At 31.9% G+C, this 69,475-nt stretch overlaps 11 protein-coding genes and 1 long non-coding RNA gene across 17 annotated transcripts in view; 9 read left to right on the forward strand and 3 right to left on the reverse strand.

Moving 5' to 3' along the window:
* Positions 1-1,317: 1,317 nt before the first annotated feature.
* Positions 1,318-2,633, forward strand: LOC105648058 (peroxidase RIP1). Its single transcript, XM_089718232.1, has 3 exons — positions 1,318-1,578; positions 1,672-1,866; positions 1,957-2,633. Exons 1-3 carry the CDS (start codon positions 1,360-1,362, stop codon positions 2,506-2,508), a joined length of 966 nt encoding a protein of 321 aa, XP_089574358.1. The 5' UTR covers positions 1,318-1,359; the 3' UTR covers positions 2,509-2,633.
* A 2,149-nt stretch (positions 2,634-4,782) lies between these two features.
* On the forward strand, positions 4,783-7,506 carry LOC149498523 (uncharacterized). Its single transcript, XR_016319426.1, has 2 exons — positions 4,783-5,485; positions 6,154-7,506. It is a non-coding gene; the product is annotated as an uncharacterized LOC149498523 (long non-coding RNA).
* A 3,656-nt stretch (positions 7,507-11,162) lies between these two features.
* On the forward strand, positions 11,163-13,187 carry LOC105648057 (cationic peroxidase 1-like). Its single transcript, XM_012234321.4, has 3 exons — positions 11,163-11,426; positions 11,513-11,707; positions 12,463-13,187. The coding sequence occupies exons 1-3, from the start codon at positions 11,220-11,222 to the stop codon at positions 13,027-13,029; spliced, it is 969 nt and encodes a 322-aa protein (XP_012089711.1). The 5' UTR covers positions 11,163-11,219; the 3' UTR covers positions 13,030-13,187.
* Positions 13,188-16,596: 3,409 nt separating this feature from the next.
* On the forward strand, positions 16,597-19,126 carry LOC119369053 (cationic peroxidase 1-like). Its single transcript, XM_089717758.1, has 3 exons — positions 16,597-16,869; positions 17,177-17,377; positions 18,324-19,126. The coding sequence occupies exons 1-3, from the start codon at positions 16,666-16,668 to the stop codon at positions 18,894-18,896; spliced, it is 978 nt and encodes a 325-aa protein (XP_089573884.1). The 5' UTR covers positions 16,597-16,665; the 3' UTR covers positions 18,897-19,126.
* Positions 19,127-23,230: 4,104 nt separating this feature from the next.
* On the reverse strand, positions 23,231-25,343 carry LOC149498524 (uncharacterized). Its single transcript, XM_089717342.1, has 5 exons — positions 24,838-25,343; positions 24,545-24,637; positions 24,331-24,450; positions 23,944-24,042; positions 23,231-23,414 (listed from the first exon to the last, which is right to left on the reverse strand). The coding sequence occupies exons 1-5, from the start codon at positions 25,341-25,343 to the stop codon at positions 23,231-23,233; spliced, it is 1,002 nt and encodes a 333-aa protein (XP_089573468.1).
* Positions 25,344-25,501: 158 nt separating this feature from the next.
* LOC105648056 (cationic peroxidase 1) lies at positions 25,502-27,938 on the forward strand. 2 transcript variants are annotated; one of them, XM_089717759.1, is made up of 4 exons: positions 25,502-25,545; positions 26,672-26,843; positions 26,953-27,147; positions 27,390-27,938. In XM_089717759.1, exons 1-4 carry the CDS (start codon positions 25,502-25,504, stop codon positions 27,936-27,938), a joined length of 960 nt encoding a protein of 319 aa, XP_089573885.1. The 2 variants fall into 2 exon arrangements, with proteins under 2 accessions (XP_089573885.1, XP_012089710.1); XM_012234320.4 differs by lacking the exon at positions 25,502-25,545 and having other exon boundaries at positions 26,587-26,843.
* Positions 27,939-33,124: 5,186 nt separating this feature from the next.
* On the forward strand, positions 33,125-37,144 carry LOC105648054 (aspartate aminotransferase, mitochondrial). Its single transcript, XM_012234318.4, has 10 exons — positions 33,125-33,517; positions 33,633-33,718; positions 34,088-34,294; positions 34,527-34,632; positions 35,005-35,109; positions 35,190-35,362; positions 36,111-36,270; positions 36,369-36,464; positions 36,557-36,651; positions 36,771-37,144. The coding sequence occupies exons 1-10, from the start codon at positions 33,356-33,358 to the stop codon at positions 36,850-36,852; spliced, it is 1,272 nt and encodes a 423-aa protein (XP_012089708.1). The 5' UTR covers positions 33,125-33,355; the 3' UTR covers positions 36,853-37,144.
* Positions 37,145-39,765: 2,621 nt separating this feature from the next.
* LOC105648053 (uncharacterized) lies at positions 39,766-40,765 on the reverse strand. The gene has a single exon (XM_012234317.4). It carries the CDS (start codon positions 40,585-40,587, stop codon positions 40,009-40,011), a length of 579 nt encoding a protein of 192 aa, XP_012089707.1. The 5' UTR covers positions 40,588-40,765; the 3' UTR covers positions 39,766-40,008.
* A 5,738-nt stretch (positions 40,766-46,503) lies between these two features.
* On the forward strand, positions 46,504-50,145 carry LOC105648052 (WEB family protein At2g38370). The gene is made up of 2 exons (XM_012234316.3): positions 46,504-46,903; positions 48,442-50,145. Exons 1-2 carry the CDS (start codon positions 46,727-46,729, stop codon positions 49,963-49,965), a joined length of 1,701 nt encoding a protein of 566 aa, XP_012089706.1. The 5' UTR covers positions 46,504-46,726; the 3' UTR covers positions 49,966-50,145.
* Positions 50,146-50,897: 752 nt separating this feature from the next.
* On the forward strand, positions 50,898-56,872 carry LOC105648051 (uncharacterized). 2 transcript variants are annotated; one of them, XM_012234315.4, is made up of 6 exons: positions 50,898-51,054; positions 51,991-52,116; positions 54,009-54,205; positions 55,364-55,561; positions 56,120-56,179; positions 56,533-56,872. In XM_012234315.4, the coding sequence occupies exons 2-6, from the start codon at positions 51,996-51,998 to the stop codon at positions 56,683-56,685; spliced, it is 729 nt and encodes a 242-aa protein (XP_012089705.1). In that variant the 5' UTR covers positions 50,898-51,054; positions 51,991-51,995; the 3' UTR covers positions 56,686-56,872. The 2 variants fall into 2 exon arrangements, with proteins under 2 accessions (XP_012089705.1, XP_012089704.1); XM_012234314.4 differs by lacking the exon at positions 50,898-51,054 and adding an exon at positions 51,117-51,245.
* A 5,025-nt stretch (positions 56,873-61,897) lies between these two features.
* LOC105648050 (CBL-interacting protein kinase 2) lies at positions 61,898-64,979 on the forward strand. 2 transcript variants are annotated; one of them, XM_012234313.4, is made up of 2 exons: positions 61,898-62,043; positions 62,945-64,979. In XM_012234313.4, exon 2 carries the CDS (start codon positions 63,386-63,388, stop codon positions 64,781-64,783), a length of 1,398 nt encoding a protein of 465 aa, XP_012089703.1. In that variant the 5' UTR covers positions 61,898-62,043; positions 62,945-63,385; the 3' UTR covers positions 64,784-64,979. The 2 variants fall into 2 exon arrangements, with proteins under 2 accessions (XP_012089703.1, XP_037494376.1); XM_037638448.2 differs by lacking the exon at positions 61,898-62,043 and adding an exon at positions 62,300-62,380.
* Positions 64,980-66,316: 1,337 nt separating this feature from the next.
* Positions 66,317-69,475, reverse strand: part of LOC105648049 (stress response NST1-like protein) — a 6,733-nt gene continuing 3,574 nt past the window's right edge. Inside the window, exons 3-5 of one of the 3 annotated variants that reach the window (XR_001047561.4) lie at positions 69,380-69,475; positions 66,929-67,262; positions 66,317-66,467 (exon numbers count right to left, since the gene is read on the reverse strand). The exon at positions 69,380-69,475 is cut by the window's right edge and continues 974 nt beyond it. Coding sequence is in view for 1 of the 3 variants with exons in the window: in XM_012234312.4 (XP_012089702.1) it covers positions 67,145-67,262; positions 69,380-69,475 (214 nt within the window). In the remaining 2 variants the exon portion in view is untranslated. The other 2 variants (XR_002285999.3, XM_012234312.4) reach the window with 2 other exon arrangements.

Consider the following 69,475-nt stretch of genomic DNA (forward strand, 5'->3'; position numbering starts at 1 on the left):
GTGTCCATAGCGTTTTTGGATTAAATTTTGGAGTTATAAACTCGTCCCTATTTAAATGAATTTAGCTTTGAAAATTTTGACTTTAAAATTTCATTTTTTTATGCATAAATTTGGAGAAGCAGAATAAAGAATTTGAGGTTGAAAATTTTGGCTCCAAACTTGCTTTTAACTTTCACGCTAATTTTTTCAATCCAAATTTGATATTGAAATTTTAATGAGCATCTGCAATTAAAGAGCCTACTTTTTTTTTGTTATTGAAAGTCTAAACAAATAAAATGCGTCGTTTAAGCAACAAATCATTTCTCTCATCATTATCATATTTTATTGAAAATTAATATCTTTTCAGGGGCAAATTAGGAAGAAATCTACAAAAAAACTACCTTCTTAATCTTAGAGAAATTTTGACTTTCTCTATATAAATAAAATGGAGGGAGTAACACTTTTGAAAGAATTCCTACTATTATTGGTTTGATCCATAAGCGTGGCTATGGAGTTAATCTAGACAAGTAATTTCCAATATCAACACATTAATATTAATACTAATTCGGAATTTAATGCCAAGTCGAGTAATTATATTAGCGATATTATTCACCATGATCAAATATGATTAAAGAAAAAGTATATAACTAATCTGTGTTTTTTGAAAGTAGTGTAAATCTTTTATTATCTTCTTAAAATAAATATAACTAGAAAGCTTGTGATACAGATAATTGTAGTAATAATTTTTTTTTACTAGAAGGAATTAATTTATTAAAGAACTAATAATAATGAAACGATTAAATAGAAAGTAACCATAGAAAAATACTTAAATTCCTTGCGTGATTTTTCACTTTAAAGACAATTTTAAATTTATAAGAAAGTATATTACCATCTACATAAGACAAGAAATACTGCAATTTAAGCAGACTTAACACAATTATAATTTTTAAATACAAATCAAAATTCAATAAGGGCAGTCTAATCCCTAAAGGGCAATATATGGGGAAGGGAATTGAAGCCGTCTCCATCTTAGCCACCAGCCTAAGGCGGTTGGCAAGACAATTTTATATATAAATCTATATTTATTTACATGGAGAGATGAGAGTTGTATTTAAATAAAACAAAAGATTACAGATTGCCTATACACGACTAAATCAAATAACAAAAATTATTTATATGCTAAGTCGCAGTGACAGAGTCCATTATTTTTTCTTGCAACATGAAATTGTTGGCTAAGTCCAAAGGATCTAAGCCTATTCTGACTTTCACCATCTATAAATATCGACACCAACTGAGCCCAAAATAAAGCTAAAGGAAAACAAAAAAACCTCTATTTAGTTTCTACATCAGTAGCTCATATACTACAATAGCTATTAAGAAATGGCCTGGCGAAACATTTTCTCTATTTATGCAGTTTTGCTGATATTGCATGCTTTTGCTACTATTGCTTCTTCGCAATCGCTGTCTCCATATTATTATGATAAAGTGTGCCCTGAGGCTTTACCCACTATTAAACGACTCATTGAGGCTGCCGTTTACAAAGAACGTCGCATGGGTGCTTCTTTATTACGTCTCCATTTTCATGACTGTTTCGTTAATGTACTCTATAAATACTTTTTCCCAATTATTCTCATTTTTTTAATTTGATTTTATTACATTAACATATTAATAAATGGTTTCTGATTAATATAGGGCTGTGATGCGTCAGTTCTTTTGGATCCTTCACCTACAATTGATAGTGAAAAGAATGCAGTTGCTAATGTAAATTCTGCTAGAGGATTCGAGGTTATTGATCAAATTAAGCTGGAAGTAGATAAAGTATGCGGTCGCCCTGTGGTCTCCTGCGCTGATATTTTAGCTGTAGCAGCTCGCGATTCTGTAGTTGCGGTACTTTCTTTAATTTCTGATCATACCATTCTAAAGGTTGTCAATATAATCAATGGCTTTTGCTGACATATACACAATGGAAATGTGCAGCTAGGAGGACCAACATGGACAGTGCAGCTTGGGAGAAGAGACTCAACTACAGCAAGCAGAAGAAAAGCTAACAGAGACATACCATCACCCTTCATGGACCTTCCTGCACTTATTAATAACTTCAAAAACCAAGGTCTTAACAAGAAAGACCTTGTTGCTCTCTCCGGCGGCCATACTATAGGATTTGCACGGTGCATTGTTTTCCGAAACCGAATTTACAACGAAACTAATACTATTGACCCCAAATTCGCAAGAAAGCGCAGATTAACATGCCCACGCGTTGATGGAAATACAAATCTTGCACCGCTAGATTCATCGCCTGCACGTTTTGACACTGCGTATTTCACTGACTTGATAAATAAGAGAGGCCTTCTTCATTCCGATCAGCAGCTATTTGTGGGCGGCTCAACTGATGGATTAGTAAAGACCTATAGCTCAAATGCTGAGATTTTCTCTGCAGATTTTGCTAATTCTATGGTTAAGATGGGAAATATAAAGCCATTGACTGGAAAACAAGGCCAAATTCGTTGCAATTGCAGGAAGGTGAATTAGTTATTTGGGATTATGAATATATTATTTTTAAATTACAGCTTAAGAAAATAAATTTGGTTGGTAATCAACAAAGCATGCATGCATGGAAAGCTGCGTGGTGCTGATTGTCTATTGAAATTTGTTAAAAGGCCGAATATATAAATAAAATTACTTTTGTATTTTGCGGAAAAATTTGAGCAATTTACATAAAAGTTGTGAAATAAAAATATTTACCTTAATTGTGTTGCCTTCAAAATATTTGCAAACATGGTGTAAATTTAATTTTTCAAAATCATTATTACACTGTGAATGAAAGAAATGCATTATTACACTCTGCCTGTTAGAGAAATTGTCTATTTAATTTATTTTACTCGATGGCTATTTTCGCAGTTGTACGGTGTCAGTTAAATTTTCTATCTTTAAAATGTTATACTTACGATATAACAATATAATGAATGGAAAATTAATATTTCCTCAAAGTTTATAAAATTAATTAATTCGTTCTCTTATTTTTGTACATTTGTCATTAGTCTCTAAAATTTAGTTCTGTCACGTTAAATGGTTTTTCCATGTGATTCAGTAATTTTTATCGATAAATACATAGTAAAAGACTAAAATACCCTTCTGATAAAATAAAAATTAAAGCCGCTATCCCCCTCTCCTTCATCTGTCCAAATCTCTATTTCAGCAACTATACATGCTAATCCAGATCTCTATTTCAGCAAATATACGTGCTAAATAAATAAATAAATACATTGAAATCGTTAAAGTTGCTGTATCTCACTTTGCAAGAGAATGGTTCTAGACATCTCTCCATCCATTAATGGAAAACGGTACCCTTAATGGCAATTATCTCTCCGTTTCTTGTTTCAGTGAAATTTTCTCCCTCTTAAAATGTTACATGTGACAATATAATGAAAGCATAAAATCATATAAGTACACAAATTTTAAGATTAGAAATTTAATATAAGTACAATTTTGCAATAATATAAGTACACAACCATTTATGCATTCAGCTATATTTAAAATATTGGTATATATAATTTCAATGATAAGACATCTATTTTTTGTTTCTCGGAGTTAAATTGTTTTTATATATCTTATAATATGTAGAATTAGAACCATTTTTCAAAATAACATATTGATTAAAGATAATTTAGAGAAAAAAAAAAAAGAATAATGAAGAGCGTTTTTCTTTCTTTCTTTCTTTTTTTGTGTTCGAAATACTTCCGAGAATTGATCAATGAGAAATAAATATTTCCTTATAAAACAAGTAAACGTATTTTAATTTTTAAAGGAAAAAAAATTATCACTTTGAAAAGATAGCTATTTTTCCAAATTTCAGTAAATCATTAAGCAAAGAAAAGCGCTTAATACATACCCTATTAATCAATTGATAATGGGTGGTTATTATTTTTATCATTTTTTTAATACTTGTACGAGGTATATTCAAGATTATGCCCGTTTTAACGGTCCTCAAGCCTGACTAATCCATGCTCGTTCTCGGAAGCAATGGGGCTAACTTAGTGGTGTTTATACTGCGGAGGATCGAACTTATGACTTTAGCCATAATGTTCAATCCGACAAGTACCTTTTTCCATTGAAATATTAAAATACATGAAGTTTTATAAAATTAATAGTGCGCAAGTTATATTTATTTATAGATATAGATCCTCAATGATTCTTCATTTATATACATATGTGAAATTTTTTAATGAAGAGTGATTTAATCCATTATAGATGAAATCGACACAAATTAAAGTTCCAACTACTTAATTAATTAATCATTGGTTAAACTGTAACATCAACTAGTTAAGCTATGATTAATAAAGAACGATTTGATCCCGTTATCCATGAAATCAACAAAAGGTTTGACTAATTAAGCATTTGTTGAACGGTAACATCAATGGAAAAATTTTATCTAGACCGGGTACATGGTGTAATACACTGAATTTTTATTTTCAAAACTTTTGAATTTTTACTAAATCAAAAATCTGAATTTATGACGATATGGGCTATAAGTACCGAGCGATTACAATCTGGGCCTAAATTGCAAGTTGGGCTCAAACCCAAAACACATTATCGGAATTATCAGGTTGAGGACCTTTAGAAATTTTTAAAAAATAATATGGAGCCTTAACTATTAATGTATTTTAAATATGTAATGTGAGTGTGGTTACCACGTGAATTAATTATCTTAGACATCTAATATTATGATTATTAATATTAAATATTAAGTAAATTGAATAAATGTATATAAACCAAACCGGATCTGTAGACCAGGTTAAAACCCCGTAAATCAAGCAAAAAATCGGACCAAATTGCTGATTTAGACCAAACCGGTTCGAATCGAACCGAAATGGCCCAGAACCCTCTAGAATCGCCTCTCTCTCTTCTTTTTCCCTCTTCTTCTCTTCTTCTTCGCGCATGCAAGGAGCAGCGCCGCTCCTCCTCCTCCTCCTCCTCCCTTCCCGATCCAACCATCTGAGCTTCTCGCCGTTGTCTCCTCGCCGCTGCAAGTCCGGTCTCGTCACATCGCCTCTCCGTTCTGGAAAATGCAGCAATTAGACGAGTTGCGATTCCCCTTTGGCGAGCGGCGCAGCGACACCTCAACTGTCTCTCCGGCGATCTCGTCATCGTCGAACGGCTCCAGTCTCATCCTTCATCGATGGTGAGCACCGAACGTAGGTGAGATGCAGTGGTCGGCGTTGGAATCGACGGAGATGACGATAATGGCACTAGACCACTGCCAAGCCCAGTTTGACCGACTGGAGTGCAGATCTCGCACAACTGAAGCCAAAATCGGGCTCCTGACAAAAAATCGAGTTGAAAGGTATATTCGCGATAAATTTCTGGGCAAGATTGAGTTTACGTCCACCGTGCACGGCGGCGACGCCGGCGGTCCGGCGACCGGCCGGCGATACTCCGGCGAAGCTCCAAGAGGCAGAATGCCCTCCTCTTCGTGCGGGTCATGGAAATGAAATCTGATTTTCAATCGGTACACTCTAAAGCTTAATTTTTCAATTTTTAAATAAATCCCGAATTAATTAATTAATGAAATTAATTAAGTATTTAAATGAATTAAATTAGATATTGTTAAATATATTTCAATGAATATTAATTATAACTGTACTGAAATATAAATTCCTAGCTAATAATAAATTTTAGGAATTTTATTAACAAATAAATAGTTATAGAACAATTAATTATAATAGACTGTGTGAATTGAATGAAAGAATGAATGATGGTTATGGAAAACGAGATCAGTTAATGTGAATTGCTCGATGGATGGGCTGTGTGTTGAATATGGTTTATGTAAAAATTTGGATAGTCCATTTTATAGAGAAAATGCTGCCAAATTTTTAATAAAACACTTAGTGAAGAATTAAATTAGTTATATTCTTAATAAGTAATAACGACTAAAACTTTAGGTATTATTATTATTATTATTATCATTAGGAATATCATTATTATTATTATAACTACAAATTTTATCTAAAGGTTATAAATTAGAATAAATAAAGAAATAGGGAAACTATATATATAGAGAAATATACAGTTTAGTTTGATATGTGAGTAAAGTAAATGGTAACCAAAACTAATAATTAAAATAAAAGTACGTTTCTTGAATTAGACCTCTAATGTAGAATTTTCTTATTATGTTAGATGTTTGTAAGTTCCGAAAGGTGGAGACAAATGCTAGAAGCGTGCAGTAATAAAGATAGTCCTTTAAAGGACGATAAAGAACTGTGAGTAGTGTTAGATAATTCGCATCATCTGCCTGCATTCATGCATTCACGGCTAAATGTTATCATGCATTATGGCCATATTGTGATGCACTATTTGTTGATATTAAATATTGCTTGATTACCTGTGATGTGATATTGTTGTGCCTTGTTTGTGTGGAATTGGGATGAAGTGGGTCACCATGGGTTTGTGAGACTGTTTTTGTTATACGGATCCTGATTCTAATTTCTGTTATATTCTGTTACTGCTATATGGATCCTGATTCTGATTTCTGTTAGCCGGGTAAATGAGAGATCGGCGCCCCCATGTGCACCTGTTAATTCTGTCTATTCTGAAACCACATGTTGGCTTCTTTATTTGGGCGCACCTGATAGTTTAGATCTGATCGCAGCTCACAGGGTGGCCTCCTGTTTGAGCGCCTGAAGATCTAGATTGGATGGAGACGACCGGGTTGTCTCCTGTTGGTGTGTATATATATATATATATATATATATATATATATATATATATATATATATATAAAAGAGAGAGATTGGCAAAATAATGAGAGGACCGGTCGTGTGAGGATTATACTGGCCAGCCAGAATGGAGGATTGGCTCCCTGGTGCACATGTGAGTGGATGGGCCATGTGGGAGGACGACTCATCGGGTTTCGGTGACTCCACTGACTAATTTCCACGTGATATGATTACATGAAGGTGATGATAACTGTGATTGCTGTTGTATTGCCATTTGTGTGACAAACTGCATGATCATAAAATTAATTGGTGACCAGATAAAAATATTTTTAGCATCTGTGTGATTGTGTGGGATGAGAGGGTTATCTAACCCTACTCACTGAGTCTAGTACTCAACCCCCCCCCCCCAACCTCCCCAGGTAATAGATGGAAAGAAGAATCCTGGAGTCCAATCGAATGAACGAGATACGGATCGATAAGAGTAATAATCATTGTATCGAATATGTAAATGCATAGGATAGTGAATTATGGAGTAGAGTTCCGCAATTGTATTCCAATTGGATTGTAAATGAACAAATAGAGTACAGATATTTATTATATGGATTGTACTTTAGATATATATTGTGAAATAAGTTATTGGGCCTGAATCCACAATTGTGAATAGAATGCGAGTTTAAGTAATACAGGCTTACTACGGGCTTCGGGGGCCTTAAGCCCACCCAGGTCCTAGTGCCGGTCTGGTCCATGGAAATGGGTCGTGACACATGGCCTCACTCATAGAACAAACTAATGAGAATAAAGTTTTTTATTGAAACGATGGTATTTCTGACTATACACTGGGAAAAAAAAGATAAAGTTATGCTCTCCATTTTGTTTATATAGAGAAAATTTTCTTTTTAGGCGTTCTATTTATATAGAGAAATTTTTCTAATATAGTAACTTTGGGAGTAACGCCAAAGCAAAAAGTCCAATATGTCATTGCTTTGGTTTATAAATTAAACATTGATTTTGGGAGTATTTCAAGAAAGTGGCAGATTTTATTGTGGTTGGCATTTAATATTCAAAAATTGACTGAACCGTGCATTATGGAAATGTGAGATTCAAGCACATTATGCGCATAGATTAAATTTCACCAAGAAGCTTATGTTAAACATTTAAGTGTGCACATATAGTAAAATTTACTCACGACTCTAATAAATCCTGAACGGAAGAAAATTTTCCTCCAAACGATAGTGTTTAAATAAAAATAGTTGCGCTCATTTATATTTACTTTGATGAGGGCTAAAGAGAGAGATGTAGAACCTAAACCCTAATTTCATTGCCTAATAAAAATAGTTGTACTTATTTTTTGCATTATACCAAATTTTGTAAATTGTCTTAGTAGATATGGATAAATTGTCTGCAACTTTATGAATACTGTGAGTTGACTCACCCTTTTCAATTACAGAACACAGTAAAATACGTTGTATTTTTCATATCTTCAGCAATGTTTTTCCTTTTATTGCCTTTTCGAGCCTCTTCTAGAATATTACTTGATGGTGGTGTGGTTTCAGATTCTACAGAAGGCGGTTGTTCAGTGGATGGCACGAATATCAAGTCTAAGGTTGATTGTTGAGTATGGACACATCTTTTGAAGTTGTAAGCAAAATTTAAAGGATTGTATTCAAATCAAAAGAAAGAACTGTGTTCATGGCATTTGTGGATTAAATTTTAGAGTTGTAAACTCATCCATATTTAAATGAATTTAGCTTTAAAAATTTTGACTCCAAATTTCATTTTTTTCAGCGTAAATTGGGAGAAGCAAAATAAAGAATTTGAGGTTGAAAATTTTTGCTCCAAACATTCTTTTAACTTTCACGCCAATTTTTTCAATTCAAATTTGATATTGTAATTTTAATGCGCAATTGCAATTAAAGAGCCTACGTTTTTTTATTATTGGAAGTTTAAACAAATAAAATGCCTTGTTTAAGCAACAAATAATCTCTCTCATCATTTATCACATTTTATTGAAAATTAGATACGATTTAATATCTTTTCAAGGGCAAATTAGGAAGAAATCCAAAAAAAATCATTTATTTAATCCTAGAGAAATTTTGACTCTCTCTGTATAAATAAAATGGAGAGAATAACATTTTTTTAAAGAATTCTTACAATCATTAGTTTGGTGTATAAGCGTGGTTATAGATTCGGTCTAGACAAGTAATTTCCAATTGCAACACATTAATATTAGTACTAATTCCGAATTAATGCCAAGTTGAGTAATTGTATTGGCAATATTATTCAACCATGATCAAATATGATTAAAGAAAAAGTATATAGCTAATCTGTGTTTTTTGAAAGTAGTGTAATTCTTTTATTATCTTCTTAAAATAAATTACTGTTAATAGGTTTCCTATATAACTTTTTTTATTTTCATGATTAAAGGTTTTCAATGTTTACAAAGTGGGAAGATTGTTGGTTAAATAACAAATTGGACAACATTGATTCAATAGATAAAACTTAAAAAGTTGAAAACCTTAAAAATGAAAGTTTCAAATGTAACTAGAAAGCTTGTGATACAGATAATTGCAGTAACAATTTTTTTTTTACTAGAAGGAATTAATTTATTAAACAACTAAAATAATGAAAGGATTAAATATAAAGTAACCATGGAAAAATACTTAAATTCCTTATGTGATTTTTCACTTTAAAGAAAATTTTAAATTTATCTATTGTGGATTTTTTTAGTTATGAGTACATCATAATATTTCGGGAGAAACAAAAAATACAAATATAGAAAATCAAAAGCTTATGTTCGGAGATGATCTTGGCGATATAAATTAATTTTCCGTATAAAAACTGATCATTTTCCAAATAAGAGGACAAAAAACACATTCTACAAATTTTGTTCTTTTGAAAATTTGTTACACTTGACATACCAAAAGAATTTAATATACCAAATATTAATAATGAAACATACCGCACAACCAGACTATATTAATAAAAGAAAACAATGTGAACTTAAAAGATAAAGTCTTCATAGATAAGAGATGAACAACCCCATCCTGAAATAATAACATATTTTTAATTTTTTTATAAATTCAGCAAGGTCAGCTTACCCTTTTAATTAATCGTGAATGAATATACTATTGCGAATATATTGGAATAATGGAATATGCTTATTATTGTTATTATTATTATGGAAGTAACTAATAGCTAGAGCTCCTTTAAAAAAAAAAAAAAAAAAAAACTAATAACTAGAGCTTAACATGATGACTATTTCTTGCTAATTTATAATGTCGGTAGACTTCCCGGATGTTGCGTGATTTCTCATGTGAGACACATTTTCTAAGAAGGAAATTGTTTTTTCGCACCCCGACTCTCTCATCTTCCCATATATAAATAATGATGCCACTACATTTTTTTATATGAAAATGGAATTTTTTTTTTTCTAAGATACTACATAGTCTTGTCTTATTTCTTACATCAAGAAATTGGTTTTTGTCCTTTGTTTTTCTTTGTTCTGCTTTAGTTGTGTGTTTTTTATTTTTTGTTGCTTCTGGTTTGGAGTACTATTCTGTCGTTAGGTGTTTATATTTTGACCAAATATTTTTGGTTTCTGGGGTAGATATGGGTATATGCAAAGAACCCATTGATTCAAGGCTTAGTGCTTGAGTATATTAAATTTTTCTTGAACATTAATAATAAAAATTATATTTATTCTACTTTTCCAAAAAAAAAAAAAAAAAAAGAGAGAGATAGTACCATTAATTTATTGTCCTATTAATTAAATATTATAAATTTTTTCTAAAAATATATTTCAGATGTTATACTTACAATGTAATAATTATATTTAATCATTTATTTTTTATAATTTCACTTTTATTAAACTATTAATTCATAATTATAATATAGCATGAAATACATAACATTTAAACAAAATTTATCACCATTTAGGTCTATATACATTATTAAAATAAATACTTCAAAATTATAAGGTTAAATTAATTAAAAAAGAAACATTTTAAGTTTTTTCTTTGCTAAACTACATTAAGAAACTCAACAGAAAACTAAACTAAACAACGACAGATATAAGATATTGTATGAATATCATGAATTCTAATTAACCTGTCGAAAAGCTTGTTAGCACCAAAATATGTTTCTTTTATTAGATAGAAACATGAACTTCAAATCTAATTTTTTTTTCCTTATTTTTATCTTTGGAAAGGTTAATAGGCCCAAATCACGCCGTGAGCTATACGATAAAATATAATTTAAATCCAGCCTCAATAGGACTTTAAGAAACAAATACACGAGAAGTCTCTAAGAAATAAGTCATATATATTATATTGCAACATGCGAAGAATAAACAAAAATTTGTTAGGTAAAACATTTCCCTTGTCCAGTGCATATGGACACAGTCCAACACTTAAAGTTTTTATTGCCTATGGTGCTATAAATACGTATATCGCCAAAGCCAATAAGCACGCAAAAATTATCCTTCTTTTCACATTCGCTACTTCAGAAAAAAAACAAAGAGAAGTCAAAATGGCTTCACGTATGAGCTTATGTCTTTTGTTGGTTCTTGCTGCTGCTACAACAAGAGCTTCTTCTCTATTATGTCCTCATTACTATGATAAACTGTGTCCTGAAGCTTTACCAACTATTAAACGAGTTGTTGAGGCTGCTGTGCGCAAAGAAAAAAGAATGGGTGCTTCTTTATTGCGCCTTCACTTCCATGACTGTTTTGTTAATGTAAGTCTGTGTACAAACTGAGTTTGTTGAATTAATATACAAATCTCTCAAACAAATATCAATTTCTAATAATTTTTTTATTTCAGGGTTGTGATGCATCAGTTCTTTTAGATCCTTCTCCCACCATTGACAGTGAAAAAGAAGCTCTCCCTAACAAAAATTCCATTAGAGGATTTGAAGTTATTGACCGGATCAAGTCAGAGGTGGATAAAGCATGTGGAGGCTCAGTGGTCTCCTGCGCAGACATCTTAGCTGTTGCAGCTCGCGATTCTGTTGTAGCGGTATATCTTATAATTTTTCTTCCATATTTCTTACATAATAAACATGAAAGGCATCGACGGATACTGAGAAACTAAATAACTACCGATCAGTTAAAACATTAATAGCTTCATGAGAAATTCTAATAAAAGGGTGGAATTATTTGCACTAGATCGATGGATCTATCATTATTTGCTCTACATGCTACAGTTTTGCTGATTTGTCCATTAGTTCATCAATGTCATTGTTCTCTGCTACCTAAATGCATTGACAAGTGTATAAAAATATTGTACAGTTGTGCGATTTGCTTATTTAAATTTTATCTTTGACTGTTTCTATATTCATATATTTAAAATAAACATGCATAATATGATATAACATACTATATTTAATATTTTTTGAGATCATGAAAGAACCTGTATAATACTTTATCTTTATGAAAAAGTTGAATATTGAAGTTGAGCGAATAAATTTTATTCAATGCAATTCTTTTTAATATATATAATTATATATACATAATAGGAAAGACAGTGCACGTTAACTCTCTCTAGATCTCGCAAATATAAAATGTTTCATGTACTATATCATCCTTATTTCTATATAATTATTTCTATAATTATATATGTATATACCACGATGAATTCCACAATTGGATGCAAAGAAAAAATTGTTTGTTTTGCAATTTGAAATAAAAATCAGTTATGTATATGCTTTGGGAGTTTAAATTGTTTCCTCCATTAATACTATATTTGTGTTAATGACCAAAAAAAAATTGCAGCTAAAAGGACCAACATGGAAGGTGCCATTAGGGAGGAAAGACTCGACCACAGCTAACAGAACGAAAGCTGAAACAGACCTTCCAGGACCATTTTTAGACCTTCCTGGGCTCATTGACGGCTTCAAGAAGCAAGGACTAAACCAGAAAGACCTAGTTGTGTTATCTGGAGGCCATACGTTAGGTTTTTCAAAGTGCGGCGCTTTCAGGGAAAGAATCTACAATGAAACTAACATCGACCCAGAATTTGCACAAGAACGAAGATTAACTTGTCCAAGAGTTGGAAATGACACAAATCTTGCACCATTTGATCCAACTCCTGCTCGTTTTGACATGGCTTATTTCACCAGCTTGACAAAGTTAAAAGGACTTCTTCATTCTGATCAACAGCTATTTAATGGCGGGTCTACTGATGCGCTTGTAAAGACTTACAGTTCAAATGCCGAAGCTTTTAGGGCTGATTTTGCTAAGTCTATGATTAGAATGGGGAATATTAAACCACCGACTGGAAGTCAAGGTGAAGTTCGTTTGAATTGTAGGGTGGTGAATAAGGCAGTATGGGAAATGTAGTTTTATCTGTTAATTCCAACTGTATGATTCCTGATACAGACATACGGTATTAATTGTCTGTTGTTATGTTTAGTTTTCAAGTTCCTTCTTGTGTCTTTTCATTAATAATTAATTTATGTAATATTTTATTCTCAAAAAACAATATGTAATCTTTTGTTAATCAATAATGTGTGCAACTACACCTTGTTTAATCGGGAGAATAGTCTTTGTTGATTTTTCCCCCCTCTAAGAAGCTGCTAAATGGATCAAATGGGATTTTTTTTAATTAATTACAATAAATAAATATATAATAATAATAATAATAATAATAATAATAATAATAATAATAATAATAATAATAAGTACCAATCCAATTAGTAATTTGCAATCTTAAAATTTATTTATTTTATTCATTGTAATGATTAATAGGGTAAAATAATATTGCGAAGTTATATAACTGGGTTAGCATTTCTCTTGATTTATAACTCTTGTAATTGAGAGCAAGTTGAACTAGTAAAAATTCTTTAAGATTATAAAATAAATATATTTTTTAAAATTTTGAGGGTGGAAATTAAAATATAATTTATTATATTAAATTATATTTTTGGGATTAAAGTGCAATTTTTCATAAAAGAAATTTTTTTCCTTCGAGTGCAATGGCCCTTTAAGGTTCACCTAGTTCGCGAACAGTTGAAGGGTTTCAAAATTAAAATCTTGTACTCCGCGGTAGTGAAAAATATTAATTAGAACACGATTGATTGGTCGCACCAAACAATACCTGATTTTTTAAAATTTTACTATAAAAACTTCTCAATTTCTCCACGTTTCTAGTTCTTCAAGGGGCTATTTCCATTATGATTATTTTTATAGTATTTTTTATTTATAATTTACGTTAACTTTATAATTTTGCAAGGGTTCTCTTTTCTTTTAATGTTTTTCCTTTTCTTCTATCATTTTGTTTATCTATTAGAAAATACTTAAAGATATTTAATTTTTTCTGTATGTAAGAAATTATTTTTCTCCAAAAATGCTAAAATAAAAAAATCTTTTAGAGAAACATTCATTATTCACTTTCAATAAAAATCTTGTACCACCATGGATCCATCGCCTAAGCTTTGAGATATATATATATATATATATATATATATATATATATATATATATATATATATATATATATAATAAGCATTTTTTTCTGAATAGTTGATATGTGGCATATGCATTTGTCATTTTAATTTGATATATAGCATATTTCTCCAATTAGGCTTCCGCTTGGCATGATTTGATTTTATTATTTAATATATTAATGTATTAGTTTGGTTTATTAATGTATTGCTTTGTAACAAAGTTTACTCTCAAATACCAAATGTTTCATATCTTTAATGTATCTTTAATGTATGGTTTGATTTGATTAATGTATTAATATATTAGTTTGATTTTGTTTGGTTTGAATTTATTTTGAATTAGTGTTTTTGATTTGGTTTGATTTAATTATCCAATGTATTAATGTATTGGTTTGGTTTGGTTTGGATTTATTTTAAATTAGTATTTTTGATTTGATTTGATTTGATTATTTAATATATTAATGTATTGGTTCGGTTTGGATTCATTTTGAATTAATGTTTTTAGTTTAGTTCGATTTGGTTATTTAATGTATTAATGGCTTTAAGTAATCGGTATCATTATATATATATATATATATATATATATATATATATATAATATGCAGATTTTCCCTTGGTGTTGCCCACATAGGATTCCAATTTAATGACATGTGTAATGTCTTAATTGTTTATTTTTATATTTATTTAAAATAAATTAACTTATAATTATTTATTAATTGAATTAAACCGTCTTAAATGTAATTGATTAATATAACGTTAGAAAATTAATAATATATTAAGTAACAATTTATATAAATTTTAAAGACACATAAGTTATGAAGTTAATGATATGTGCAGTTATTATTTTATATTAAAAATTAAAAATTATGTTAAATATAATTGATTAATTATAGTTTTAGAGAATTAATAACATGATGAATTGATGATTTACACAACTTTTAGTCATAAAATAAATTATTTATTTCATGAATTTTATAGCAAGTTAGTTATTTTTTACATTAATTCTAAAATATATCAAATTAATGAATTTTATCACCTTTTATTTTACATTTTTTTTTATTTATCTACATAGATTTCAATATTTTTAATCTATATTTCTGAACATATGTTTATCTACTAATTTTTACTCTAATAATTAAAAATCATGACTATATTTTTGTTTATTATTGATCTATCTTAATAATATTTTTTAATAGCATAATAAAAGCAATTTATTCATATATATATATATATTCTTTTAATTTTTCTTCTTTATTTTTCTTAACCGTGTATAGTATGCACGGGTATATTGCTAGTTCGTTTGGATAGCAGGAAGGTCAACTATATATTTGGGATTACAATGACTATTTATTTTTTGGTTAAAATAATGAATATTTCATCTTTATTAATTTATAATTTTAGTTGACTTTTTGGATGTTGCGTAATTTGATGAGAAGGATACTCTAACAAGGAAAATTGTTAAGAGTATCAAGGAAAATTGTTACTTCTAGATCATATGCCGACTGTCTCATCTACCCAAATATTGTGCATTGTAGAAAAATGGAATATATTTTTTATTAAGATTCTTCTATTAATTACAAGTCATTATAATGGTTTTCTTATTAACATGATGCATGAGGAGGTCTCAAAGTTTCAGTCAATTTGGTGTATATTGTGTAGTCTATAATATTATTACGCGCTTTTGCCTATCAATGATCAAAAAATTTATAAATCATTAGCATTCTCGTCTTTAGGTTTTTTTATTAACATGCTCGTCTTCAAAAGTAGACATCGGTTCTATAGTGTTTGTTACCATTTTATGAGTATTAATGCAAGCTTCTTGATTTGCTCTAAAAAATAAAATGGACTAGGCATATACAATTGCAGGTGGCCTAATATTGAACTCACACCAAGATGAGCATGAAATTTGTAAGCATGTACATCTACACAAGTCTCATTATTGAATTAGGATTCTGATATTGCGTTAATAAAATGTATAGACCTAACTCCATCTCAAAAGTTTAGTAAGAAGAAGAAAATTATTCAAGTCTTATATTTTAAATAAATACCTTGTCCCAAACCGATGTGAGATAGAATAATTACAAAGACTGTACTTATTATTATTATTATTATTATTATTATTGTAATTCATTATCATATCAGAATTATAAGGTTAAAATATAACCAACAAAAACCATTCAATTATTAATGACATAGGATTAAATCTTCTCCTTATTGGTTAGGGATAAACAACAATCATAAATAAATCGCATACACGTTTATCTTGAATTGTGGAGAAACTAAGCTGATTTCTAAGAAATAAGGCATATATATTATATTACAACATACAGAGACCAAACAAAAATTTTTAAAAGTAAAAACATTTTCCCTTATCCAGTACATGTGGACACAGCCCAATTGTCAAGGTTGTGTTATGTTATAAATGCCCCTATCACCAAAGCCAATAAGCACACAAAGACTAGCCTTCTTGTAGTTCTCCTTCACTTTCATTACATCAAGAAAACCTTTTCTTTTTCTAAAAAGAGAAGTCAAAATGGCTTCACGTATGAGCTTATGTCTTCTGTTGGTTCTTGTTGCTTCTGCAACAGCTTCTGCTCAACTATGTCCTCATTTCTATGACATAGTGTGTCCTGACGCTTTACCAACTATTAAACGTGTTGTTGAGGCTGCTGTTAGCCAAGAACAAAGAATGGGTGCTTCTTTATTGCGTCTTCACTTCCATGACTGTTTTGTTAATGTAAGTCTTTGTGTATATATTATTAGAAAATATAAAAATTTAGGTTAAAAATAAATTTTAATATATTCTTTCAATAATATTATCAAAATAATATTTTTAAACAGCAGATTAAATATTAATCCAAAACATATTCTTGTTTTTTTTTTCAGTATGATAATAATCACGTCAGATAACATATTTAATGTGAGCCGAAAGCATTTATGTTTAGTGTGTTGAATTTGATGTACAATCTCTTGATTCATATTTATTTCTCTTATTTTAATTTTTATTTGTCTTTTTTTTTTTTTTTTTTTGTACATATATTCAGGGTTGTGATGCATCAGTTCTTTTAGATCCTTCTCCTTCTCCTACCATTGATAGTGAAAAAGAAGCTCTCCCTAACAAAAATTCCATTAGAGGATTTGAAGTTATTGACCAGATTAAGTCAGAGGTGGATGAAGCATGTGGAGGCTCTGTGGTCTCCTGCGCAGACATATTAACTGTTGCAGCTCGCGATTCTGTTGTTGCGGTACCTATTAATTCTCTCTTATAATTTCTCTCTTTCATGTTCATATATATATATATATATATATATATATATATATATATATATATTGGGAAATAAATATTTTAATTTTATTAACATTATTCAGGAAAATTTTAATATAACCAAGAGTTAAAGCTATGCGAATAAGCTCCCACGTATACCTAAAATTAACTCAGTTATACTAAGCGAAAAAACATGTTCAAATATATCACTTGAACTGCAATATTCCAAAGAGATTATGACTGAAATCTAAACAAAACAATACAATATAAACCAAGAACGAGGAAAAACGCTTGGAAGTAGAATTTCATGAGGCAAGAAAAAAAAACCACTGTAGCTAATCCTCTTGTATATATCTAGAAAATTATACTTAATCCGTAGATTAATTCAAACCAAATTAAAGACCTTAAAGCAAAATCTGCTGACATAGAGAGTGGAATTATGTGCTCTCCACGCTACAGTTTTGTTGATTTGTCCATTAGTTCATTAATGTCTTTTTTTGTTTCTTCGTTTGAAATGATTAATGTCATTGTTCTCCACTACCTAAATGCATTGACAAGTATATAAAAAAATGTTTGACGGTTGTGCAATTACATAATATAAATATTAGTACCTTCGATTATTCCTATATATATATATATTATATAATATATTTAATATATTTTGAGATCATGCAAGAACCTGAGAAATACTTTTATCTTTATCAAAAGTTGAATATTAAAGTTTAGCAAATAAATTTTGTTCGATTGTATTATTTTAATATATATACATACCCTATGATTTCCTTGAATTGATGCAAAGAAAAAATTGTTTGTTTTACAATTTTGACATGGAAATCTGCTATTTGCATGCACTGGGAGTCTAAATTGTTACTCCATTAGTAAAATATCTATGTTTATGACAAAAAAAATTTAAAAAAAAAATGCAGCTAGGAGGACCAACATGGAAAGTGCCATTAGGGAGGAAAGACTCTACCACAGCTAACAAAACGAAAGCTGAAACAGACCTTCCAGGACCATTTTTAGACCTTCCTGCACTTATTGATGCCTTCAAGAAACAAGGACTAAACGAGACAGACCTAGTTGCATTATCTGGTGGCCATACAATAGGTTTTTCACAATGCGGCGCTTTCAGGGATAGAATCTACAATGAAACTAACATCGACCCAGAATTTGCACAAGAACGAAGATTAACTTGTCCAAGAACTGGAAACAACACAAATCTTGCACCGTTTGACCCAACACCAGCTAGTTTTGATGTCGCTTATTTCAACAGCTTGACAAATTTGAAAGGACTTCTCCATTCTGATCAACAGCTTTTTAATGGTGGCTCCACTGATGCGCTTGTAAGTACTTACAGTTCAAATCCAGAAGCTTTCAGGGCTGATTTTATCAAGTCTATGATTAGAATGGGGAATATTAAACCATTGACCGGAAATGAAGGTGAAGTTCGTTCGAATTGTAGGGTGGTGAATGTGAATCAGGCGGTTTGGGAAATGTAGTTCTATATCATTTAACTCGAATTACATGATTTCTGAATTATGATACTATATTAATTATATGTTGCTATGTTTTAGCTTTCAGCCGGGAAGACTTAACTACATCCTTTGTATCCACCGGGTAGACAAGAAATTTCTTGGGTTTCAAGTGGTTTCTTGTGTCTTTTCATTAATAATTAATGTAACGTTTTATTATTAATCAATAAATAAAAACACAACTAGCTGTTGTCTAATTAGGAGAATAGTCTTTGTTGATTTTTTTTTTCTTTTTTCCTCTCTTGATTAAAAATAATATAAAACATCTGGAAGAAAGAGTAAACCTTCAACAAATTCAAGTTGCATTTGTTGAATTGTATTTACTAACTAAAATATCAATTGTAATTTTTCTTTAATCCAAGTAATCCCTATTGACTTTTTTTTTCCATTAAATTTTTTTTCCATTCTCTCTATTGAAACACAAAATCAAACATGTAGATATGGGGAGTAGCTAATTTTTGTCTCTTATGACAGCCCCTCATATTTTTAGTATATTTTTAATTTTGTTGCAAATTTTTATATTTTTTATTAAATAAATTACAGATCTATGTTTATTCTGTGGATGGATTCATGTTATTTATGTTTCTGTTACTGCTTGTGTTTTATTTCCATCTTGTGTGGAGCATATGATCTCTCTATTTTATGTCGAGTTTTGTTTTGTTGTTTGCATTTGTTTGATTTATTTGAATATGTTGCAATTTGTAAAGAATTTTTCAACTATATGATTATCTTCGTCTTTTGGAGCCTAGTAAGTGCGGTATGTTCCTCCATTAAATTTAGTGGTTCAAATCCTCTGTGTTCGTCATAAACAACTAATTCATGGATAATTACGTTATGTATAGAAGATTTGGAGAATACATCTAATCAACCACTTAAAGATCTATTCATTTTTTTCAAGTTCTCCTTCTATTTTCTATAAAGATTTCTTATTAAATCAGCGAATAATAATTATTTTATAATTTTTTTTTTGTTTTATGTCTAGTCTTAAGAGAGGGGTTATGTCCTTGTAATATTTATATTGATTTGAAGTTTTTTAATGAAATCTTAATTTATTTTAAAAAAAAAAAAGTTACTTCTTCCTGGTGCATGTAGTGTACAAGTAACTGATATTTTTTTATTTTTATATTTCTTTTCCATAATTAAATTTAAACCAGAGTTTATTTTCAACCTACATGTATAGATGCACTGATTGTTAAGCTCGTAACTGTCGGTAAGCACGGGACTGCAATCTCAACCCATTTCCAACAAGAATTCTGAATTTTTTATCCCCAAAAAAAAAAAAAAATCAATATAAATCCAATCCGATATATATTTCGTCCCCCGCCACTCCGTCTTGGAAATTGAATATTTTTCGATTGATTTCTTAAATATTTTTTTTTTATGCTTAATGTTCCTATTGACAATTCAAGTGAAAACTAATAAGTTTTCAAAGTCAATTAATAATTAAAAATTACCAAATTGATTTGTATTAAGTCTACCAAATGATCATTAATTATTTTATTATTAGTCAATGTGAGATTCATTTTCCAACAAATTCAACAAAATTTTTGTTTTAATATTGAATCTTCAAATTTAAAAAAAAAAAAAAAAAATTGCATACTTTTTCGGTCACATAATTCTTGTCCTAATTTGACTTCTACACTTATTAAGAAAATACAGTCGATATGGTGAAATTATAATTTCTACTTAGTTTTATCTTTCTATTAAATTCTATTATAATTAAATGATTAGTACTAATTTATTAAATGGTCTACTAATTATTATAATTATGTTGACAGTTTGAAACCAGCCCAAAATTAGAGCCCATTGTATTTCAGTTGCAGAAGACTTTGTGGGCCCGTTTGATTTTATTTTTATCAAGTTAGATTTGGGCCTTTTTTCTTTTTTCTCACTTCAAACGTAAGTAAATTTACCTGTAATTTAATTTAATGAAAATACGAATTTTCTCAAAGTATTATAAAAATTATCATGATTTTGTCTAATCTATACCTTCACTCGAAAATTCACAACATCATCAACAGACCAATCAAGTTAATTTCCTCAAAGTTAATCAACTAAGATTGTTTTAAGCAGTAGCTGTTCCAAACTCTAATAATCATCTTTATAAGAAGACCAAAAAGTAATTTAATTTAATTAATTGAGGATTAAAAAATTTATATACACTTGATGTGAAACAACTTGTAATTTGACTTGAAACCTGTATCAGACAATAAGTAGGTATGCCCAATTTCTCTTAAATTGACTTTTATACCCAATTTTCATTTCTATCCACTTACAATTATTTCATATATGACCATCATAATCAAAATAATTTTATTAATTTGAATGAAATAAGAAGAATTTTAAGAAATGATTATGATTCTAATTACAAGCAAATAAAATGCATGAAGTGGATTGCAGCTGTTGTAATCCAAAGTCCATTGAGTTGAGTTTCAATAACTAAAATATATATTAATTGTCAATGTTCTTCATTTATATAATAAAAATATACTAAATGAGAGTCATTAAGTCAATTGCTGATGAAATCAACAAAAAATGTGCTTGGCTAAATTAATATTTGTCCAATGACCTGCCAAATTATTAAGTAGGACATGTTGATTCCATAAAAATTAATGTGAATACTTCATTCCATTGTTTAATAGTAGAAGAAATGAAAGGAAGTAAAGAAAATAAGAAGAAAAGCAAAACGACTGGTTATTGAATATTTAAAAATACTTTTTACCTCGAACTTAAACTCGAGACTTCTAATTAAGAGAGAAAGAATTTATTTCATTTTATTTATGTAGATTTGAATTAATTGAATCAGTAGGCTCGAATGCTGAATAGTGTAAAAAAATATTGAAGAAGATTTTATTTTAACAAAGTCCAAAATATAGTAGAAGAAATGAAAGGAAGAAAATAGGAAAGAGATACAATAGTAATTGGAATTATTTAGTGAGGGTATTGGATTAGACAAGGAATATATTTTTTTTTTACAACAAAAAAACAATTTTTTTTTTTTTGAAATATCAAATGGTATTAAAAATCATATTCTATATTGCCTATCAAACATGTAAAAATAATATTTTCTATTTTATTATTATTCAATTATATTCTACCTATTAAACATAGCCTAAATATATTACTTAAGGCTGTGGTTATAATTTAATCCGTTTGTTAATTTATAAATTTGGTTTGACATTTTTTCTTCTTAAAAAAACAAAAAGTTTGACTTTTGAACGTCTCTCAATTTTAAATTTACTATTTTGAATTCACGTTGTGTAATCTACTAAGGGAATCAAAATGGCCTTTTTTGAATATTTAAAGGGACATATCTTGGATTTGAACTCGAGACACCTAATTCAAGAAGAAAAAATTCATTTCATCCTATTTGATGCAAATCTGGATTAATTGAATTAGCAGCTCAAATATTGAATAATTAAAAAAAAGTACTGCAGAAGATTTTATTTTCAAGAAATTCATTTTTTTTTTTATTACAATGAGAAGCAAAACTTAAAGAGAAATTACACCAGTAGCCCAATCCACAACTTCTTTTAATCACCTTCCTGAACCCCAAATTCCTTGCAAGCTTTAATCCTTCATGTAAAGTTGGGTTTTACTGAAGTGTTTCATTTAGATAGTCTTATTATAAATTTTAATTTTTAAACGAGATGGATATGATCAATTTTTTATTTTTTTACTAAGAAATAAATACTTAATCATTGATTTAAAAGATTTACGAGCATTTATTAGTTCAATGGTTTTTATTTTATTTTTGTTGAAATATACACTTTTTGACAGGAAAATAGTTATATATGTACATTAAAATTAACAATAACTATGTAAGCGAGACCAATGACTGGCCCAGCATAAAGAGTTAGTAGCCAAAACATAATTTTGCATAATGAAGACAAAATTTTTTTTGTTTCAACCTTTTTTTACACAAGAATTTAATTAATTTATTTTTTTGATTAGGCAGGCCCCGTTGGATCCTCTATGCGTCTGCCCTGGAGTGAGACCCATGTCATCATGGGGCATTTCGTGAAGCTTATTGACTCTTGAAGAGTTGGTAGTTAGCTTACATATGGTTTTTTTTTTTTTTTTTTTTAACATTGAAATATTGGGCATTTTATTATTTAGAAGAAAAAATGAGCAATACAAGTGGGAACAATATCCCAAATTCGAAAACAAGCCCCACAAGAAACTGATTTAGCCAATACATGAGCTATATCATTAGTTTGTCGTCTTATCCAAGCCAAGGTGATATTAGGCAATTTGACTAATAGTAGCTTACATTCAAAAATAACAACTCTAAACTCAGATCAGTCTTGGACAGAATTCCTCATAGCACAGTAAACCTGCAGACAATCAGTCTCAATCTGAATCTTCAAGTTGGAGTAGTCTGACAGCAACCAAGACAACACCGTTCTTAGCGCCTGAGCTGCTGCTACTGCTGGAGAAGAACAACCTTGTAATGAAAACGTTGCTGCTGATACAAACTCGCTACTACAATTTGAATTACAGCACCAACAACTCCATGGCCGACAGAGGGAGAAGAGTTGCATCGAAATTTATTTTAAAAGTGCCAACAGGTGGCAGATACCATTGACTACCTACATTAGCACCTGTACCTGTACCCGAATCTGGCGATTTCCCCTGTGCTTTCTTCCAAGATGCTAGCATACTTCTGGCTCGAGTAACCACTTGATAGAGTCCTTCTTTCACTTGATTTCATTTCAGCTCATTATGGCTCAACCAATCACTCCATAGTCCCATAACAAAACTCTCAAAAAATTCATTCTCCCATGCCTTGTGTAAATGTTCCAACAGATGTAAGAAAGTTGGAAAATTCCCAATAGTAAGCTAAATACCAAAAAGTTGCCAACAAAAACTTACTCTTGGACACTCAACAAGAGCATGGACTAACGTTTCAGTAGTACCACAGTAATCGCATCCTGTATCAAGCACCAGTCCCCTTCTGGCCAAAGTTGCTTTAATTGGCAGAATGTCTCGACAACACCTCTAGAGAAAATGCCTCACTTTCGGCGGAATTTTCATTGACCAAAGAGCTTTCCAGAAACTCGACCGCCGAGCATCTTCAGTATCCACATATTGAGAGGCTACTATTCTGTATCTAGATTTCACAGAGTATATTCCAGAGTCTGTCTAATGCCATATAAGGATGTCGTCCTGGACATTTGTAACTAAAGGAATAGACGTAATAATTTCAGCAATTGAAGGATTGAAAAGACCATGTATTAGTGGCAAATTCCAAGCACATGCCCCGTGTCCCAAAATAAGATCGGAAACCCATATATGCTCAAAACCAGGAAGAATAGGCAAGTGAACCCAAAACTGATTGTCCCTCAATAGCCATGGTTCGGTCCAGACATTTACTGATTGACCATCTCTGATTCTCTACCGAAATCCTGAACAAATAGCATCTTTAGCTGCACAAATCCCTCTCCATACAAAACTTGGATTACGGCCAACACTTGCACCAAGAAAATCCCCACTTGGGAAATATTTAGATTTGAAAGAGCTATAAAAGAGAGAGTTTGTATTATGTAAAAGCCTCCAGCAGTGCTTTCCTAATAAGGCCAGATTGAAACTTTGAAAATGTCTAAAACTCAAACCTCCTTCTTCTTTCGCTACACACAGCCTTTCCCAACTCAACCATCTCATCTTCCCTCCCCACCAATAGGAATTCATTAGTCACTGAAGCTCCACTAGAATAGATACCGGAATAAGGAAAGAACTTATACAGAATAAAGGAATAGCTTGTGTTATAGCCTTGATGAGTACCTCTTTACCCGTTTTGGATCGGAGTTTCTTATTCCAACCACTGACCAACTTCCTCACTCGATCCTTCAAGAAAGAAAAAATACGTCTCCTTTCCCTACCAATTAATGATGGCAGGCTGAGATACCTTTCGTGGTTCAAAGGAGCAATCACACCAAAAATCCCTTGAACAGCAGTCTTATCCAGCGCATAAGTGTTAGAACTGAAGAAAATACTTGATTTTTGCCAATTAACCGCTTGACCTGAAGCTGCTTCATAATTAACTATAATATTTTTAATCTCTAGAGCTTGGGCCCGTGATGCCTCGAAAAAGAACAAACTATCATCCGTAAATAACAAGTGAGATAATCGAGGAGCAGCTCTCGAGACTCTACAGCCTTTGAGGCGACCTTCACGTTCAGACTTACTAAACAACTTTGACAATCCTTCAGCATAAAGAATAAATAAATAGGGAGATAATGGACAACCTTGTCTCAATCCCCGTTCTGGAATAATTGGGCCAACCTCATCCCCGTTCACTCCCACCCAGTATTTAACAGAGGAAACACACAGCATGATCAAGTCAACCCAACGCTGGCTAAAACCCAAGCTTTGCATAAACAGCCTGTAGATAACACCAATTAACTCTGTCATAGGCTTTGGATATATTAACTTTCAGTGCGGAAGCTCCTTGTCAACCTGTCATTCTTGTTTTCATAGAGTGGATTAACTCGAAAGCAACTAACACATTATCTGAGATCAACTGGCATGGGACAAAAGCCGACTGAGATAATGAAATAAGATTAGGCGGAATGGTCTTCAGCCTGTTCGCCAGAACCTTAGCAAATACTTTGTCAACTACATTACAAAGTGAAATAGGTTGAAAATCCTTGACTGCCTCTAAGTCCTCTACTTTCGGAATCAACACAATTAAGGTATCATTCAGATTATTTGGAAAAACGTCTGTATTGAACCAGTCTCGACAACTTTGGACAACATTGTGACCCACTACATCCCAAAAACCTCTAGTAAAATCTAGGATTTAGACCATCCATCCCTGGGCTTTTATCCGCATGCATCTGGTTCACAGCCAATTTTACCTCATCCACCGAAAGATCTCCAAGTAACATAGAATTATCATTATCCGAAACCAAAGGAGAGAATAAACCCACAACAGGACTTAAGTCAACATCCCCTGACTCAAATAGATTAATAAAATAATCACTCACCATACCTTTCAGCGAATTGTTGTCACTTATCCACTCGCCATTAGCATCCTTCAACCGAAAAATTTGCTTCGACTTTCTCCGTTTTTTAGCAGTTGTATGGAAGTACCTAGAGTTCATATCCCCAGATTTCAACCAATAGGATTTCGCTCTTTGAGACCAGAAGACCTCTTCACGGTGCACAACATCATCAAGCATACGCTGCACATCTTCAAATTGTTCAATATTACCGCTGATCCTAAGATTCTCAAGCTTACATATGGTTAATGCTATCCGATATGGTTCTCTTATTATATAGTATAACATTCTGGCGTTGGGATTAAAACAAATAGGTTCATACAAAAAATGCCCACCACATAGTCAATTAATTTTTAATTAATTACGCGTCTAACTCTGATTAATTCAGTGGAAGAATATAGGCTGTGTCAACGTAACAACTAACAAGGCAGCTTTATATTATATTTTAATTAAAAGGATTGAGCAAGCTTGTATTAACATTTCTTTAAGACTAAAATAAAACATTAACTTCCGGCGTTCACTGCATGGACATGGTCACAACTCACAAACTCGTTGCCAAGTCCAATAACAGCGAAATCCCCAAGCTCATCTATAAATACTCATATCTTCAAAGCCAAAACCCACACCAAAAAAGACTTCTGAATACTGAATACACAGATTCTACTATATACAAATATAGCTGTTAAACCCTACTATATTAATGGCTTCGCGTATCAGCTTATTCCTTTGTGGGTACCTTTTGTTGATTCTTGCTTCAACAGTTTCTGCAGCACTTTCTCCTTTTTACTATGACAGACTCTGTCCTAAAGCTTTACCAACTATCAAACGAGTTGTTGAGGCTGCTGTGTATAGGGAACGAAGAATGGGTGCTTCTTTATTGCGTCTTCACTTCCATGATTGCTTTGTTCACGTACGAACATATTATATATATGCAAATTAATCATTGTAGTTATACACACACACGCACATATATAGGTTTCCTTATTGATTTTTTTTTTTTTTTGATATAATTAAAATAGGGTTGTGATGCTTCAATTCTTTTGGATTCGTCTCCTACCATTGATAGTGAAAAGAATGCAGTCCCAAATGCAAATTCTGCTAGAGGATTTGAAGTGATTGACCAAATTAAGTCTGAGGTTGATAAAGCTTGTGGCCGCCCTGTGGTTTCTTGTGCAGACATCTTAGCTGTTGCAGCTCGCGATTCTGTTGTTGCGGTATCTATTCTATTTTACCATCTTTTTTTTTTTTCCTCTCATAGAACTACTGGGTCTTGACATACTAAACTGCACCAGTACCACCGCACTTATTTTTCACCATACAAATTAACACACAGTGGAAACAATAATATTATTTCACGTCAAGAATGTTACTTTTGACAAGTTAACCTCCTATATTATAAAAAGGTGCAACGATAATATGATGCTAACTTAATTTTTAAAAATAACTTGGCATGCAGCTAGGAGGGCCAACATGGAGAGTACAGCTAGGGAGAAGAGACTCAACAGCTGCTTTCAAGGATATAGCAAACACTGATCTCCCATCACCATTTTTAGACCTTCCTGGACTTATTAATGCCTTCAAGAAGCAAGGACTTAACGAGAAAGACCTTGTTGTGTTATCTGGTGGCCATACATTAGGTTTTGCGCAGTGTGGTGCTTTTAGGGATAGAATCTATAATGAAACTAATATTGACCCAAAATTTGCTCGAGTGCGAAGATTGACTTGTCCAAGAACTGGAGGTAACACAAATCTTGCACCTCTAGATCCAACGCCTGCTCGCTTTGACGTTGCTTATTTCACAAACTTGAAAAACCAGAAAGGGCTTCTTCATTCTGATCAACAGCTTTTTAGCGGTGGCTCAACTGATAGTCTTGTTAATACTTATAGCTCAAATGCAAAAGCTTTCTGGCAAGATTTTGGTCAGTCTATGATAAAAATGGGGAATATAGAACCACTGACTGGAAATCAAGGCCAAGTTCGTTTGAATTGTAGGAAAGTGAATTGATGTTTGATGATGGAGTGTTATTTGTTGTACACGGAGTGTAATAGTTTGTAAAATCTTCCTTTTTTTTTTTTTTTTTTTGAAAAATTGATTTATTTGTTTCTAAGTTAAAATTGTATTTGTAGTGAGGTTTTATCTCTCTTTCTCAAGAAAATAAACTGAAAAAAAGAGTGCCATATCCAAGTTGAATACTTGGTTCAAGTGTAAACAAAGTATTTGCTTCATTTTTATAAACTTGTACTTTTATGATGTGTGATTTTGCTCAATATATACTCTAATTTTTTATTTATATAATATTAAAATACTCTTAATAGTATTTATGAGTTGTGGCTCAGTTGGCAGCACAGATTAAACACGTGAAAAGAACTCTCAGATTTGATTCCCACTAAATACATCTACAGAGAAAGACGAATAATTTTAACTATTGATTAAATTTCGATCAGGATTAGACTGTGCTTGATAATAAAATTTTGGTAGTTTATATAAAAAAAAAGTACTTTATATATGGAACGAACTTTTTTTTTTTTTTTGTTATATAGTTTCCAATGTGACATCTAATTAAAAAGGTGGACTAATAAAATAAGTTCCTTTATACTGTACTCTGATATTAAAGGTGGACTGCGTCAAATCATTGTCAATAAATGATTGGCTTATGGCTTATTCAGCATGAAGATAGATAATGCCCGACAAAGCTTTACTTATAAGAGACATCCTTCTGTTCCTTTTGACCTCGACAAAGCTTCTTTTTTCTTCAAAATAATCAGAGTGTTTAGCTTAAGTAATTTGACATTTTCACTCAGCAACAATCATAATCGCCAAACAATGGCATTGAAGTGTAAGTAACCGCGTCGAGCCTCCCTCTTAATTTCTTTTTTTCACAAAAAAATTGATCCCCTTTAGAATAATTCAATATTGGAGCTTTATTTACTTTTGCAGTTGCTTTTATTAATTTTTACTAATTAATAATCTTAATATTTCTTGATCTATTGTTCATTTTCTTGAAACCACTTGATGTGGGAACAACTTCTAATTTGACTTGAAACATGTATTATGTATATCAGACAATAGGTTGGTATATCCGATTTCTGTTCATTTGACTTTTATTTTATACCTATTTTTCATGTCTATCCACTTACACTATGTTCTATATCTATTTCCTACATAACCATCATAACCAAAATAATTTTATTAATTTAAATGAAAATAAGAAGGAATATTAAAAAGAAATGCGACTATAGCAAGCAAATGAAATGCACGTAGTACAGCTGTTGTAATCCTTAGTCTGAGTTGAGTCTCAATATATATATAAGGCCATTAATTAAATACTAATACATATTGTCAATGATTCTTCATTTATACGAAAAATATAATAAAAGTGGTTAGGTGAAATTGTTGATGAAATCAAGCCACAAGGTTTGAATAAACATTTTAGATTATTAACACACTGTTTGGGCAATAACTTTTTCAATTAACGTTTATTAGAGTTTGAAAGAGCGACATATGAAAAGTTATTCCTTTTAACATTTGATGAAATAATTGATAGCTATTAGAATGTTAATAACTACAGAAACTATTAATTTTACGCAATAATATGTATTATTTTTTGGAATTTATTGTTATGATGTAATCCTTTGTTAAATTTGTTATTTCGGTTGACTTTTTTGTTTTAAAAAAATTTACTTTTGAATGTCTCAATTTTCTCACGCCACATGCAAAAAACATAAATTCTATGACATTACCTTGATATTAGACTAATGTTTCATCTAACCATTTTGTCATTTTTATGATTTTTCTTCGGATTGACTTACCTATTCGATCTATGATTTTTTTTTTTTTTTTGATACATGACAGACTCAATGGACCAAAATAATATTGTGGGCTACACAACAGAGAGCAATTCTCTCTGTTGAATTGACAAACTAATAATTCAAGAAAGAAATAATCTATTCGTAAAATGTTTTTCAATGATTTATTCTTTCACCAATAGCAATATATATACATGCATTAGTCAAGTAGCTACTTTGGGTAACTATATATACATGGTAACAAATAATTCTCTATAATTACAAAATATCCTCTATAATCATGGACTCCTAAGATCATGGGGTATAATACAATTTTGTGGGATCATGTCGACACTCCCCCTCAAATTGATGCATAGATGTCTATCATGCCCAACTTGTCAATTACTTCATGAAATATCCTTCCTGCAACTGCTTTTGTGAGAATATCAGCAAGTTAGGCTCTTAGACTTGACAAATGGAAACTAAACAATCTTTTTATCCAACTTTTCTCTAATAAAATGACGATCAACCTTAACATGTTTAGTACGATCATGTTGTACCAGATTTTATGCAATTTGAATCGCAGCTTTGTTGTCACATAATAAGTTTATTAGCTTCAAATATTTGATCCCAATGTTCTTTAGAATTCCTTTAATCCATAACAACTCACATACATGTGCCATGCCTCAAAATTTAGCTTCTGCACTAGATCAAGCAACAACGTTTTGTTTCTTGCTTCTCCGAGTAACAAGATTACCTCCTACAAATGTAAGATAACCTGAGGTAGATTTTCTAGTTGACGCATCTCCTGCCCAATCAGCGTCAGTGTACCCTTCAATAGTAAATGGTTCATTCTTTGAGAACAACAACCCTTTTCCTAGAGCTCCTTTCAAATACCTCAATATTATGTAGAATACACTCATGTGTGCATAAATTGGCTTATAACACTTACTACATAAGTAATGTCCGGTTTGGTGTGAGCTAAGTAGATTAACTTCCCTACTAGTCGTTGATAATGACCTACATCTTCCAAACTTCGACCAAATGAAATTCCAAGTTGATGATTCAACTCCATGGGTGTTTCAACTGGCTTACATGTTAACATGCCGGTTTCGGTCAACAAATTCAATACATACTCGTTGGGAAAGGAAAATTCCTTGTTTTGATCGTGATATTTTGATTCCTAGGAAATATCGCAGATGTCCTCGATCTTTCATTTCGAACTTGGTAGCCAAATATTTCTGTTTATTTTCCATTTCCTCAGTATCATTACCAATCAAGACCATGTCGTCAACATATACAAACAATATTGTTACCCTCCTTTGTGTTTAATGAATAAAGTGTGATAAAAAAAATGCTTTGTTTGTAGCCAGCTGACTTCATTGTCGATGAGAATCTTTCAAACCAAGCTCTAGGTGACTGCTTCAACCCGTGCAAAGATTCGTTTTAACTTGCATACCTTTCCTTCTTCTATGGAACTTTGTTTTATACCTGGTGGAGGCTCCATGTATACTTCTTTCTCTAGGTCACCATTTAGGAAGGCATTTTTTACGTCAGAACTGTTGCAACATCCAATCTTGATTTATTGCAATTGAAATGAGAATGCAGAGAACTTTGCTATTGGTGCCTTGCCATCATAGAGTGTACATGAATGATTCCTTCCACCGCTTCCTCTCAAGCAATCGTTCGTTGATCAATTTCCTAAAAAATTGAAACTAATTCATTATAATAGGTAGATAAGGATCGACCATTTTGTGCAATGTTAAGGATTTCTAGTTTAATTCAAACAGGCGAGTCTCATCTGATCCATCATAGAAGGTTTTTGCAACAGCTTCCCAAATCTCCTTTACTGTAACCAAAAGAATGAATCATTGCATTAGGTGGGGACTTATTGAATCAATGAGCCAACTTTTAACTCTATGGTTATCAGTAACCTCGGTAGAATAGCTAGGATCACCAAGTGCTGGTTTTCCAATTTCATCCGTAAGATATCCAAGTTTGTTTCGTGCACCAATTCACGTCTCCATCAATTGTGACCATAATGGAAAATTCGTTTCATCAAGGACAATTCCAACTGGAAAAGTTGAATTGTCTTGTTGTACAATAATTTGAGGTGGCTGGTTATACGATATGTTTTTATTTTTTGTTATGGAATTCATAGTCGTAGATGGAGGAGTTTCATCTCCCATTAGAAAAGAATGAATTTCTGGGGTGAAGTTTATGTTTGGATCAAACCAACTATGAATCTATGATACCATGTTGAATTGACAAACTAATAATTCAAGAAAGTAAAATATTTTTCAATGATTTATTCTTTCACCACTAGCAGTATATATACATGCATTAGTCAACTAGCTACTTTGGGTAACTACATATACACAATAACAAATAATTCTCTATAATCAGGGACTCCTAAGATCATGGGATACAATCTAATTTTGTGGGATCATGTTTACACTCCCCTTTAAATAACATTCACCAAATTGGTGAACTTTATGTTGGAGAGAACTAAAATTTGAAACCTCTAACTCTCTACGTCTACTATGAGCAGTAGGAAGACTAATTAGACCACACCTGATTGGCTACCTATTCGATTTATAATTTACTCATAAATCAAATTAATGAAAAATAATAATATTGAAATGAGGGTATTTATAAAATATCCATCGAAATTTATTAAAGTGACTAATTCTTAGAAATTCAAAAAGATGGAGGACAAAAAAATTATTGGGATTAATTTAATATTAACGAGAAAAAAAAGGATAACATTGAAGCAATATTTAAAAGAATCTCTATTTTCATTAATCTCTATTTTCATTAGTTTATTTTTATGAATAGAACTACAAACACAGTTTAGATAAATCTAATACATTTTTCCTTATTGTTAATCGATTAATTAATTAGTCTAGAATTATTATATTTTTAAATTTATTTTTATTATTGACATAATAATAAATTTTTAAGATTATTTTTTTTCAAGTCAATTATTCTCCCATTACCACTTACAAGATATATTATTCTTTCATATGTCAATACATAATTTTTTGAAATATCAATACATAATTTTATCTCTAACGGTACTCTAGAGATTAAAAATTAATATTTGAATCAGAAAAAAATGTTATTAGTCTAAAATTATAAAAGAAAAAAAAAAAGAGATATTCAAGAAGAAGAAAATTAAAAATTTTTTGGGTGTGAGCCGTTTGGATATACAGCGAGCCCAATTGCAAAAAATTCTTTCTAATGGGGCCCAAAGGAAAAGTAGATTTCGAGTGTAAGAAATGAGTATCTGTTTGCCACGTGCACCAATAAATTTTGGGTTGGGCCATTCCCGGCTTCCAGACGCGACAAGAGTCAACTCAAACACATAAACACAGTCAATGCCCCTTATTTCTGTTGGCTCTGTCAGAAAGAAACCCAGCCAATGGAAAAAAACTAAGTTAGACGGTGTGCGCAGGAAAGATCACAGTAAGCCCACCGAATCACTCTTTCAAAACCTGAAGCGGCGCATCGAAGAAGATGATGACACTTTACTTTCTGTTCATGCTGATTATAAAAGAGATTTATGTCTGGGCTAACTCAGACCCAAACATAACAATTCGCTGCACCAACTGTAGGTAACTAACATCATAAATTATGTGGAGATATCATTTGATGAGAACATCAAGATGCTTCTCTACCTCGTCTAAGCTTCTTCGATGGTGGGACCATGTGGGCCCAGCTCCCAAGGACCCCATTACTAGTGTCACAGAGGCTTTTGTTGCTGATACCTCCCCTACCAAGATCAATCTAGGAGTGGTAAGTGGTAACTAGTTGCTTCTTTCTCCTTTTGAAATTTGTTTCTTTTTCAGCTTTCTTGGGTATTACAATGAATGAGTTGTTGGTTTTATTTCTTAAAATTTTCACTTTTTAGGGAGCTTACAGGGATGACGAGGGTAAACCTGTTATTCTTCAATGTGTTCGGGATGCTGAGGCTAAGATTGCGGGCTGTGATTTCTTGTGAGTTTCCCTTTTCTTCAATTTTTCCTCTTCCGTAATGTAGGTTCAATTGAGTTATAATTTGGCAGAGATACAGTTGAGAATGTGGGTTTCCTTATGCTTGTGACAACCAAACCAATGCTAAATGGTTAATGCTAACCAATTAGCTAGCTATAAATATGGAAATATGGGATTCTTAACAGATTGAGTTGTACTACTGTTGAAAAATGATAACAAATATTTAGATAAATGATTAGTTGCTAACCAGCTAAATGCAAATTGAGAAAATTGATATCTCCCCTCATTATTTCTCTTATGTCGGTACTCGGTATTGATTTAGCAGAATCAATTTCAACTATGTTATAATAAACTCTCAAGGGGCATTTGCAGGGAGTCTATTTCATCTGCAGTGAGTTCAAAATTGGTAGAGGAGAGTGTCAAATTGGTTTATGGTAAAGATTCAGATGTTATAAAAGAAGGGAGGTTTGCCGGAGTTCAAGCACTCTCGGGAACTGGTGCATGTCGCCTCTTTGCTGAGTTCCAAAGGCGTTACTATCCTGAATCTTCGATGTATTTGCCTGATCCCACATGGTCTAAGTAAGTAATTTTTGGATATCTTTTCAGTTCTTTCTGAATAGATTACATTCAGGTCCTTTGCCATAATTGAAAACAATATGCATCTAAAGTCGGAAGGGGTGTAATTAAATGCGAAGCCTAAGGACCTGAATGCAATTTACCAACGGATTAATCTAATTATTGTTATCTAAATTGGAATAGTTTATGGATTCCATCTTTCTGTCATTGACATTCTAACTTCTGTAATTAATAGCCACCATAACATATGGAGAGATGCCCAAGTTCCTCAGAGTACCTTTCACTACTACCATCCTGATATGAAGGGTTTAAATTTCAGTGCACTTATGAATGATGTAAAGGTGTGTCATTCTACAAGAATTTCTAAATATCTCATAGACTATGTGATAATTCTTTATTTAGTAAAGGTTTCTCAAGCACTCATTGTGTCATTTGCCGAGACTCAACTTTCAGGAAAAATTCTTATTTAATCATAAATTGGTTTAGACATTTGATAAATTCTATAGAACTGTTACTTATTGATAATGTCTGTGCATCTTCATTTCACAAAGTAGTTTATTGGCTGCAGGAGTCATGTAACTAGTTCTGGATACTGTATCAATTAAATACGGTTTTTTTAAGCTCAATGCTGCCAAATATCAAATCTTGCAACTATTATATACACATTTATTTGTTGATTTTCTTCAATTCACTTTGTTTGATGGCTTCCTTAGGATGCCCCAGATGGTTCCTTTTTCCTGCTTCACCCCTGTGCTCACAACCCTACTGGGGTTGATCCCACGGAGGAACAGTGGAGAGAAATTTCATATCAGTTCAAGGTAATTATATATGACATGTTTTGACTTGCTGCATTTCACAGATTCTTGATCAACAGTTTAAGTCTCTAATTACTTTCCAGGTCAAGAATCATTTCCCCTTCTTTGACATGGCTTATCAAGGTTTTGCAAGCGGAGACCTTGATAGGGATGCTCTATCCATTCGTATTTTTCTTGAAGATGGGCATTTAATAGGCTGTGCTCAATCCTTTGCGAAGAACATGGGTTTATATGGACATCGAGTTGGTTGTCTCAGGTTGGAAGCAAATCTCAGTTTTTATTTTAACTATATGTATATTTGTTTGATTGTTTCCATAAAGGCACTACAGACCCTGCTGTAAAAGTAAAGAATTAAAAATTATTAGCCATTTCATGCTTTAAATGAACTCCACAAAGTTATATACTTTCCACAGTTGAAATGACAGTAAAATGCTCATTTTACTCCCCATAATTTGCTTTTACAGAATTTAACATGGCTAAACCAAATTCTATCATTTATAGATGAATCATGTACTTCAAATTTGTTCATACCAAGAACTTTGTGGAATTCATTTGTAATACATACATTTTATGTTGAGTATAAATGAAAATTCATTTGGAACTCAATTTAATTAATTTTGTGGAATTGTTGTGTTTGAACTAAATCCTATCAAATTTAACAGAATTTGCAAGTGGTCTCTAAATTAATATAGCTAACTAAATATTTAACTTGACTAAAATTGGTTAACGTAGTAAATTAAAATTTATACTTAATAGTCAGGGTATCAAACAGGAGAATTTATTGACAAATAAATTTTATTAATGAAAATCTATTTGCAAATGAAATGAATTCTGATTGATTTGATGCAAACACTGTATAAGAGATTGATAGATCATAACCCAAATTTTGTTTCCGTTTATTAAGCTAAATGACAATAGCTTATGCATAATGTAATTGCTGTAGTAAGCCATCATCTTTTTCCTTTTCAAGTAGCTATTTTCAACCTCCATTTTTGTTATGTCAGTGTTCTCTGCAATGATACGAAGCAAGCAGTTGCAATTAAAAGCCAACTGCAGACAATTGCCAGGGCAATGTATAGCAGCCCTCCTGTTCATGGCATATCACTTGTCTCAACAATCTTGAGCGATCCAGATATTAAGTCACTATGGGTTAAAGAGTTGAAGGTAACAATGATTATTCCTTAAACCTTTTCTTTCTGCTTCCTCTCCATATAATGAATCTGAAAATCTGATGTACCTTTTTATCGTACCTGCAACATAAGGGCATGGCAAATCGCATTCAAAGAATGAGGATTAAACTTCACGAAGGCCTTAAGCAATTGGGTTCTTCTCTCAACTGGGAGCACATAACAAACCAGGTTGGTATTTTACCATTTGACATTCAATTCATTGTCAGAAAGCTTAAGCATTTAGTTTCTTACTTTTAGCTCTCATATGTACAAAACTGCAGGTTGGCATGTTTTGCTTCTCTGGCTTAACCCCAGAACAGGTTGATCGGATCGTAAGGGAATTCCACGTTTACATGACTCTTGATGGTCGAATGAGGTAAGTTACTATCGAGAATTGGCTAAAATTTTTTATTATTGTTAATTTGTTATAATTGAGAGTGCTATAGAACTTATCTGACCCATTCTAATCTTATGACCATATGCTGATATGTGCAGTATGGCCGGTGTTACTACAGGAAATGTAAATTATTTAGCAAATGCAATACATGAAGTCACTAAACATGGTCAGAAAGTATAGATTATTTCTGGCAGTCATCATCAGCTTATTTGTGACTGATGCTTGACTATACTTGAAGATGCAAAACCATAATTTTATGAGATTAACTCTACAGATACTAAACTAGAGAGACAGAGAGACAAACAGAGTCAACCCCTTCTCATATAATTGTTCAGTTGTATCTTTTGAAACGTTCCAGAGCAAAATGGATATTATGGCAGATGAAGTCTCTTGCTCTTTGCCCTTGATATGTATACTGATGGATCTTATGTAAAAATGAAATAAAATCCTACATGAAATGGATATATGGAAATCTAGATCCTCTGAAACTTTATAAAAAAGGCAGTAATTAATGATTATAATACATAAGAATCAATTTGCAAAATACCACAGAATATTCTGAATCCTTGTTTCTGTGTAGCACGTAACCATTAAAACTGTGGTCCACAGTCACATGGAGAAGTCACTAGCAGCAGAATTGCCGACAATTCAGACATTATATAAGCAAAGTTGAAGCTCTTGTTTGTTGTATCCATCTTAAACAATTTGTTTAGCTGTTTGATGACTCTTTCTCACACTCGTATTGGTTGGCCATTAGAAATAGAAACAACAAAAACGAGGATTTCCTTTTGTTCTCATGTGGTCGTTTTGGTCCACGACATTGCAGCTGGTTCTGGGCCCGTGCGTGTATTTTGATCATTGGAATTTTTTTTTTTTTTTAATCTTTCATTACAACCGAGGAACATAAGACTCTTTTACTCTTTACAGGGTTGGCACCTTTACCTCTTAGGTTTTATGAACACGGGTCTGAAATATATATATATATATATATATATATATATATATATATATATATATATATATATATTTTTTTTTTTTTTTTTATGAGTAATACATATGAAATTTACTTTAAAATTTTAGGAACCTCTTATCAACTTGTTCAATATAAGATTTTATAATGTAATAGGGATTACGTTGCATGAATTTCTTTGCAATGTTATTATTACATTGTATTATGGTTTACGAAACATAGCATGGAAATTTATTTCTTAGGAAACAATTTGAAAAAAAAAATGGAAACTTATTTTCTCATTTATAACACTAAATAATAAGAAAAATATATTCAATTTTTTTTTCTTTAATAATTAAGAAATAAAAATAATAATAATAAAAAACATATACAGCAGCAAGAGTAGAAGAAGTTTCCATGAAGCTATGCTAGATCTGACTTATTATTATTATTAAGATTTACAATGTTGGGCTTACATAATCAAGATCTAGATGTCTTAAAACAACTGAACAATGATTTTATTAAGAAAAATGTATCAAAATTTCGTATTAAATAAGTAGTAGGTGAATTAAGTCTGATTAATCTATCTGTACTACAGTAAGCAAGAGAAGATTTTTTTTTTTTTTTTTTTTTTTTTTTGAATGGAGAGATTTTCTTTATTTAGAAAAATAATAAGCTTTCAGTATTTGATGAGGACAAAGCAGAGCCATGAGACCAACAGAACAAACCAAAAAAAAAAAAAAAAAAGAAATTATAATATCAATTTGGTAGGAAAATGTAGCCATCCTTCCTCTTTACATTAAATAATCACAAAGGGCAAGATAGAGACACAGCATTGCTACTGATTATTATTGTACTTTAAATAATCAACTTCCAATTTTGTCTTTTTTTTTTTTTTTTTTTTTTTTTATAAATCACCGATATCTAGATCCAGACTGCCTAATCCTTCTATTTTTATCAATTCTTTTATTACCTTTCTTACTCCAAATTATATTTGTGTCCTACTACTAACAAACGTCTTTTGTAAGGCTTTGCATTTTTAGTAAGTAATTAACACTGCAACAGTAAGTTATTATGTTATAATTAATATAAATCTAATTTAATATTTTCAAAAAGAAAAGAAAATTCATGTGATTCATTTTGTGATTGTGACTTACAATTGGAGGTTTAGTTCATATTTATGAATTGAGATTTAATAATATTATTGCTCTGTAGGTCAAAGAGTGAAAAACCGCAAGCGGCAGAATGCCTAGTTTACTTAAATATATATATTATTAAAAAAAGGAGAATTTTCATAATATGATGAAAATTATATTTTTAGAAATTTAATCTTATGAATCAATATTAATAATTTAGGTTTTGAAAGAAGATGCAGTCTACACCGTTGATCCATGGTAATTTTTATTGCACTTAATTTATTACTAATTATGATATATAGTATAAAATACTTCAATTCCTTAATTAAAATTTTTTTTTCCTAATAATTAGCATAAAAACTAAAATTATCAATTCGAACTTAAAGTAAAATGTCATGCATTGACCTATAGTTTAAAAAAAAATTGCAGGGAAAACCAAAAAAAGAAAAAGAAACAAATTACCATCACCTTAAAGCAATTAGTTTCACCTAATTGTTTCATAGTGCATTATAGAGTGATTAGTAGTGATAATGATGGAAATTGTATAACTTCTCAAAACAGAAATTGATCCTCTCCAAAAGGAAAAATTAGTACTAATCCTAAAAGATTAAATGCATTCTTCTTCAGCTTCCTCAAATTGTCCAAACCTAACAATTTCATTTGGTTGAAAGTTTACCAAATTGTATACCATATATATATATAAACACACACACACCAAAGTGTATATCCATCAATATTTTTCTCACCAAAAAAAAAAATCATTAACTAATTAATTAACTAATACATTAATCTAGTTGTGAAGTTGAAACCGTCATGAAATAGGTCAAGAATTTCAACTTCAACGAGATATATATATATATATATATATATATATATATATATATATATATATATATTGTTTTTTTATGGTCTAATAATAAAAAATAAATTATCCCTAACCCGCGTGCACGTTCTGTGTTTTCTTTTAACCAATCAAAAACAAAATAATTAAAGTGCATAATAAGCAAATTAATTAACAAGTGTTATATATTTTATCAAATAACTCTCATATGCAATACATATCAATGACATAATTTTGTGGTCCAAGCCCACTACCATAGATGAACAGGATGAACAAAAGAAAAAGAAAAAGATAAACAGACAGATAGAGATTTTAAACAGGAGAGCAAATACAGTACATAGGCCAACAAAATCTATGGCCAAATTAACCATAATTAACTATATATTAGATGTTTCTTTTTCACTTACCATTCACCACCATACTTTTCTATTAGTACTAGCTCCAAAACACAAAGTCGAAGTTGGTGATTGATCAATGGTAACTACTTCTTCATCACAAGCTCGAGAATCAAAGCTCAAGAACCTGCTTCGCTGATCATGAGTAGAATGAAGAAAGCTAGAAGAATTCAAAGAACACCAAGAAGCAGCAGAGGAAGATGATGTAGGGGATAAATTAACTGAAGAAGAAGAAGGAGATTTGGACATATTGGTAACTTTCTTGATTCTTGACAAAACAAAGTAGAAAAGATTATGGGATCTTGAATTATTATTACTAGGTTTCTTGTTTTTCTTGGAATAGCATTTTGAATAGAAAGAAGGAGGTGGAGTTAATGGAGGAATTAGCAGTGTGTTTTGAGTAAAAGAGTATTTAGGAGTACCTGGTTGCGATTCCCAAATAAATGGAACTGCAACATTAACTCCACCATAATAAACCCTAAAAGAAGGATTAGCATTGGAGCTTTCTTTGGAAAGAAGCCTGGAGAAGAACTTGTCATCTTCTTTAATTTGGAGGGACTTTGGAGCAATTTCTGATGAGCTTGTACTTAACATCTTGGAATTATGGGATATGGCTACAGGTTTAGAAATGGAAGAAGAAGAAGAAGAAGAAGCACACCTCTTGGTATTTTATAGATATTATATAAACTAGGTACCAGTTGATTGATGAAATTGTGTACTTACATTTATTTTTTACAAGAGTATAAATTTAAAATAAAAAACAACACATGCCTATATTATAAATATAAATTGGGTATTGACTTGAAAGATTTGTGTCCAAATGCATGGTGACCCACACCAGAGCTTTAATGGCAATATAATACCCTGTGAGTATTTATATCACCTACCCCCTTTTTCTTTTTACTATTTCTACCATTACCTTCTTTCATTTTTCTTAAATTGGAGCTCATATTAATGTTTGAATCAGCAAATTTCAGAGCTCTAGAAATAATAATTAACTTCCCCTCCCTGGTATTACTAATGATGTGAGAAATTTTTAATGGAAAGTAAGATTTGAACCTCCTAATTAATTTATTTGTTAAAAGACATGCAAATTCTTGATATGCATATCAATTACTCCAATGACAGTACTAGGTACGTATTTTTAAGTGTGAGGAGATTCTAAGGTCAGCATAGGGATCCTCCTGACCGTGCAGGGTATAAACTATAAAGAGAAGTAATCAAGAACCGTTCTCAAATAGGACCATTGGTTAAAGAATTTCCACAAAGCAAAAGGAAATAAAGAAAGGAAGGAGAAAGAAAATGCTAAGTTCTACTAGAAGATTTTCTGCGATACTGCACATAGTTAATGTCCCTGAATTTATCAAAATTTTATTTATATTTAAGTCGTTAAATCTTTATTTATCGATGTTAAGCCATTCAAATTTTTAATATTATTTTAAATAAAAACCTAAATAGAAATTAAAATTAAAGACTTAATAGGTAAAACTCAATTAATTAACTAAATTACACATGCGTCTTGCCAAGATTTTCTCTCTCTAATTTGTAATCCCAGTATATGAGCTAGGGGCCATTGGGCAATTCCTTTTTGTTTAGTTTATTTTACGTTGTTAGCAACCAATCCTATTGCCATGAGGCCCATGACCGACTGTTTATTGTAAATTAATCCCATACACACAGACCAGAATGATAATAAAATAATACAATTGTATCAGAGTAGTTATTGAAATATGCTTCTCTTATAATTATTAAGGTCAGTGATCTTATAATTCACTTTTTATAATTATATTTTGAAAAACCCTTTTGAATAAAATCTTATAAATACATATAATTTTGAATATAAGCTATCATGTTCAAAACTTAGCAAAAAATAAAATAAAAAAGCTGCCATTAATGTCTCAAGTTAGCTCACCAGAAATGCTCCCTTGGCTAAGGGCAGAGATACATGGGATGGAAGGGGAAGGAGGATGGCACTTATTTATTTACTTAGTTACGAAATTAAATTCTGCTGTAAGTAATTTTTTGTATATTTAAGTTTGAAATTTTTTTTTTTTTAAAAATCATTTGGATCTATAAAATTAATTAAATGGTAACAATTATTGTTATTATCAGAGTGTTACTCTAATATATACTCCATTTGGATCTAATGGAGAAGTATTCACTGGTACGGTTACATGTGAACCAAGATCGGAGAGTTTGCTGCTATTCCTTAAATATTCTCACATCTTCCAATCAAGACATTGTCCCTTGTCCGACCCCTATCATTGACACTACCTGGCTAGTAATTAATTTTTATATGGGGCACAATAGCACACAATTAAAAGAAATTCCTGTACAACATATATATAACCTCCAAGGCATCTTCCAAAATTGTGAACCATCGTCTTCAGATATGGACATACCCTAGAAAACATTAATATGTAGCTGCCGGGGGCTCTGTAGGACCTTCCGGTTTGCTGATAGTACATAATTTTTAAAAATAATCTCCGATTTGCCTTTTGGAGTTGTTTACTACTTACAATTTATCTGAAACTGAATTATTAAATCAATTTTAATGGGTTAACTTTCAATAAAAAAAAAAATCAATTTAATCCATTTTTTGGCTGAACAATATACCACGATAGGCTTATAATAAAAAAAAAAAGTTAACGATCTGATTTTCTTTCAACTCAAACATTTTATTTATTTTTTACTCTGTCAATGCACTTGTTTCAATCAAAACAATGGACTTAAATTGGCTTTTTTTTAATTAAAAGTGATCTAAAAGTTCAATACGACAAAATTTAAAAGACAAATTAAGCATTATTTTTAACATATATATAGATGCCTATGCACGTTTTAGAGCGAGGGAAGTTTGAGTTTCTTGTCAATGGATAAATTAATAAGTATGTGTATGTAACTTAATAAAAAAATTTATAATCAAAATTACAATATATTATATATTAGGGATACTTTAAATATTTTGAGGGACCTGTGTCCTTGAGAAACCCCATCCCTGTACCTTTGGATAGTAATCAGACCAACTTTGTCTGAAATATTTAATGTCCAAGGATGATTGATCATTTTTGTGACCCTTTACTTAATAATAGTGTTTTTGGATTTAGAAGGACTTGACCTAAATTCATTATGAATTTGGCCTTGGGGCAGCCATCATATAGATTTTGACCTATAATAGTACTTGCAGAGATAAAGTACTCTTTCATAAAAGTGGCAATTTGGTGTGAAAAAAAAAATGTTTTTTTTTTTTTTTTTTTAAGTATCGAGAGAGAAAAAATTCGAATCTGAATATACTATTAGGTCATATATACACTTCTCATTAGACTATATATTAGTATGCTTTATTTAATTAATTATTCAAAATGAATAAACATTTGACATTAATATTAATATTAATATTAATGTTTATAAGTTTTACCAATTATGTGTGTCGGTTTTTTTATTTTCTTTAAATATGTGAAAAGTAACTAACAATAGATTTCAGGTTCTAGTCATATGTAGTCACTAAAACACTTTCATTAATTTAATGAGAAAACTGTTTCTCGGTGTGTAATCCAAATGTTATTCAGACTCATTTATAGATTCTAAAGCAACTTTAATCAATATTCATAATTATAAAACCATATTTTCATATTATAAAAAAGAAACTAGAGGCAATCAACATGGAATGATACGAGGGAAAAGGACTTAGGTCTTTTAAGTAAGATATCGAATGTTTAATCTGTATGGATTGAGAAAATCTCTGTTGGAATCGTTTTTCCTTTAACTGTTCCTAGTTGATAGATGTTACCCAACAATTCAATAGATACAGAGGTCTCGTAAATTTAAAATCTCTCTTTCTATTACTCTCTAATTGAATAATTATTAAGTGTTCTATTACTCTCTAATTGAATAATTATTAAGTGTAAGGAGTTGTGGCATCACCATTAAGCTAATTAATAAGCATTGCGGTTGAGTGCTCCTCTTTCAATACATCTTACATTTTTTTTTTTTTTAATATTTTCTAATATAATTAATTAAGCTATTGATCACACCTCTAAAAATAAATATGATAATAATAAATATAAAATAGTAACAATTATGATATCCAAATAAGTTATGATTATAAAAGATTTAGAGGATCTAAATATTTTAACATTTCTTTAATGATTGATTAAAAGCCTAGCATTGCAAACAGTAGACATAAAACCCACAAAATATTATTCAAATATTAGAATTAGCTCTTTGCGTAAGTAAAATGTCAAGTTTGAAATATGCATTCTACCCACCCATGCATACATTTTCTCACCATCAAGTACTATGTCTTACTTGATTAAAAATAATAATGTATTTAGTATGTCAAAGGTCTTAGTTAATTCTCTTTATTAACAAAGTCATCATCCTGTCAATACTTTAGTTCCACTATTCTTATTTAATAATTTTCCAATAGGTATTAGATCAGCTGTCCACAAGATGGCAGAAATAAGAATTACCATTCATATATCCAATTATTAAAATTAGATTTTAATTTTAATAACTTGATTTCTGTATTTAAAATTTAGATTTTTACAACTTGATTAGGAGAAGCCCCACATGGATATGATATGATACTCACCTCAAAAAACTATTATGATGGATGGTACTATGACAAGCATCAGAATGTTATTTTATGGACTGAAATATTGACACGCCTGTGTTTGTCTTGTTCCTAGAGAAGAAAAGTTTGGTATTCTTGTGATTTTGATGTTTGAGTTTGATAGAAATAGCTTGAAATGGTATTTGATAGCTATGCTTATGGTTTCATTTGCTACAGCAATGCTTAAAACTTACAAATTTTAACCAATGAGTTTCGCTCATTAGTAGATTACAAATTTTTATTTTTTCCTAATTAAGTTAAAATATACATTCCTTGTTAAGTATAATAAAAAGAGAAATATATTAGACTAACTATTACAACGACGGACATTAGCAATGCCATAAAAATGATGGGACAACCAAGCCAATATGCCAAGAGTAATGAGGTAAGTGTTATGTAATATCATGATCATCCTTATCAAAGAATAAGCTAATTGAATATGGGCTTGGGCCTGAAGTGATTACTAACTTCAGAGGCTTTAAGTTGGTTTGAAAAGTTTCACCTACCTAGTTTAGAATAACTAGGCCCTTTGAATTGTGAAGTGGTCAATGGGCCAACCCTTTTGGTGCTAGGGATTTCACAAAAGCAATGCCGTTGTGGTGCTTGTGGCTTTACACCATTAGCATGAACATGATGAATTACCTAAGGTGAATCCTATTTTTTATTTGGAAAAAAAAAAATATGACAATAATTATTATTCTACTTCTATTTTGCACCAAAATTTTATTTAAAACATAATGAATCTAAAAAATAAGTTCAATAGATATATATAATTAATTTATCCCACTTAATTCATAAGATTTAAATTGAAATTGGGGGCAACATCTTTTTACTTCATTTTCTTTTTCCTGGAAGAAAGGAATCAATGCTTCTGGTTTCATGTACAAAAGATGTATAACTTTTCATGCAACGGTCACCTCATTTATGCTGTCGAAGAAAAAGAAAATTAAAGAAAGAAATTAGAATGGTATCATTATTTTATGTCGGAGCTCACTACCGAAGGAGAGAAGAGGGAACCCCACACTGTAGACGGTACTTAGCCTCGCTTTCCTTATCCCTTTTAACTTTACCTTCAATTAACTTCTCATAATGCAATACCTATGACCTAGCTAACTAACTAACTTAGATGATGATGATGCTCTGTGACCTACCGGATACATGGGTGCATGATTTCTTGATTTTTGCCCCCACTTTCCCTCCTCTTTTTCACAATTAATAATAATTTCAGCTTCTTTACTCTTTCACTTCAATCTTTTCCTTGCATGTGAATTTTAGGTGGTGAAGATAGTTAATGAAGATAGAATGAAAATGGGATATGAATAGTAATTAACCTTCTCTTTTTTAGAATTTCAAATAATTACATATAAACCCATTTTTTTCTTCTTATTAATATTTTTAAAAGAAAATTTAAATAAAAGGTAATTATTCAACTTTCAAACTGTATTATTAAAATATTGATTGAAATAATAAATAATTTTAATGTGAAAATATAAATTCGATACTCTGAAAATCGTATTTACTGAGAATGTAGAAAATATTTACACTCACGGATCAAAAGAGATTACTAACTCTAAATTCTAAACAAAAAAACCTTTAAATCAGTAACCTTGCCATGGACCAATTGATGCCCAAAGGGGTGTTTCTCCTACGCGCTCTTTCAATACAAAGGCCAAAAAAAAAAAAAAAAAGAAAAACCACAAGTCCGTTGGATAACATAGGAGGGCCCACTTTTTTCAAACCAAAGTGACATTGTTTTCACCACCAAGGGTAAACATGGTAAAATATAAAAACTATTGTACAGCACTACAGCGAAAACGGCAGCAGAAGTTTTGGCCGTTTCGAGGGCTTTTCAGTAAATACAAACGAAAGAAAATCCAACGTATACTTTCGCTGGCCTTTCTTTTTTGTTTTCCCTCTCTGTTCAGTCTCTGAATACTGAAACGTCTTAAAACTGCTCAAACTGTGCTTCGCTTTACTGTCACTGTTTCTCGTCTCTGCCTCTTTGTCTCTTTGATTCTCCTTCACGCCAAAAACAAACTACATTTTCACAACTACTGAGAAAAGCCAGTATCTCTTTTAACTCAATTTAGTTCTTCAAATTTCTGTTACTGAAACCCTAAAATGGAGCCGGAGATTACAGAATCGAGCTCCAAAACGGGCGAGAGTGGAGCCGGGTTAGGGAGTTTGAGAGCAGAGATTGATACTTCTGCTCCGTTTGAGTCCGTGAAGGAGGCAGTGAGTCGATTCGGTGGAATCGGTTACTGGAAACCCTCTCAACATAAGTTATCTGAAACTGAGGTTACTTCTGTTTCTTTATCTTTGTTAAATGTTTGGTTTGGGATTATTTGAGGTTTTGTTACATGATAAGCAAAATATTTAATCTATTTTTTTGATAGCAAGTTGGTGGTTTTGTTTTATTTTATTTTATCGAAATTTGTTGCTGTATTTGACTTGACTCACGGATCCGTGGGGTTAAGCTGGGGATCTTGATAACGATTACACTGAATTTTTCAAAATTGAAATTCCAGGTTCCAGATTGAAAATTGTTAGTGTGTGTAACTATAAGGATTTCTTTTAAAATAATAATAATAATAATAATGCTCTCCGGAAAGGCTTTTTCTTTGTCGTTCATTCATTAGTTGTGGGGATGATTCTTTTTAGCTGGTAATTTGGATCTAATTAGTATTTTTCATTTGGGAAGAAGCCAGTGTATGAGCGAGTCATAAGAAGTTGAGTTGATAACTCTGTTCTATGTTCAAAATGTGGCAGAGGGCTAAATGCTGCCATTTTTCATTACCTTCCATGTTTTCAAGGACATATCATAAAAATGGGTTCAAACTTCAATATCCGTTCTTTAATTTGTCAGCTTCACATTCTTGTTACCAGAACACATCTATCGTTTTGTGTTTGTAAACTTCTTTTTCCTCATGTTTTGCATTTTGAAGATCATTCTTTCATATGACCTCAATCGAGCTGTTTTATTTGGATTCCTAGTATTATTATCAGCTTGATATTTATTGCAATGGAAAATTAGATATGAACAGAATGACCAATTGGTGAATTTTGAATGTTTCATCAAGCATTCATATTTCAAATAATAGTCAAGCAGTCGAATTATTCCATGAAAGGATCAAAACCTTCACCCAATTTATGGTGTCAAAATGGGTCATGAGACAGGATTTGTCTAACACAAAAATTAAACAGGTTAGGGCTTAGTCTAAATGGGTTCGTGGCATAAACGAGCGATCCGTATATGACACAAGTTAAAACGTGTCTTGTCATGTTTGACTCATCTAACCCGTTTATTTAAGGATAAAAATGTAATTTCATACATAATATGTATATTAAGCGGATTATGTATGTTATACGTATCGTTTTCTGACCCATATACGATCCATTTAACTAAATTTGATTGATTTTATTTTTACTCATATATGACTCATTTAATTAAACGAATTACACGTGTTGTGTTCGTGTTAATCGTTTAATTTTCATATCGTATCCGTGTTTAAATACTTGACATGATTATTAAATGGATCCGGTTCGTGTTGACTCTAATCGTGTCATGTGTTAGACGGGTTTGACATCGAATCCAACACGCCAACCCATTTTGACACTCTACCCATATCTCTTATGATGCATTTGTTACTCCTACACCTCAAAGTTATCTAGTCCTTATCTTCTGGTTCATAATATGGACCTTATATTATGTCTTCATTTCATGTTAGGACAATCGCCGACTGTTTTGCATGCTTGTTTTTTGCTCTTTGCATTTTTCCAGTTTTGCTTGTATTCTGATGAAATCTCCTTTCTCTTTGATTTTGTTTAATATATAGCATGAGATGGAAGAGGTTGACATTTCAAGAATAGAGAAACAAACAGCACTGCTGGAAAAAGATCTGATATTGAAAGAAAGGGAAACACTAGAAGTTCTAAAAGAGTTGGAATCAACAAAAACGATGGTTGAAGAACTTAAATTAAAGCTACAGAAACAGGCATCCGAAGCCAATGTGACCTTGGAGTCAATTGCGGAAGATCAAAAAGTGACTCCTGATTTAAAAGGAGAAAAGGAGAATGACCAAAACCATGATAATGTTGGAGATCATAATCAGAATTTGATGGAAAGTTTAAGCCCCTGCCCCTCTTCAACTCCTGGTTTGATCTTAATGGAACTGAAGCAGGCTAAATTGAACCTTTCTAGGACTACCAATGATCTCGCTGACATTCGAGGTTCTGTTGAATTTCTAAATAAGAAATTAGAGAAGGAACGAGTTTCACTTGAAAAAACCCGTGAGAGGCTGACATTGAATTCCTTAAAAATATTGTCTCTTGAGAAAGAGCTAAACCAAACAAAACTAAAACTTCAAGCTGTAAAAGATGCTGAAATTAAAGATGGTTCAGAGAACTCTTTTGATATATCAAGGGAGCTTCAGCGGCTGAATTCTGAGGCAGAGCAGTTCAAGAAAATGGGAGAGGCTGCACAATCTGAAGTTATGAAAACAATATCGGAGATTGAACAAACAAGAAGTAGGATAAAAACAGCTGAGATCAGGTTGGTTGCTGCCAGAAAAATGAAGCAAGCTGCAAGAGCAGCAGAAGCAATTGCTTTTGCAGAGATCAAGGCTGTGTCAGGACATGAGAACTCATCGGAAGATCCTTTACAGAAAGCTGAAGGAGTAACTCTTACATTTGAAGAGTATTCAACTCTAACCTGCAAAGCTCAGAAAGCCGAGGAATCATCAAAGGCTAAGGTAGTAGATGCTATGCTTCAAGTTGATGAAGCAAATGTCTCAAGGACGGAAATCTTAAAGAAGGTAGAGGAAGCTACAGAAGAAGTCAAAACCAGTAAGAAGGCCTTGGAGGAAGCTTTGAACAGAGTAGAGGCAGCAAATAAGGGAAAGCTGGCCGTTGAAGAAGCTCTTCGCAAGTGGAGGTCTGAGCATGGGCAGAAAAGACGTTCGGTTCACAACTCTACCAAGTTTAAGCACTCATACCCTTCTCACCATCGAAGGGATTCTCGTTTGCTTGATGTAAACGGGCTGAACTTAGTAAATGATGAGTCAAGTCCTGTTTTGAAGCCGACCCTATCCATAGGCCAAATTCTTAGCAGGAAGCTGCTCTTGCCTGAAGAGTTTGAGACAGGAATGCCAGCGGAAAAAGGCACCATGAAGAGAAAGGTCTCACTAGGTCAAATGCTCAGTAAACCAAATGGTGATGTGCCCTCAAATCGTAAGGTCGAGAAGGAAAGCAGTCACAAGCAGTTCTCTGGTAAGAGGAAGAAGTTTGGTTTTGCTAAATTCTCTTTACTCTTAACAAAGGAGAGTAAGAAAAAGAAGAAGCCAACTCTAAACTTGAGGTAATTTGCCCGCCAATATTTCCAATCAGCTAACTTCTAATTTCCCTCCCTTCCTGTGGTGGACTCTTTTATATTCCTGTTTTGCAGTGTTCTAGTTCCCGTGTAGTTGTTTCTATTAACTATATATGTATCGTATCATTGGTTGTTGTAAAGATGATATTTATGATATTTCCCATATTTCCTATATCCTTTTCAAGGCTAATTCCATTGCTTCTGTCCAATTATTTTTATCATACAACAATTTAAAAATATAACAATGGTTGTGTAAAATGTTATCCTTCAATCCAAAACGCTCCCATCCCACAAATATCGGTATTATTCCGTTCCATACACAAAAATTTCAAAAATAATAATATTCAATTTCAATTCTGAACTTATTGTAAATGTACAATTTATTCCAAATTGAATTTTTAGATTGATTTTATCAGAAATTTTCAATTAAAATATCAATTTGAATCATTTACCCAAAATAAATCAATTTACTTATGCATTTATTCCAGTAAAAGAAGTCAGATCCAATTGATATCTGATTAAAAATTTGCACTAAAATTAATCCAAACACTTGTTTAAAATATCACGGAGAGAAATTTACAAATAAACTATTTTTTGCCTGTCCATTATTTCCTTGACGATGACGTATTGATATTGATTAAAATATTAAAATAACCCTTTTTTTTTGTTTGCTAATGAAAATAATCAATATTCTCCATTACGTTCTTATTCTAATCGGATTATCCTCCACGTTGGTTTCTTTGCATCGTCAACTACACTCCGCCATGTGATTCTAGTTTGATCCTTCTACTCTGGAGTCTGATCCAACCAGAGTCAAACTTATATAACCACTAAAATCATGCCACGTCATTCCAAATCATTCTCCAATAATAAATCATCCCCTCCTAATTTGATGGTTTAGTATTACTTGCCGCATAATAGCAAAACTCAATTAAATTAAAGGAGTTGCTTTTTCTGAAGGAAAGAACCAACTACAATTCCACGCCTTGCATTTGCCTCTGCCTCACCCAACGCTCAAACGGTACCAAACATCGTTCTGTCTCTGTTGACACCCTCAATCGAAAACCTAATTTTGCAAAAGGTAATCCTCGCCTATCCTTCTTCTGATAATTTGAAATTGTTATATCTTTTGTTTGGTTAGCCAGAAAATTCCTTCTTATCATATCAGCTGTCAAAAAAAAAAAAAAAAAATCGTTAGGTGCTCTCTCTCGGTCTGTTTAATTTTCTCAATTAGTTATTTTTCTTCCGAATATATGGATAGTACAGCTAAAAGTATGTTATGATCATATACAGTTTCTTTCTTGTTCTCTCTGTTATTATTATCTTTTTTTTCTTGATATGTGTTGATTAATATTTGGAACATGCTAATGGAAGATTGAAGACAGTAAGGATATTGTATTTATAAGTTATAAGATCAGATGATTTCTTCTGAGTTTCTAGTTGTGTGGATCAATTAAGCCATGGTTTGAGCTTTTTGTTGTAGTTTCTGGAGTGGAATCTGTTGCGAAATTTAACCTTTGATTGCTAAGTTGCTTCTTTTTCGATTCTGTAATTGCTAATCTGATCAATTGGAGCAGTTGCGGCATACAACATTTTAAACTTTGAGCTAGGTATTGGAGCAATTATTTTGGCTATCTAATTAGTTTATTGGCAAATATCAGATGCCCGGTTGGTGAAAAGAAGAAGAAGAAAAAGTTAGAGATATCATTGAGCTAGTCATTACAATTAGATGGAATGTGCCTGAGATGAGGATGTCCTTGCAATTGCAACCCAACTCTCTTCTTCACACCCTTGCCTTTTGCTTTTTGTGCTTACAATGTTTCTGGCGTTGAAACAATTATGAAAATAACCGTAGATAACAGTCTCTTGAGTTTCATATATGGAATACTTCAGCACTGACTTTTCCCTATATTTTTTTACTATTAGTTTATTATCAATTTGTCATTAATTATACTGGACCTCTTAATTTTTGAAGTCAATTTCTTAATTTGATGTTACTGTTGTTTTTTTACTTAAGATATCATGGGCGTGAGAGTTGGGCTCTTATTTCTTCTTATGTTGGGTGCTGGCTGGGCTTGTGCTGCTAGACAAATGGCTGACACTGAGCTTTCTCGTAGAAGCATGGCGATCTCTGAGTTACCAGGTAACATTTAACTTTTCTGACAGTATTCAGCAGAAGTGTTTGCAACATTAGGCCCTATGATCCAGCTTTGGTTGTATGTTTTCAGAGCAGTCTTTCGCACACTTTATGAGTATGTCCTTTCCAGACTAATTTGGCTTGTCCAATTTATTCTTGTGCACATTTCTTAGATCCTGCTTGGCCATAGCACATTGTTAGAATTCTATTTCATGTCTTGGATGTTATATTCTCACAGATTGCTATGTAACTCATCTTTTGTTGATTTTTTTTAACACTCAAGTCTATCGGTAGCTTTATTGGTGAAAATTTTAAATTAAGAACAGTTGACTTTGTAATGGTGCTGATAACATTTTATTTGGAGCGTTGTGACAACTAACAGCTTATCTTTTTCTCAAAATTTATTGAAATGAAGATTTATCAGATATGAGATGCAAATGTAAAAAAAATATATATATATATATATTTGGAACTACAAATGTCAGCAGTTGTCACACCCATGCCTCATGACATGATCTTGGGTGGACTTCGTTAAAGTTAAATGTAATAGCCATATTGATATGTATAAGTGTGAAGTAACATATCTTGCTTCATCTGAAAGATGTCATTTTTTAGAAATCGATTCCTTTCGGACGTTATGTATATCACGTCTCTTGGTGATCCTTTAAGATTTAGATCCTTGCCATAAGTACAGTTCAGTTTGTTTCTTGATGACAATGATATTTCACATGGCAGTCCAATTTAAGTTGCTTCCAATTTGTGGCATTGACAAGTAATCCCTTTTTATTGGAGAAATATTTCGAGCTTTCAAAGATTATTACAACAACAACAATGACTAAGCCCTAACCCCAAACTAATCAGGATTGGCTATGCGAATTCTTTGTCTTTTTTCCGCTTAATTCATAACTAGATCCCCACAAATGTCAAGAATTAGTAGATCTTTTGTGATGACTTTGCCCATGTTTTTTTAGTCTACCTCTTCTGCATTTAACACATTCCACCGTCAATGTATCACACTTACGAATTGGAGCATATGGGGTCTTGTAGGACATTATCAAACCATCTTGGACGTCCTTCTCTTATTTTATCCCCAACTTGTACTACTTATCCTTTCTATCAAATGTGGCCGCTTCTAATCTTGTCCATGTGTGATTACACAGCCATCTTAATATCCACATTTCTACATCATGCATATTATAAACATGTTTGATTTTAGGGGCCTAACATTTACTTCCGTAAAACATCATAGGTTATCTTTTACGTTGTTAGATATCTTTGTATTACATAGCACGCTTGTAGCTCTCTCCATTTTATCCATCATATCTTAATTCTATGGATTACATCTTCATCTATCATGTCACTCTTCTGAAATGCAAAACCTTGATATCTGATTGACTGTACTTAGGTACCACAATACTGTCCAATCTCACTTCACATCCATTCTTCTTATTCAGGCCCCAAACTCATAGTGGGTGTATTTTGCTTTATTTCTGCTGCCTAAAAAAATCTTACTCTCAAGAATGCTTCTCCATAATTTCAACTTTTGGTTTAGTCCTTTGCTAAGCCTGTGTTTATTTCGTTGATCATGGGACATCATCTTATATACTATTCTTTAGATTAACCATTACTAGGTGAACAAGTATGGATTTAAAGCATATCCCTGATATAGTTCTACAGCTATAAGAAATTTATCTATATCTGATCCTACTGTTCTAACATTTGTAGCTGCACTTTCACACATATGCTTAATGGCATTTATATATGGTGGCATGAACTAAATTTTTTCTCCAGTACCCACCAAAGTACTTTTGTCAGCATTTATCATATGCTTTCAAGGAATATTAATGTGAAAAATTTATTGTTGGAAATATTACTGAACAATTCTCTTCTTGGTTCAGCTACACAAATGAGAGACCAGGTACAAGAAAAGGAAAATCAAGCTTCAGATGGAGTTATCAAAAATAACCAAGTATGCACATTGTGTGAGGAATTTGCTACCCAAGCACTTGATTACCTAACTGAAAACAAGACTCAGACTGAAATTGTTGACATCCTTCATGGGGCCTGCTCTAAGGTCCATTCTTTCAAGGAACAGGTACTCCCTTAGCTTTAGCATGATGGTCAGTTTTTGCTGAAAGTTTGAGCGTAGCACATATTGTTTTTGAAATTTGTACTTGCTATTCAAACAAAATGCTATATGCCTCCTTTTCTCTTTTCTGCATTTTGTTCTGTCATTAGTTTTCCCTACCAAAGCTTTTTGTCTTTTCTATGGACTGAATAACATCTCACTTTTTCCTATCCTTGTCTCTTTGAATGCAAAATTCTGAGCATATAAATGGAATAACTCATCAAGAAGCCCTTTATATTTTTTCTATTGAGCTTTTGAACTGAAAATGTGTTTTGTTGAAGCCTACTTGTTTATTTTGATATTATTGAGCACTAATGTATTGTGCTTTGCTAATTAATTTTTTTTGGTTTTCGAACCTCTTGGGGCAAGTTTCAGTATTTTGGCTTTAAATATTTGTATCATTTTTTTTTTTTTTTTTTTGGTTAAATCAAAAAGTTCAAGGGCTCAATAAGATGCAGCCTCACTTAGATGACACAATAAAGAAAATCAAAAGTTAAACAGCTCCTTAATAGGCTTTCCCCATTTAAACTGAAAGCCAAAGGATTAATCTATCTGCAGAATGATCTTACCATTTTGATTGACTCTAAATGTGAATAATATTTTTTTATAGCTACCCCTCCTATATTTATAAGAGTGATTACAGATTTAAAGATTTGTATTTTCTAGACAAAAAAATCTTTAGAATTTAAGATTCTTAAGACTGTATTGTGTAGGATGGGAGAGTTTGGAATTCAAGAATTTGCATTTGATATTTTAAGTTGAAGTATTATAAATAAATATTTGCGCTTGGAAAAGAGGAGGAAACCATTCAAATTTTGTGTAAAATTACATCTTTTTGATAGATATTCAAATTCACATTCAAATAAATTTATTTAAAATAACACCCCTTTTTAAGATGAAAAAAATATATGGCGCAAAGTGTAAATGCACGGTACCATAAATTTCTACTTCAGTTGGTTTCACTAATAAGGATACATAGAGAAACTAAATTCACTTGCTGTAATATCAAAGATGGACTGAACTTGTAGAACCTTCTGTTGTGTCTATTTAAAAGTTCTTGAAATTTTGATTTTGGCATTTTTCATGGTGTTAAAATTCTAATGACTCTATAATTTGCATGCACAGTGCATCACTTTGGTGGACTATTATGCTCCTCTCTTCTTTCTGGAGATTTCCTCCGTACAACCTGCAGATTTCTGTAAAAAAGTCAATCTCTGTCAGGAAATAGTATTGATTTTCTCAAAACTCCAAGAAGACAAATGTGGAATTTGCCATCGTGCTGTTTCAGAAGTATTAATTAAGTTGAAAAACCCTGACACACAGGTATGTACGCACACCATCGACTAGCAGTAAGGAAACAAAGTCATGAACAGTTTTTTGCAGTTATTGTTGAAACTACATATATTTCTGCACTTTCTCTCTAGTACTTGCACAGTCATCTCATTTTCGGTACCTCATATGGTTTGTGGGAATATTTTATATGTCCTTGATAATGATATATATAAAAACTTTGCATAAAATTTTATGTCGTTGAAAATGATATGGATAAAATTTTTGCCTACTCCACTAGTAGAATGGAATGTCTTTCTTTGGATCATGTTATGCTCGGCTGCCTTTTTTTCCGCAAAAGATGCATTTTTTCAATATTGCAATCAAGTTACTGTATGATTATACCAAGTGTTTTTCCAATTTTGTTATTTTCCCTTTTAGCATGCATGATTTATTGCAATTATCTGCGAAAACTTTATCGGTTCACTATTATGCGACTCTTCTAGCAGAAAAATCCTCGTTAGGTTTTCTTTTGTGCATTTTTTTTTTCTTTGACCATGAAGATATTTGGCTCACTCAGCTGTCTGATACTCTTTATTGTTTTTGTGTCAGCTTGAGATAATCGAGTTGCTTCTAAAGGCATGTGATTCTTTGGAGAAGAATGCAGCAAAGGTGAGAAAAAATGGTACAAGTACTTTTAAAATGAAATATGCATGGAATTATCGTCTATGGCCTATTCGGCTTTGTTGCTTGAGTTGCTATTGAGGAAGGCATAAAGTTAAAATTGTGTGCTAGAAGCCATTAAAGTTCTCTCATGCTTTGATGGTATTCTATGTTGGAATACTACTCATAAGAATGTGAGAACTTGACCTCTTAGCATCACACAATTGAAAAAAAAAAAAAAGGAAAATCATTTCCTGCTGTCCTGGTTAAAATTCGCAACTAACAGTAGTAGGACATTCAACCTCTTTTTTTTATTTTTTCTTCGTGCTCAATTAGTTCTAAAACGATCTTTTCATTTGCAGTGCAAGAGGATGGTATTCGAGTATGGTCCTATAATCATTACTAATGCAGAACAGTTTCTGGAAACCAAAGATATATGCACTATGTTACATGCCTGTGATTCAGCTAAACCTAATAGCGAGGAAGCAGCAACTGTGCTAAAGGCTGATTCATAATTATGGCAGTAGAGATCAAAGTGGAATGAAAATTAATGTACTGTGGACTCAATCTTGTGAAAATTCTTCCGCTCCAAGCGTGTGTACGTGTATGATAGAATATCTATACCATGGTCATGCTATTGCTGTAATTATATTGTAACTATGGTTTGAAATTAATATTTAATCAATGGATTTGGAAGCTTAATTTTCTGCTCTGCGTCAGTTGTTTTGGTACTTTTTCACCACTAGTTATTATTTCATTTAGTAGTAACCGGCTGTTCACCTAGTGTAGGCTTGCTCCGGCCTTTCCTTCATTAACGAGCGAAGTCTATCAACGAAAGCATGGTACAACTGAAGGAAACGTTTAGGATTGAACTTTTTCTAATTTGGCGGCTTAAGCTTTTTCTGAACGAGCTTACTGCGAAAGGTTTTCGCGAGGAGTTTTACTGCTATTATAAGAGGGAAAAAAAAAGGGTCGTCCGCTGAGAAATATACAAGTTATTCAGGAAAACCAAGTGCATGAGCAATTTGAGAGCTCGATCATGAGTTTGTTAGTGTACATTAGCGAGCACTTAGAAGATTAATCTACTAGTGCAAATTCTCAAGAGGCTTTGTCAATTAGTGGAGTTTGAAAAGATAATGAACGTTACTTGATTATTACCACAAAGAAAAGAATGTGTAGGATTTTTATTCTAATCGTTCATGCATGTATGAAATAGAAGATGAAATAAATTATATATAACAGTCATTGTGTTTAGTAGAGACTACCTTTCAAAAATGATTGATAAATGTGAATAGAGAGAATATATCAAAATCAAATTGTATTAGTCCTTAAGACAGTGTTATTAGGAATCAGCTCTGATACCAGTTTTTGGGCATCAGCTCTGATATCACTTGTTGGATCATTTCAACCAAGTAAGAGAAAATTAACGCAGCGAAAAAATAAAAATGGGGCACACAGAAATTTACGTGGTTCACCCTCAACTGTTTAGGGCAACTTCCACGGGACAAACTCCGAATCATTCTTCCACTATTAAAATAGTAAGTACACAAAGAGAGTAATGCAAAAATAGTGGCACACAAAAGTGTTTCCCAAAAAACACCCTATAATAATTTTCTCACTATTTTTCTCTCCCCACGTTTTAGGAAAACCTTCCTAAAACTAAATATCTCTCTCTACATTTTGTTTTCTCTCGTTTCTGCTGTGTGTCTCAAATGAAGCAAATCCTCTCTTATTTATAGGAGAGGTAATGTGAGAGATAATGTGAGAGCCGTGTGTGAGTTACATATGGCTCTCCATTTATGTCATGGTTGGTTGCCAACCTTCACCTATTTTCAATTAACACGTTTTTCTCTTTTTTTTTTTTTTCTTTTCAAAGCGGGTGGGTTCCACACGTCGGAGAGACCCACAACAAATGTTGCATAGATAAAAATTAAAAATTAAGAAATTAAAAAATTATGAGGAAAGAAAGAAGACGATACCGTTATACAGCTCATTTAATGAAAAAATAAAAGAATCAAATTTAAAAAATAAAAAATAAAAAGTCAATTATGTTTGATATTAGAAGTCTTAACTCTTAAGTCAGCGCGCATGTTCTCAAGCTAATGACGTCCAACAATCTAACCATAAACATGTTCTCAAGCTAATGACGTCCAACAACCTAACCATAAAAAATTGATTTCAGACATTCCTACTCTTCTTGTAGTTGTTTTTTCCTTTTTTTTTTTTTTTTTTTTTTTATTTGTATAGTTTCAAAAGTAGGGCCAATTACGTTGGATTAAGTTTGAGGATGAATCCTACTAACTTAATCATATTAAAATGTCAAATGGAGAATAGTAGGCAAAATTTCATCATGTGCAGCTCCATGTTAAAAAAATTGGGAATAAAGTAAGGATAATGGAGAACAATTCAAAAAAAAAAACGATAATTTAGAAGAGTCGTGTTAAATGGCTTAATTTAGACCTGACATAACTTTCATTGTAGGCGGATAAACAAGTCTAAAATTTCCTCAAAAGGTTCAATGCAATGGATTTTGCCGCAATATACATGAATTGCAATTTAAACATTTTGTTCCTCTACAGTGAAAATTGTGTAAGACTCAAATTGAACTAACTATATTTCTGGAATTGAAGATTAAAAAAAAAAATCTTATAAGAAAAGCAAATATGTTTGAGCAAATTACAAAATAAAATTAGTTTTTTTTTTAAAAAAATAATTTGTACTAAATTAATAAAAGTTGTAATTAATTATGTACGTAGATAATAAATTAATAAATAAACTATTTGAATATGTGATAGATTGATATAATAAAAGCATTCTTGCTTTTCATATCATCTCTTTAATCTCATTTAACAAAATTCCAACTCTTCATAAAACCATATGAAGGGTTTGTTGGGTAAATTGTTTTCCTGAGGACATATCACAAAGACATGTTATAGAAAAGACAAGTATGCAGCTTCGTCGAATTTTCCAAATAAGAAGACCTAATTGTATTAGCAAACCAAAATTTACCAATAGAAAGGAAACCTTAAACGTGTAGCTTTCGAAATTGAAAATAGAAATTGACATATCTTGTAAGTTGCCCTTTTGCCATATATAAATTTGTAACAGTGATGAAGGGACATAAACTGGAACTTGGAAGCTACTAATTTGTGTAATTGTTATCGACACGTGCATTGCGAAATTAATAAATACACAAAAATGTACCAATGGAAAGATAAAAATAATATGGTACTCTTATCAGTTATAAGAATTTTGCTCTATCAACACAAATTAAATGACAACATTTTTTTTTTTTTTTTTTTTTTTTTTTTGAGAATAACAATAATTTTGGTTTTTGAATATATTATTATTGTTAGTCCCTTTTTCCAAAACTAACCCTAATACAAAATTAGAAGGAAGAAAGCATACGAAGGTGTTTAAAACTTTCAAGGGTCACTTACCAACTAGTCAAGGTTTCTAGACTTATGACCTTCTGTTCCACGCTACGCCAAAATAATGCTCGACCAATATGCACCTATATGTTCTTCGCATGGATTTTGAATGATGAAATACTTTTCTTTTACATTATTTTATAAAAATGTCGTGTTTTATTTAAAATAGGGAGTGTAGTCCCGAAATTGAATTTAATATTTTATTGATTCAAATTCAATACAATATCAATATTAAACTCGAATTTGATTCAATTCAAATATTTAAAATTCAAAATTTAATCAAATTTTAATTTAGTTTGAGCTCAGTTTAAACAAAAGTTGGAAATACTTGAGTTCAATTTGATTAGATTCGATTATTATTGAAAGATAAATGCTTATGTATTCATGTTAATATTAAAGTTTAAATGGGTTCAAATAAATTCAAGTTGAAGATTATATTAATAAATTATTACTTAAATAATTATATATAATAAAATATATATCAATTATATAAAATTTAAATACTCAATTGCGGTCACAAATTTTAGTAATAACAACAAAAATAATTATTTTTGCATTGTCCGGGAAGCAAAAAATAAGAAGTGTCTAGTAGAATAACCTTAATTATACTCTTTTAGGTGAACTAAAAAAAAAAAAAAAAAATTTCTAATGAATATTAAAAGTCAAAAATAACCTTAATAATAACCCCAATTTTTCTTTTTCTTTTTTATTTAAAAAATAAATAAACCCACAGTCGTGTTAGGTCTGAGCATTCAATTGCACATTCAATTGAATATAATTATGTTGGATGTTTCCGTCACTTGCACATTCAATTGTCTTAGGTTAAGAAAATTAATAATTAATATTTATGTACACACTTTACCTTTTAAAAATTATTCTAACAATCATCAAAACTTCCAACCTTTATTTCAAATCTTCACATCCATTTCAATTATACAGTTTTCGATTTCTTTTCAAATGCGTGCATAAATTAAATTTTAAAACAAGATATTCTAAGCTAATTAAGGAAGTAAAAATTAACGTAAAGAATTCAAAAACAGAAAAATAAACACATGCCATACCTGATACAGTGATGAGTTATGAAGAGGAATATTTATCTTAAAATGTAATTAATTTTCACTAATTTAATTACTAATTGAGATTTTCTCAATCCATAAACATAAATTATTTTATTAATTATATGAAATGAAAGATAATTTAATTAATTAATGAATATTTTATTATAATTTAAAGTTAATCACCGTAGAAAATTCTTGAATGGATTATATTTGTGAAAAGACGAAGGATTATGTTTCAGTATTTTAGGCATTAATTAGGAAGATTAGTCTAGAAGGTTGTGAGGCAACTTGGTCGCGACAAAATAATTCCAACATAAAAAACGCGGAATTTTCGAATTGTGTGGCATCATCGAAAACTATCCGGACACGTGTATGGTGACAAATTAGTGCTTAAGTAGTTGACGCCGTCAGAGCTGACTGATGCATTTGCTGTGTAACACGAGGAACTTTACACGTTTCATCATTCTATTGGTTAGGGGTCTACGGCTACACAATGTAAACAAGCCGACTGTCCCTGACCAACATCAGGGTAGCCAAATAGGAAACTGTAAAGAATTAGAAAACCTACGTCAGCTGCCACTGCCCGAACGCCTCGATGGTTGCCTTGCCCTGAGGTTTAAAATTTGTTTATTAATTTATTTTTCTGGCTATCTTTCCTTAAAAATTAATTTCAAGTTTTCAAAATGCAATGTTTAAATGAGTCATTTTTAAATGCAAAGTTAATAAAGATAATAAAAAAATTTTTGGAATATTCTAAATTTATAAAAATTATAAAATAAATTATGTAATAATTCAGATATATTAAAATAAATTATATAAACCTAAAGTTTTTATATTAAAATTTTAAATAAACTAAATGTTAATTTCTTTTTTTTTCTCGAGCTTCAAATACGAAATCTTTGAATAAAATTTAAAATCTTAGTTATTAATAAAAAAAAAAAATTCAAGCTCAATAATCATGATTCACTATAATTACTTTGATTATCATCGGTTTTATGTTAAATGTAATTTTCAAATAAGTTTTAGTGTTGGAATCAAACAATAAAAAAAAGTTATAATATACATTTTCATATACAAAATTCATTTCAACTTTAAATCGATAAACAAAAAAAATTCAAAAACACCCAACGACAACCAAATCAGCTCAATGACAGAATAGCAATTCCTATATATGTCGAAACGGAATATGGCAATATAGTAAATTCAATAAATTTACATATACAATATATTAATTAAAATTTTATTTCCAATTCCAGGTATATAAGAGGCGTAAGAGGACCCAGGCTTTCAACGTTCTTCTATTGCCTATTAAATATCTCTCTCTGGTCTCCACACCTCGGCTTCTCTTTTTCTCCAGAACATTTCCTTCAGCAGCTCTCAATAGGTAAATCAAATTTACATTTTTTTTCTTTTCTTTGCTTTTCTCTTTTGAAAAACAGAAAAAAAAAAAAAAATTTTTAGAATTTCATGGTGGTTTCTGTTTCTTTAACGAATAAGGATCTTTAAATTTTAGTTATAACCTTATATGTTTATGTACAATTGGGTTTTTGAATCTGTAAATTTCTTTCTGTAATGAGTATTACACGTTTCAGTAATTCCCGTTTGAAATTTCTTTTCTTGATTGCCTTTTTTGGTAATTATCTCAGTATGAAGCTGTGTTTTTGCGCAAATGTAGTTGCAATGCCCTCGGTAAATTATATCGTCTGCGGTTATGGAAATCTGTAGGTTTTATTTCTTCTTGTGCAGAATCAGCTAAAATCTTGAATTGTTCGTATATTCTTTAGAAGCAAATAAAAGTATTTCTTGATTGTTTTTGGCAGTCTAATTTAGGTTTGTTTTCTATTTTGCATGTGAAATCGCCATATTCTCATAGATTTGTTTCTTGTTAATTTCTTAACATCCATTTCATTTTATCTTTAGCTGATATTTTTCCAGAATTTTGTTAACTAGTTGAGGAATGAAATTTCCGAAATTCTAGCAATAAGAAGGAAAACTACATCTAAGCATATCATTTGAACATTACAAGAAAAAGTTTATCTTTCCATGTTATTCAACGGCATTCCCTTAACCTTTGGGCCTATAGCTTTTGCCACCTGTGGATGAGTTGTCTTGGTGTCTTTTCTGTTGTCAGATTTTCATATGATCCCAGCTTTATCTCTAAATTTATTTTTATTTAGTTCCAGTAATCTATGGGATGGAAATGTATATATGTGGGCTTGTTTTCTTTCTTGAAATTTATGTGCTTGGACTCGGTTTAATCATGATTGCATTTGTCTTCCATTCAGGTAAACATCTCTTACATTTGCTGGTGGATTGAAGCTTTAACCTTCTTCTGCTCTGTTTCACTATCCATCTGCCAAAAGTTTCATTGTTCAATCTTTTCCATCTTTGCCATTATAGTTAATCAAAAAAATTCAGGGAATGCTGAAAGATGTGCTTAAAACTCAGAAGCTCCTCCTTTGAGTTTGATGAAGTCATAGCTCCATGTGGACTACCCTTGTTCATCCTTTATGGGATTGAACATTTAAATGATAGCCCATCTCAGTTATGTGCTCAAGTCCCCTTTGTGCCTACAAATTCAGGAGCACATATTATCTCAAAGCACAATGTTTGTGAAGATGGTTGAGCTTTTAGGTTCTTGAGATCAATTTCATAAAATATCCTTATCAGATATATTGCATTAGCTGGTATAGTAGCTTTTATTTTGTTTGAATATTAAGCTATAAATGGAAAACAAAGGGCACGTGTTGATGCAGAAGTATGAGATGGGGAAATTGTTGGGCCAAGGGACCTTTGCCAGGGTCCACCATGCTAGGAATCTTCGAACTGGCTTGAGTGTTGCCATCAAGATAATTGACAAAGAGAAGGTATTGAGGGTTGGGATGATTGAGCAGATTAAGCGAGAAATTTCTGTTATGAGACTTATCAGACATCCAAATGTTGTAGAACTTTATGAGGTAATGGCCACAAAAACCAAGATTTACTTTGTCATGGAATATGTTAAAGGTGGTGAGCTCTTCAACAAAGTAGCTAAGGGGAAGCTCAAAGAGGATGTTGCAAGAAAATATTTCCAACAACTGATCAGTGCAGTTGATTATTGCCACAGTAGAGGAGTCTGTCATCGTGATCTGAAACCGGAAAACTTACTGTTGGATGAGAATGGGAACCTAAAGGTCTCAGATTTTGGATTAAGTGCCCTTGCTGAATCTAAGCGACAGGACGGATTACTTCATACAACCTGTGGGACTCCTGCTTATGTTGCTCCAGAAGTGATAAACAGAAAAGGGTATGATGGATATAAAGCTGATATTTGGTCATGTGGGGTAATCTTGTATGTTCTATTGGCTGGCTATCTTCCTTTCCATGATGCAAATCTGATGGAGATGTATAGGAAGATTGCAAAGGCAGACTTTAAGTTCCCTAATTGGTTTGCACCTGAAGTACGCAAGCTTCTATCAAAGATGCTGGATCCAAACCCCAGAACCAGGATATCCATGGCAAAAATAATGGAAAATTCTTGGTTTCGTAAGGGGTTGGAACCTAAACCTCAAATTGTTGAGACGGACATGAAAGAATCGGTTAATCTAGATTGCGATTCTATTTTTAATGTAAATGAGAGCGGCTGCAGTATCACAGAATCCAAGCAAGAATTGGCAAAGCCTTGCAACTTGAACGCATTTGATATTATTTCCTATTCTGCAGGCTTTGATTTGTCAGGCTTGTTCGAGGAGAAAGAGAAAAGGAAAGAAGTGCGTTTTACTGCAAACAAGCCTGCTTCCTTCATTATCTCGAAGCTTGAAGACATTGCTAAGAATTTGAGACTGAAAATAAAGAAAAAGGACGGCGGCTTAATGAAGTTGGAAGGTTCAAAAGAAGGCAGGAAAGGAGTCCTGGGCATTGATGCTGAAATCTTTGAGATAACTCCTTGTTTTCATTTGATCGAAATGAAAAAGTCCAGTGGAGATACCCTGGAGTATCAGAAGGTACTGAAACAAGAGATTAGACCTGCACTTAAAGACATTGTTTGGACGTGGCAAGGAGAACAGCAGCAAGAAGAGCAAGTAGAGCTACAGCATTCCAATGTACCTGAGTTGCAGGTTGCCTCATCACCAACTACACCCTAAATAAATATTAACCATCTTTGAATTAATTCTAATTTGGTGGCCTCTTTGCTGAGGAGCATTTATAATTGGGATAGAGTATAAGCTAATTGCTATAAATATATTGATGCTTTTAGATGTATATAACTTTATTATTGGGTGTTTAATCATATGATCCTTATGAAATCAGCAATCACCAAATCTGCAGATTTTCTGTTTAGATTCATCTTTCCATTTCCCAAATCATATAACGTTCCTAGGTTTACCTTTAGTGATGTTTCTTCCATTTCAGAAAAGGAAGTATATGGGTACGAGGTGTTATAAAATCAAATAATTGTTAACACAGTTGATTAGGTATTAATTCTGGTAGTGTGTTTGTCTCATTGCTATTTTTATTATTGTATTTGTTAGAAATAATGAATAAAAATACAAACTGAGTTCAGAAACGTGCATTTATTGCATTATATGTTGGAAATGCCTAATTATATTTCTCACTTGTCTTTGTACGGTACAAGACAAGAAGAAAGCTGGCATTATAAACCACCAAAAATCAAATCAAGAGTCGAATCAAAGATATGCATTAACCAGTGGAAGCATTCCAAAGGTACCAACAAAGCAACCACCACAAAAATCATCAATAAAATACAAAGAGATGTAAAATGCAAAAAACCAAATTTGGGAGAAATAAGAAGAAGATGGAGCAGCTAAACTCCTCCACAACAAGTAACCACCACTGGCCATATCTAAGACAGTCCAAAATCAAAATCCCAATCTTGTGGCCGAGAGAGAAACCCTTTAAACAAATGGAATTAGTCAGGCAATCTGACAAGAGGTCACGGATGAGAGTAACAAGTTAAAAATCTTTCAAAAATATCGAAAGACACAAATACACCTTTGATGAGCAAGAATCGGGAAAGATGGATTATCAGAATTAATTTTGTCAGTGGAAAACAGTGCGTTTTAAATTCCTCAAAGCGAAAATGCCATGCCAGGAACTCTAGCTGAGACAAATATCAATGTCAACCTTAGTGCCCTGTGGTCCTGTGTACACAATTTTGACAGGAAATTGTTAACATTTGAGTCAAGGACTTACGCCCAGTTTGGCAACAGCTTTTCTTGCAGCAGTTAACGTCTTAACTAAGCTGTCAGAAACACAACGTTTATACTGTGTTTAGAATTTGATAGAGCGGACAGAATTTTAGGTTTTCAATTTGGCCTACGAATGAAATAACAATATATCGTGATGACTTACTGAAGCAATTTTGGATCTTTCAATTTTTACAGCAAGTCAGGTTCACTGCCGCGGGGAATGTTTGTTATTTGGCATTAATATCATTAGGAAAGGATCATAAAAATCGCGCAAATATTTTCATGTAAGGGTATGCTTAAGAATTTCACTTCGATTGTTTAATAATAATAATAATAATAAAAAACCCATAAAGAAAAGCGTGCAACCTTGTGTCGTTTTGTGTATTTTATTCTGGAAAAGAAATATCTTTGCATTTAGGCTAAGACGAGTATTAGATCAGTCGCATAACTTTGAAGCCAAGTACAGAGTCGCATAACGCTAGATGCTTTGGCCATTTGATGATTAATGCCTGCTTACAAAGCAAAATTGATTTTCACTTCACATAATAAAACTAACTTCAGCTCATCAAAACTTGAATCTACATCCAAACCCCCTGGCTTTTATACACATCACTATTTCCTGCATTCGGTACAAATCAAAACACCAAAGCTTCATCAAACAGCACAGAATTTACATAACAGCACATCAGCACAAGAAATATCTAATAAAAGGGACCTCTACCGTAATATCATGCAATGAATTGGAACCATAAAACTATAACTTCGTTTTGTGCCAAACGTACAAGAGTGAGCAATTAAAGTTTTGACGGTTGTTTAAACTTGCATTTCTTAATTAGGGTGAAGGGGGAGTCTTCCAGCCATGGAAAATTGAAAAACCTAAAAAGAAGAGAAAAGAGTTATCTTATTAACAGGTGCGTTAGTATTGTTTCATGGAACATTCTTTCACAGATGAAGAGATAAGCAACTAAGAGGAGGAATGACCATTCTCAAAAGAACTAATTTTCCTCAAAAAGGGGACACCCCCTCCCCCAACAAAGTTCAAAAAAGGTTTTTAGAATTTGTATGACATCTAGCTGTTACCTGATGCACAAGTGAATGCATGCCACGTGAGTATTCCTATCCATGCTAACGTAAGTAAAATCAATCTCCCTTATAAAGAAGAAGATGAGGAAGAAGATACAATCCTGTTCAGTATTCTGAACTTTCCTACAAAAAGAGGGAAGTTTGCCTCTTCTGAACAGGAGGTGTACTTAGGTCCCTCATACTGTTACTCCTTTTCTTGTTTTTTTCTTTTCCCTAATCAAATGACCAAAGCGACTGTACATCTGGGGTTGGGAATAAACCCCCAATATTGGGCCTTGTCACAGATGTCTTTCCAACACCTTCCCCTGAACCTTGAACAGTCCAGTCCTTCCTGCATAAGGAAACAAAAGCCAATCATGTAAGATTCACACGATGAAAATCACTGAACAGAAATTTCAGCAGATAATTGCACGAATCATACAACCCCATAAAGCCATAAACGGAAGCAGGGAAAAGAAAATGGCGAATGTTGGTGACCAGCGTATCATGACCCTCAGCTAGATTTGGCAAGATAAAGACAATCCAAAAATCAAATAGATAATCAATCCCAAATGCCGATTGGCTAAAGCATCCCAACCTAAGAATCTTTTGGAGACAGAGCAAGCTCAGAATTTTCAAAAAACTATGCCTTTCTTTTTTGATGCTGCATCAGAAAACGTGGCTGCTATGCACAAGGTCACTGCATTATCTTTGCAATATATGGAGCAAGCTTAAACAGAATATACTGATCAAAGAAGCATATTAAACTTTTTCATCCAATATTAACAGTATTTACATATTCCCAAACACGCACACGTTTCAAATAAGATGTATTTGAACATCAAACTGGTTAACAATAGAAAATGCTAAGGATACAATTTGGACTTACAAAAAAATTAACTTGAGTTGAAGGGAGGACATGGACCTAAACTTTTATAAATAAGTTTCATGCAGAAACCACCTCAAGATTGTTTGACAAATTCAATTAATATGCATACCAAACAATAGTTTCTTTTTCCTTTCTTGAGAAACCACTGCTTCTGAATAATGTCCCAATCATGAGTACTTTATACCACAAAAATATTCTAAAAAGAATGGATCTTTTAATCAATTGTATAAAACTATCCCTCTCTAGCCTCTGTAAGTACAAAGTTTTCCTTGACCAGGAAGTCAGAAACTATTCTGTGGACACACGTTTCAACATATTTTTAGTCATTGGATCTAGGGAAAGATGCTGATCTGATAGCTGAAAATTCAGGAGCAGTGCAAGCATGTCCCCTCTAAACCATCCTCTTCTCAAAACTTCATCAGTAGATTATAACCAGGGATTTTACAGCTCTCAGCCAATCAAATAGTCAACTAGTGGCATTTAGATCTCATGTATTGAGCAGATCAAAAACAGTGTCAATTACTGGGATTTAGATGTTGCCAATTGTGTCCTCACATCTAAGTCATGTACTGCATTTTAAATACTTGGGCAACAAAAGGTCCAAGAAGCAAAATTAAAATGTCTTCAGAATATAGGTGTGTAGTTCATAACCAACTCTCCTAGCTAATATCTTAAATAAATTTCAGTACAAGAGACCTTTGACCAAGACTGCAGGGGTCAATACACAATAGATTTTAAATTACCTAGTAGATAGTAATTATGCCAAAAGGCAAAGAAGTTTTAATTGTTGAGAAGGAAAGATAGAGATGAATGCAGGGTAAATAAGTGTTAAACGGAAGCAATGCAAATATTAACCAACAGCAGTCAAGCATCCAAAATAGAACCTTCACCATGAAATATTTAGGTGAAAGACAACAAGCATTATGAAACCCAACATTAAAAAATTAATGTTGCCACAATAAATAACACACACACACACACACACAAATAGGTGTGTGCTATGAGCATGTAAGATGATGACCCGTCCAACTTAGTAAGTCAACCCTGCATGCACAGGCTGACTTCAGCTGGGTGAAAGACTCTACAAAAAAAAAACCCAGAAGAAAAAAATCTACAGAAGATACATCTGCATTACAAAACTTTAGGTGGTTCTAGACCAGTACTGTAGACTGTAGGCAGTTTACAGATTTTAGGCATGAAAACAGCCATAGAAATGGCAGAAGTTTAAGTACACAAGCATGCACCCACATGATTTAGGTGGCAGGAAAGTTGATTAGGAGTTATACAAAAGAATTGGATGCTTATTCTTATAAGAGAAGAGGGTAAGTATAGTGATTGATAAATTTGAGTCAAATGATACTAAAATATCCAAACAATAGCCAGTAGAAAGATCAATAACGCATCAAGCTGGAACAATATTCAAATCCATCTCAGTATTGTTATCTAATGGACCTTTGATCAATCGCTAAATGTTTTGCCAACAAAAAAATCAGATGAATGTTTTCAGTTTATCATGTTTGAAAACCAATACTCCAAGCAAGCAATTGATATAAAAGAGGTTCATAGGGTGATTCACTCACTTGGACCAACAGTTAGCTTGAGACAGCTCAAAAGAATGGTTGCTTGCAGCTCCAGTAGGACTCCCATAAATCATTTCATTCTTAGTGCCCTCCTCT

This window comes from Jatropha curcas, chromosome 2 (assembly GCF_041381405.1).
Source record: "Jatropha curcas cultivar XTBG-Jc1 chromosome 2, XTBG_Jcur_1.0, whole genome shotgun sequence".
Taxonomy (NCBI): Eukaryota; Viridiplantae; Streptophyta; class Magnoliopsida; order Malpighiales; family Euphorbiaceae; genus Jatropha; species Jatropha curcas.

Bases quoted from the DNA above. Each gene is read 5' to 3' on its own strand.
- LOC105648058 (XM_089718232.1), top strand. From the start codon at position 1,360: ATGGCCTGGCGAAACATTTTCTCTATTTATGCAGTTTTGCTGATATTG. The intron at 1,579-1,671 runs GTACTCTATAAA...TGATTAATATAG, and splicing joins TTCATGACTGTTTCGTTAAT to GGCTGTGATGCGTCAGTTCT. The intron at 1,867-1,956 runs GTACTTTCTTTA...GGAAATGTGCAG, and splicing joins CTCGCGATTCTGTAGTTGCG to CTAGGAGGACCAACATGGAC.
- LOC105648057 (XM_012234321.4), top strand. From the start codon at position 11,220: ATGGCTTCACGTATGAGCTTATGTCTTTTGTTGGTTCTTGCTGCTGCT. The intron at 11,427-11,512 runs GTAAGTCTGTGT...TTTTTATTTCAG, and splicing joins TCCATGACTGTTTTGTTAAT to GGTTGTGATGCATCAGTTCT. The intron at 11,708-12,462 runs GTATATCTTATA...AAAAAATTGCAG, and splicing joins CTCGCGATTCTGTTGTAGCG to CTAAAAGGACCAACATGGAA.
- LOC119369053 (XM_089717758.1), top strand. From the start codon at position 16,666: ATGGCTTCACGTATGAGCTTATGTCTTCTGTTGGTTCTTGTTGCTTCT. The intron at 16,870-17,176 runs GTAAGTCTTTGT...ACATATATTCAG, and splicing joins TCCATGACTGTTTTGTTAAT to GGTTGTGATGCATCAGTTCT. The intron at 17,378-18,323 runs GTACCTATTAAT...AAAAAAATGCAG, and splicing joins CTCGCGATTCTGTTGTTGCG to CTAGGAGGACCAACATGGAA.
- LOC149498524 (XM_089717342.1), bottom strand. From the start codon at position 25,343: ATGACAGAGTTAATTGGTGTTATCTACAGGCTGTTTATGCAAAGCTTG. The intron at 24,451-24,544 runs GTTTGAGTTTTA...TCTCTTTTATAG, and splicing joins TGTAGCGAAAGAAGAAGGAG to CTCTTTCAAATCTAAATATT. The intron at 24,043-24,330 runs GTAGAGAATCAG...TGTGAAATCTAG, and splicing joins GCTATTTGTTCAGGATTTCG to ATACAGAATAGTAGCCTCTC.
- LOC105648056 (XM_089717759.1), top strand. From the start codon at position 25,502: ATGGTCTTCAGCCTGTTCGCCAGAACCTTAGCAAATACTTTGTC. The intron at 25,546-26,671 runs AACTACATTACA...TTGTGGGTACCT, and splicing joins ACCTTAGCAAATACTTTGTC to TTTGTTGATTCTTGCTTCAA. The intron at 27,148-27,389 runs GTATCTATTCTA...CTTGGCATGCAG, and splicing joins CTCGCGATTCTGTTGTTGCG to CTAGGAGGGCCAACATGGAG.
- LOC105648054 (XM_012234318.4), top strand. From the start codon at position 33,356: ATGTGGAGATATCATTTGATGAGAACATCAAGATGCTTCTCTACCTCG. The intron at 34,295-34,526 runs GTAAGTAATTTT...TGTAATTAATAG, and splicing joins CCTGATCCCACATGGTCTAA to CCACCATAACATATGGAGAG. The intron at 35,363-36,110 runs GTTGGAAGCAAA...TTGTTATGTCAG, and splicing joins CATCGAGTTGGTTGTCTCAG to TGTTCTCTGCAATGATACGA.
- LOC105648053 (XM_012234317.4), bottom strand. From the start codon at position 40,587: ATGTTAAGTACAAGCTCATCAGAAATTGCTCCAAAGTCCCTCCAAATT.
- LOC105648052 (XM_012234316.3), top strand. From the start codon at position 46,727: ATGGAGCCGGAGATTACAGAATCGAGCTCCAAAACGGGCGAGAGTGGA. The intron at 46,904-48,441 runs GTTACTTCTGTT...TTTAATATATAG, and splicing joins ATAAGTTATCTGAAACTGAG to CATGAGATGGAAGAGGTTGA.
- LOC105648051 (XM_012234314.4), top strand. The intron at 54,206-55,363 runs GTACTCCCTTAG...TTGCATGCACAG, and splicing joins TCCATTCTTTCAAGGAACAG to TGCATCACTTTGGTGGACTA. The intron at 56,180-56,532 runs GTGAGAAAAAAT...TTTCATTTGCAG, and splicing joins TGGAGAAGAATGCAGCAAAG to TGCAAGAGGATGGTATTCGA.
- LOC105648050 (XM_012234313.4), top strand. From the start codon at position 63,386: ATGGAAAACAAAGGGCACGTGTTGATGCAGAAGTATGAGATGGGGAAA.